Below are 72,089 nucleotides of genomic sequence, written 5' to 3'. Positions count from 1 at the left end.
GGTACAGATCTGAGATTCAACAGTCTTGCACAATTCACAGCGCTTACCAGAGCACATACCCCCCCAGTGTCTATCACCCAGTCACCCCATCCCTCCCACCCCACCCCCCACTCCAGCATCCCTCAGGTTGTTTCCTGAGATTAAGAATTCCTCATATCAGTGAGGTCACATGATACATGTCTTTCTCTGTTTGACTTATTTCGCTCAACATAATACCCTCCAGTTCCATCCACGTCATTGCAAATGGCAAGATCTCATTCCTTTTGATGGCTGCATAATATTCCATTGTATATATATACCACTTCTTCTTTATCCATTCATCTGTCGATGGACATCTTGGCTCTTTCCACAGTTTGGCTATTGTGGACATTGCTGCTATAAACATTGGGGTGCACGTACCCTTTCGGATCCCTACTTCTGTATCTTTGGGGTAAATACCCAGTAGTGCAATTGCTGGATCGTATGGTAGCTGTATTTTCAACTTTTTGAGGAACCTCCATACTGTTTTCCAGAGTGGCTGCACCAGCTTGCATTCCCACCAACAGTGGAGGAGGGTTCCCCTTTCTCTGCATCCCCGCCAACATCTGTCGTTTCCTGACTTGTTAATTTTAGCCATTCTGACTGGTGTGAGGTGGTATCTCATTGAGGTTTTGATTTGGATTTCCCTGATGCCGAGTGATATTGAGCACTTTTTCATGTGTCTGTTGGCCATTTGGATGTCTTCTTTGGAAAAATGTCTGTTCCTGTCTTCTGCCCATTTCTTGATTGGATTCTTTGTTCTTTGGGTGTTGAGTTTGATGAGTTCTTTATAGATTTTGGATACCAGCCCTTTATCTGATATGTCATTTGCAAATATCTTCTCCCATTCTGTTGGTTGTCTTTTGGTTTTGTTAACTGTTTCCTTTGCTGTGCAAAAGCTTTTTATCTTGATGAAGTCCTAATAGTTCATTTTTGCCCTTGCTTCCCTTGCCTTTGGCAATGTTTCTAGGAAGAAGTTGCTTCGGCTGAGGTCAAAGAGGTTGCTGCCTGTGTTCTCCTTTAGGATTTTGATGGACTCCTGTCTCACATTGAGGTCTTTCAACCATTTGGAGTCTATTTTTGTGTGTGGTGTAAGGAAATGGTCCAGTTTCATTCTTCTGCATGTGGCTATCCAATTTTCCCAACACCATTTGTTGAAGAGACTGTCTTTTTTCCATTGGACATTCTTTCCTGCTTTGTCGAAGATTAGTTGACCATAGAGTTGAGGGTCCATTTCTGGGCTCTCTATTCTGTTCCATTGATCTATGTGTCTGTTTTTGTCATGCCTGACATTCTTCGGGGTAAGTGTTTGCACCTGTTACTTGAAATCTCTGTACTGGAATGTGTCTCTTCCTCCATTTATTCATTTATTCAACCATTTCACAATAGGGACTGTGGACAATTATTTTAAATTTTGAGTAAGAAGCTATTACTGTCACATTTATTCAGTTGCTCAAATCTTTCCAGTTTTGCCCAATGGGGGCATTTTAAGTGTCTCACGAGCTCCTGGACACACCCCGTCACTGTGTGTGTGGGCTGGGCCTGCACTGATGTGCTTGTGTTTATTCTGAAGGATTCTACACTTTCTGACACTAGAAGTCGCCCCAAGCTCGTCCCTGGAATTCCTGATCTGGGGACTAAGCCTCTCTACAAAGCAGCCTACATCTCTTTCCCAGAGAACGGTACTAGGAAGCACTATTTGGGGGAATGCACTCAGGGCTGTGGGCATCCCAGCATGTACTTCCACCCCGCTGATAGACCGAGGGCTTCTATATGACAGTCACTCACTCAGGACCCTGCACACAGCGCTGACTGTCTCGACAGGCAATTATCTGCCCCATCAAACTACACACGATTCCAAACCGCCCTCCCCAGCTCGAACCCATGAGCTCACGCTTCACCCAGGCCTCCTCCCTGGGTGCTATCTGCGACTTTCCAGTCCTCCTGGGAGAAATCTGGTTCCCCCAGGGCCCATCCACTGACTTGACTGCTCAATTCCAGGACACAGTGCAGGCCCCTCAAAATAACCCACCTGTTTCCGCGGGACACAGCCCTGTCTACTGGAGCACAGAGCCCACGGGCAGTCGCTTCTGACTTTGCCCTGACGGGCTCCGCTCCTTTGCACGGTCACTGGGCCCAGCGGCTCTGCCCCGAGCCCGGCCCTGAGCTGGGCTCACACGTCTGTCCGGCAGGTGCGGGGGTTTGTCCGCATTCCACCCCGGGCCCCGAATCTCCCTAATGAGTTTTATCTGCAACCGTCGATTCTGTCATGTGGTTGCACGATGTTCAGTGAACTCTGACGGAGTCATCGTGTCATTTCACTGCCGTTACAGCGTCACAGAGAATCCTTCTCTTGCTCAGAAACGTTTTCCTCCGTTCACATGATCAACTCTTTTGTCTCTTTTCTCCTCCCAGAAACTGAAGATGTTTGCGCTCTCTCCAGAGTGTTGCCTCTTCCCAAAAGTGATATAACTTTAACCGTACTATGTATTATTTCCCATTTTAGAAACGTGCTGCCTATTTGGTGGCATCTCAGTTCGGGTCCATGTTTGGTGATTAGATACAAACCTGGACTAACTCTCTATGGACAGACTTCGGGTCACTTTCAGTTTTAGTGATTATGAATGAAACTGGTACATACATTCATGTGCAGGTTTTTCCTATGGAGGAAAGTTTTGGGATTCCTTTATAGTTTTATAATTCTAAGTGAGTGTCTATTTCTCAAAAAAATCAGGAACTAAGACAAAACTAGGCAGCAGCACCATTTATAGCCACGCAGATAATAATTTCTGATGCAACAGGACTGAGTTATTCTTCAAGCACCACATGGGGAGTGCTGAGATCCCACGATCTGTTCAGAGACAAAATAAAATGTTGGATTTGTTTTAAAATCAGAAGGAAAGAGTTAATATGATGTAGCCTAGAAGTTAAATACCCCCAGTTAATGAAAAGAGAACTTTCTGTTTACATGAAGACTCCTTGTCTGCGAATGGGCTGCCCCAAGTGACTCTGAGGACAGAAGGGACAGGACGGACCTCGCCCTTAAACGGTGCCCCTGGATGGACCTGGTCTCAGGGCGTCAGCAAAAGAATAAGCAGAATCACAGGCTACGCTGGTGTGTGTCTTCCTCTTTACAGAGGAGTTAGTGGGTTTTTGTCTCCCTTCCCCTCAGGCCGGGGGCACTGAGTGAGCACTGAGACTATCATCCCACGATGCACAATAATACTCAGCCTCGTCCTCCGCCTGGAGCCCAGTGATGGTCAGGGTGCCAGAGTTGCCAGACGTGGAGCCAGAGAATCGTTCGGGGACCCCCGAGGGTCTAGCAGTACTACCATAGATCATGGTTTTAGGGGACTTTCCTGGGAGCTGTTGGTGCCAGTTAACACCATTACCACCCCCAATGTTGGAGCTGCTTCCAGTGCAAGAGATGGTGACCCTCTGGCCCAGGCTCCCAGACACGGAGGGCTGAGTCAGCACAGACTGGGCCCAGGACCCTGCAAGGGGGAGAGACACAGACAGGGTGATGCTGGGGTCTTGAGACAAGAGGAGACACAGGGCCCCACATGTCCTCCCAGGGCCCCTTCCCCTGTCCCTGCATCCAGTCACCTGTGCAGTGAGCGAGGAGGCTGAGGAGGAGAGGGGACCAGGCCATGGTGGAGGTCATCACCAATCCTGCCTTCTGTGGCCCCACAGCTAAGCAGAGCCTCCCCTAATCTCTCCCTTCCCCACTTCATCCTCTGCGAGAGGGAGGGCCTGTCCATGCAAATGAGACCCCCAGCTCCCTGACCGCTCATTGGCCCTGGGTCAGGTCCCTCTGCCTGAGGATGTGAGAGGGGGTGGGCAGGGGAGGGACTGTGTGTGCCCAGGGGTGGGGAGGTCCCAGCTATGAGCCCTGAGCACAGGGCACAGGCAGGGCCAGGTCACAGGCCCAACTCTGATCACCCCTGACTCAGAGATGGGACCAGAGTGGCCCCTGGTGTCCAGACTCAGACACATCATTACATGTCATGGTGACCAGAGCCCATCAGACCCATCTCCACACCCCCCCAAAACTGTTTTGGCAACTGTTCCCTGCATTAGGGCCTGACCTGTTGTCCATATATGTCACCTCCCATTAAGTCAGGACACATTATATGCTCATCTAAGAGTCTTCACAGTGAGGCTCTCCATGGTTCCCTTCTCTGTTCCTGGGTCAGGACTGAGACTTTAACTCTACACAAACTCTTCTAGAACAAGGTCCAGTCCAGAGCAGCGACAGGTCCGCATGGACAAAGGGTCCCTCTGTGCAGGATGTTGGGACTTTCCTTGTATGTGCTTTCTCCCTGATTTCCAGAGCTCTCCTCCCTCTGAGGTCCTCACAACACTGAGGAGATGGGGAGCTCTTCTCTCCAGATTGTGTGTAGAAACCCTCCCGTGCATTCCTAGAGGGTCACACACTGAACATCTTTGCCACCTGTCACTGATTCCCCCTGCATGAAACAACAGGTTTCCACACAATGGGCAGGGATTTCCTCCTTGGCTCTGTCCTCCCAGCACAGACAGGAGTCTGCAGGAGCCCTGCCACGTGAGTGTGTGCGGCCCTGACCTCAGAGCACAAAGGACAAACGTGCTGGACGTTCTAGGAAGAAAGGAGTGACAGCTGTAGATGCTCTGACAGGGACCTAGTGACAGAGATTATGTGTCAGTCACCACGGAGCCAACATCATATTTAAGAAGAATGTGTGTTATTTTATACATAATTCCATTAAGTAAGATTGAATTAATGGAACAGGAATGCCGTCTTTTCTCAGTAGAATAGGGTTTTATATACTTTTTCTAAAATCACTTATTTGTACCATGTGTCTGGTCTCCCACGTAGGAAAGGTCAACATGGTGCCCAGTGAAACCCCTTGAGGGGCCTGTTCCTATGAACTCAGAGCCATTCTGCTGACGAAATTGCCAAACACAGACAGAGCTTCTAGGACAAAGGATTTGGGGTCAGACCACTCTCTGGGTTGGACACAGCTCTAGTTCCTGCAACTGTGTCCAGCATGTTCAGGATGGAAGCGTTATTCATTCAGTGCCCAATGACTACAGGAATGGATTTTACTACCCAAAGGCTACTGGACACAGAAGTTTCTGTCAAATATCCCAAAGCTGAGGAGGGGAGAAGTGGAGATAAGGGGGAGTGTGTCCCTGAGGTCACATGCCCTGTGGCCCTGGGTTGGGACAGAAGACTTTCCATCAGAGTGCAGCCTGGCTGGAAGGGTCACTGCAGAGTGATTAAAGAGTGACAGCCCAACCCTGAAAACACAGGGAACATGAGTCACTTGTCCTCAAGGGTTTTGTGTTCTGAGGCTGGGGTCCTAGAATCAATCTACTGATCAGCCTCAGCCACTGACTGGATCCCACAGATGGTTGGGGGCTGAGCTGCCCGTGGGGACAGGGACTCCCTCCTGGGATTCCTGAGCGTCAGACTCATCCCAGGACAGCAGGTGTTCAGATTCCATCCTGGCTGCCCTGGGGACAGGACCCCAGTCACACTAGATGTCTCCAGTTCCTATTGAGGAGGATTCTGCCTTCTGGAAATTGTGACCCTGAGGATGGCGGGGTGAGCACATGTTGACCCTGATTTCTGGAAGGGCAGAGAAGCCTGGAATGCGTAGAGTCCCAGACACACTATTCACTCAGAGGGAGGAGAGGTGTGTGTGTGTGTGTGTGTGTCCAAAACTCAGGCAACCTGAGCCCTGTCCCTCTTCTGACTTTGAAATACCCTGAGGGATGTTTTTCCTGGGATTCTCTTTATATACTTCCAGGGTCCTGATCCTCCATTTAGAAGTAAGGATCTCAAAGATTTTTACTGGAAAAGGACTTATTTAGGCCAGGAGGGCCCATGTGAGAGCAAATCTGTTCACCATTCACTGAATCAGGAGTCCAGGTCCTGTTGAGTGACAAGAAGTCTGTCAATTTTTTATCTCTGCAGACACAAGACCTACAACAGTGCGGTTTTCAGGTGTCTGGAAGCACATGGTGGAAGGGAGCATGCAGCCCGCTCTTTCTTGCCCTGACATCCCAGCCAGAGCCACAGTCCCCCGTGTCCCCAGGGCTCTACCAGGGAGTGAGAACAAGAGATTGCTGATGGTTTTGTGCATGTGTGAATAAACACTACAGCCCTGGGCTTTCAGTAGCATAGAAAAATGGTTCTATGGTGAATCCTCTGTCCAAGGAATTGGACCAAAAGAAAAATAATGACATATCTTAAAATATGCAGGCCATCCTTTGTCTGTGCATTCCTCTAAGACTCCCCATGACATCAGTTAATTCTGAAGGGTATAAAAATCAAAAGACCCATGTGCAAATACCTCAAGGTAGATAAATACATGCTTTTCAGGAAATGTAACAACTTTATTTTCATATTAAAGAGAATGACTGGGGGGTGCCCGGGGGCTCAGTTCATTGAGTGGCTAACTCTGGAGCCCTGGTGCTTCTCGGAGTCTGAGGAGTAGGAAAGCAGACCCCGGGGAGGGCTCCCTGGCTGCTGCTGATTCAGTAGATGTTCAAGCCACCAACACTGATGTCCCTGCTCAGGGTGCAGATGAGTCTGGCCGTTGTTCCCGGAGATGCAGAGAGGGAGGGCGGCCGGGTCAGCTTGGGCTGGGACAGGGAGCCTGCAAACCCACACACTCATAGGATATTGGATAGGTTCAATGCAAATTTTCTCTAGACTCTGAAGCAGAGGGGTGATGCAGGCTGTTCCCTGAGGCCTGTCCCGTGAAAGAGCGTCCCCAGGAAGACAGGAGTCCAGGCCATGGTGACACAGACCCAGGTTCCCCAGTGGGCTGGGCTGCCCTACGCCTCCTTTTCTCCTACAGCCTCTGCCACATGAGGGGCTCTATATGCAAATACGGTCCATCCACTGAGTCCCTGCCCCTCACTTTCCCTGATCCCTGGTGCTGAACTCAGTTCACATCACACACTGAGGAGGATGGAGGTTGGCTTCAGCCCTGCGGCCAGCCCTGGGAGGGAGCACCTGCTGAGACCACACACAGGTCCCCTCGGGACACTCTGCCAGACCAGAGGGGACACAGCTGCTGAGTCCCATCAGGGAGCACAGGACCCAGCCCTCCAGCCCCAACTTTTTGAATGCTTCTCACTAAAGAGCTGCTTTTTTGGTACAAGGCAGTCCCACAGCGCCGCCTGCTGGACCTGGGCACACATGTCACCACTGTCCACAGCCCTGAGAGTCCAACTGGGGTCTGCATCTCACTTGGTCTGATTTCTAGATACGATGGTCCTTCAGGCCTGCTGATGATATTGTTGAGTCTCACTCTCAGAAAGAGTCCTAGTCTATGGGAATGTAAACACATACATATATTATGTGATATTTAATTAAAGGAACATCTCTTTTGCATGGAAGTCAGAGACCACTAGGGGGAGCGCTCGAGCCCCCCACTCCTCAATTGCAGACCAGGCGGGAGGACAGACTTTGCAAGTCCACAGGCCTATAGCTAGCTAGTCCCTTCCTACCTCAGGAAGAGGAAGACTTCTTCCTGCCCTGGCACCAGCCCAGCCAATGAGAAATTGTCACAACGGAACCATTGACAAGCCCTGTAATTAGAATTCGCTTTTACTCCCATGGACTTTTTGTCCCTCCCACACTCACGCTTTGCTCCATAAAAGAGCTTCCTTATCCTTTGTTCCCTGCACTTGCCTGTGATTTCGCCATACCTTACCCGTCCTGGATTTCAAGTTTTTTCTTTTCTTCAATAAACCCATTATCACTGGGGAAAATAAATGGCACATTTTTATTTAACGTACAGAAAACAACTGAAGTGGCCAGTGACCCCCGCAGGAGATTCTAGAAAAAGCTGAAGGACCCGTATGTGCAACACCTGATGTCCCACACCAGGGAACAGTGGATCTGGTTTTGTTTGTTTGCCTGTTTGAATGTCCTGCAAGGGTTCTTCAGGGCATCAGTACAAAATGGACATATTCTAGGATATAAAAATGCTCAGTGATATGTTCAAAAGATTACAGTTTGCTAAAATTCACTAGATATGTAATTGTCATAACATCTGTAGATTCAGTTGATTTCGTAACATAGGAAAATTAATAAATTTTACAGACTTAACACTAGTGAATAACATGAGATTTTTCTCTAAAATTTAGGTTTATCAAAGTAAAGTGGGTATTTTGTGCATATCTGTGTCATGTATTTCTCCTTGGGATTTTCGCACAGGCTTTAGCAATTGCAATTAAGCAAATAATATAATAACATCATCAATATGACCAACTTAAATATGATAAAATAATAAAATAAAATAAGATCATTTCCCCACCATAAATTCTTGTTCATTATGTCCTGCTTCCTAGCAAAATCGGTATTTTAAAGTCCTACTGCAGATATTTTGACTGCCTCTTTAGACCAGAGTAGAAACTCACATTTGCTCAAACTCCCCTTCATATCCACTTGTATCAACTCAGCAAATGTCCCCAGACTTGTTGCTGGACCTTTTGGAAATGATCCAGGATCTTCAGCAAAGAATGCAAGGTCTTTAGTAAAGAATACAGTAAATAAACCCCTGTTGCCCTCAGGTCCTCTCTCCTCATAGCATTCACACAGAACTTTCACACAGTCAACCAATGGCTTAAATCCTTCAGTTGTTCCTAACTTCTTTTGCAGAAACTATATCACATTAGCCCCACTGAGATGCCCTTTCGTGTGCTGGTCACGCCTAGCTGCACACCCACCTGCGGCCCCTGTCCTGGTCCTCAGTGCCCTGGCCTCATCACTCTTCTGTCCTTGGACCCCCCTGAGCTCCTGTCCCTCCCATGGCCCCCACACCAGCTTCTCTGTCTGTTGGCAGTAGCTGGGCTTCATCCCCTGGTCCGAGTGAGGACACACATGTTGGTAGATTGGACTATCACGTAATAGCAGGACTCACATACATCATGCCTGGTAGGAACAGACACATATGTACCGTGGACGTATCTGATGTTGCACAAAATCATACAGAATGGACACTGCACCCATCCCCCACCCCAGCCATCATCAATACAAGTGAGATATTTGATGAGAACAATCCCTAAGCAGCACATAAGTAATCAGTCGTATATTGCCTTCCTTCATCTACTTCTCCCTGGCAGAACCATCTCTCCTGTGAACACGGAGCCCACACACCCGTCATTCCTGCATGATGAGATTTTCTGCCAGGACCTCTGTGGGATTTGGGGCTGAGGAGTTGATACTGGACTTCCACGGACCACAGAGTTGATTTTGAGCTCTGTATTTAACACAGAAGGAGGAAGTCAAATCTAGAGAACATTATGCGAAGTTGGATAAGCCAGGCCCTAAGGGCAAATCCTACCTGATTACCCTCACACTACTCAGAGGAGCAGAGAAGAGAAGGGTGGTTGCCAGGACTAGGGTAGGGGAAATGGCAAATATCTGTTCAGTGAGTATAAAATTTTAGTTTTGCAGGATAAATAAGCCTCAGAGAATTGTGAGACAACATAGCCTCTCTAGCTTATAATACAATATTGTGTGCTTTAAAATATGTTAAGGAAATAGATCCCATGTCATGTGGTGAGGGAGAGAGGAGCCCTACTCCTAATGCAGGGAGTCTATTTTGGGTGCTGAGGTGAATACAATCGTTGCTTTCATAACAAATTAGATAATTGATTTGACTCTTTTCAAAAAGTGTCAAGCATATACAGAATTGTTTGGAGATAGAAAAGTTCGGGTCACTACTTGGCAAAAGAAGGTGATGGCCATCCATGAGTCCTTGTTGTCAATCAACTAAAGGGGTGGTTGGGGCATCAAGAGGGAAGCAGAGTCACTGGGGGAGAACATGTGGAGTGAGAAGACTGGGGAAGCCACATCACTGAGGGGCACGTGGAAGAGACTCAAACCTAGCTGAGAGGGTAAGAGAGCCCCACTGTTATTGTCGCTTTAATTGTTAACCTATTTTATCACAAGTGATTTCTTTCTACTTTTGCTTTGGTGTCAAAGTGACAAGGCAGGAGGCTGGGTGGGAGGAATAGCACCTCCACTATTCAAGTGAGGACGGGCAGGAGAATATTGGTGAACATGAAAGAAAGTACATGTTTCTCTCTCCCTTTCCCTGCTGATTTCTTCATTTCTTTAAATCCCTGTTCCTCCTCACTTATTACAATCATGGATCCCGTTATCATCATTGTAATCCATCCTTTATAACTGCACCATGGTTAGTCCCACTCACCTCACTAACCCACCCACCCATCCAATCCGCCATGATGCTCTCTCTCCACTTGAACCTCCAGCTGAGTGTGGCTATAGGTGCACGTGGCCATGCTGACTGCTCCCCTGTGAATGTGTGAGACCCCCTCTAGGGTGTCCTAGTTCAGACACTGTGTGAGCCTTCATTTCTCACATCCTTCTCTGTAAAGCATGGTTATGTCCTTTCTTTTCTGCAATATGTGGCCAAGCTTCCCTCATTTCCTTGAAGTTCCAGAGTATCTTCCATCCAGACTCCAAACAGGAAAATAGAAGCTAGAAGATGAGCTGCATGACATCACGTACTACCTGTTGACATATTTGTAGTTTGTTTCCTTATTCAAGACAAAAATCAGATGTTCACCATCTTTTCAAATGTGCTTTCATGGGGCACCTGGGTGGCTCAGATGCTTAAGCATCTGCCTTTGGCTCAGATCATGATCCCGGGGTCCTGGGATGGAGCCCCAAGTCAGGGTCCCAGCTTGGCAGAGAGGCTGCTTCTCCTTCTCCTTCTGCCTCTCCACCAGCTGTGCTCTCTGTCTTTCTCAATCAAGTGAATAAATGAAATCCTTAACAAAATCAAAACAAAAAAATAAACCAAATGTGCTTTCATATTCTTCAGGGAATATTATGATTTCCTATAACATACAGATTGCTCACATCTCAGGGTGCTTCCTCTCAGGGTAACAGCACTCCCATTGGACTTTAGGGTGAGCTTGTTTCAAGCTTATGCACTCCGTGTTTGCTGACCTAAGTCCCTTGCTCCATAGCAGATCTACCTGATTTCCTTGACATTTGTAGACTGCTGGCTTGAAGGGGTTAACGCCTGACCACATTGGAAGCCGCTGTCAAGAGTGCAAGCAAGTCTGTTCGGGGTCGTGTCCACATAGGACTGACAAGACTGACAGCCTGAGCACCTGGTTCTCCTGCACAGAGCCCCCAGCCTCGCCTGCACCTCCCCCTGTAACACCCTCGGGCGGCACCTGGTTGGGGAAGGTGGTCTTTGAGGTGTTGGTCCACCATCTTCGCAGGGTGCTGGCTTCCTGAATAAAGCACCTTCTTTTGCCACCATGGCCTCTTGAATATTGATTTCCAGTGGTGAAGAGTCCAAAGTGAGCTCAGAACCGGTCGTTTGTCCAGTAACATGAGCATTTTTATTGGTTGGTAATATTACTAGTATCATTTTCATTAATTTTACCTTAAGAAAATAATTATTATTGTAATTATTACTGAAATAATGGAAACTTTATTTTAGCTATTTCTAAAGATTTTACTATTTATCTTATCATGCAATGTTTTTACCCAATACCCTGACCTTTCTATAAGCAGAAAAATTAGGAATCCCTGTAAAAAAAAAAAAAAAAAAGGGAGAGGCAACTTTCCTGACCCAAAAGCTGTCATCTTAGGCCCCCAGGTTTTTTCCATTATCTGTGCCCTGCAGGATCTACTTGCCCAACATACATGTTCCCAAACCACCTAGGAAGTGTTTGAACAAAGAAATGCAACAACCACAGTAGGTAAGGATTTTAAGGGAACAAAGGGAATGCAAAATCCAGCCGTCTCTACCAGACCAGGACTTAGTGTAACCACATCAGAGACAATAACTCGGTGGTAAACTCCCAGGACTGTGTCAAAAGTGAAGACGAACCGGACGAACATTCTTGAGTTCTTTTTGCAGGATGAAACCATTCCCCACAGGGTTAGTGAGGTTAAAACTGTCACTAGCAAGACCCCCAGGGAAACCCCTTCTTCTTCCCAGGAATGTTAACCTTGCTTTTCAGAGGCAAACAGCACGAATGATCCCGCAGCAGAGATCGGTTTGAGCTCCTGCACCAACTCGTCCTGCGCAGAAGGACCATGGCGTGTCCTCCGGTGACTCTGCCTCTTATAATGTTAACTCTCGGCCCTGGGAGGAGCACAAGCTTCAGGAACCCACCACAGGACACAGCACAGCTGGTGTTCTCAGTCCCCCTGCACGACCCTGTGCCCACCTTTACCTGGGATGACAGGACTCCCCTTTGTGACCGGTCAGCCTAACCCTGAATAACAGCACCCGCTCACCCCCCTCAGGGAGCCACAGCTTGGGAAATTCCTCCCCTGATCCCCTTGTTTGCTGCAGAGCACGTTTCCTCTGTGTGATGTCACCTGGGGTAGCCTCTCCCTGAACCTCACCAAGCACACACCTTAGGGTAGTTCCGGGACCCCTGCACCTAATGTATTTCATGCCGTCACCGGAAAACCTGGCTCCTTCTCCCTACTGTCTTCCTGTGATTTTAGCCACAGTTATCGAAAGTATTTGTAAGAAATTGCAGAGAAATATTAGTTCATAATTGTCATAGCAATTATCTATGTCCAATCATTTTCCCATTTATATCTGTGTTAGATGCAAGTAAAAAAGGAAATAAGGTACTTAATTTTAAAAGTATCTGTATTTAAAAGTGATCTTTATTATGATTTTTTTTTTACCTTAAACAAATTTTTCATGAAAAATTCTGGGTAGCTGAGGTGATGCTCACCGACAAAATTTTAAAAACCCATTATGTCTCTTAAAAACACCTGCACAATTAAGAAGACAGAGGAAACTATGCAAGACTCACACCCTATTAACACATAAGACAGATTATGTACCAACTTCACACAACCTGTATGAAAGTAAATTAACAAATAAATAGAACACTAATGATTGAATCCAGATACCGTGGCTCCCAGGCTCAGACCACAAGCCATGAGCTTCAGTGCAAAGAAAAGTCGGTTCCAGAGAAGTCTGTGGGAGACAGTAGGGGAAGCTGGCAGCGGCCTGAACCACCATCCGAGGAGAGAGTCCCTGAGTGTGATGCCACAGGACAGCCAGGGGGACACCCGAGCCCTGCCCACAGGACGGGCATCCAGGGCGAGCAGGAGGGAGTCAGGAGGACTCAGAGGCTGTGCTGTGGGCAGATGGGGTGAGACCGTGAGGAGGGGAGCCCTGGGAACACCTCAGCGATGGGGAAAGAGGGGGAAGGAGACATTTAGCGTCTCAACTAGGCACAGGGGAATAGGGAAAAGGGAAAGGAAGCACAGCCGACCTCCCACCACAAGTAAAGCAAAAATGCATGAGACAAAAACTTGAAAAATGGTCTAATTAACACATAATTTTCATAAAACAATAAACAACCACTGGCTAATGCATTGAACAAAATGGGAGCACGCACAAATGTACAGATTAAAAGGTGACAAGAAGACCAATATGGCAAAATAAATTAGGCTCATTTCAACGTCCTATGCATTAAAATTGGAAGATTAGCAAGGCCTCCGCACAAGAGTGACGTGTACATACCTGAAACGATCCGCATATTTCCCGATGGTGGAGCTGACGTCCCCACAGCAATGCACACGCTCCTCAGGCCGGTGAATGGAGCGCTGACAAGGACAAATGTTCTGGGGTTCAGTCCCTGTGAAATGGGCACAGTAGGGAACTCATTGCAGACCGGAGGGAATTGGGGACCACAGAGGGTTGAGTGCAGGGGGACACTGGCCTGACTGCTGGAGGGAAGGGGTTTTCTCTGCGGGTGATGGAAATGTTGTCATTTCGATCATGGGGGTGGTAGCCAAACCCCCTACGCATATTAAAAGTTACTGTGTATTTTTTTTTTTAATTTACCCCAGACCCTGGGGCATGTGCAGGTGGGCTCTATCTGTCACCAAGGGGTTCTCCTGGACACCTGTGCTGGCTCAGGCCACAACATAGTCTGTGTGTCTGTCCTTCCTACTCAAGAACAGGTCTCCCCACAGAGGACTCCATGACTGAGCCACCCAGGCACCCCAGATAAGTGATTTATTTCTGGACTCTCAAATATGTTTAATATATCCTTATGTCTATTTTAGGCCAGTACCACATTCTTGATTATTGTAGCTTTGTAAGTCAGTTTTAGAGAGTTTTGAAATCTGGACTTGTGAGTTCTTACAAATTGGTTCATCTTCAGGATTTTTCGGATGTTCTGAGTCCCTGTAATTGCACAGAAAATTTGAGATCCTCTTTTCGGAGTGTGCAAACAGGCATTCAGGGGTTCGATAGGGATTGCATTGAATCTGTCCATTGCTAGGGAAAGTATTGCCTTTTTTTTTTTTTCAGGTAGGCTCCACGCCCAACATGGAGCACAAACTCACAACCCTGAAATCCAGAGTTGTGTGCTTCACCTACTGAGCCATCAAGGTGCTCCACGTATTGGCTTCTTAACAATTTACTTAGTTCTTCATTTTTTGCCAAACTAAATACAATAATATAATAAAACATTAAGTACTCACCATAGGTTTATCTTCTTTTGTCTTATTACAGGAAAACTATAAAGATAACCATGGGTCCATTAGTAAACCTGGTGTGTACATTAGTGAACTATGGTACTATGTTTCTAGAAATTGTGAAATGTATTCCTAAATTTGCTAATCTAAAGACTACTGGCATAACAAATAGTTCACAATCATTTACTATATAGCTTTCCCTAGAAACTAAGGTTTCTAAGAGTTAAGAACTCTAATATATATAACAGACTACTAGAAATGATAAAGAAAAAAGCTATGTGTGCCAGGAAAGTAAGGTATGTGTTTTTGGTGAAAAAAAGGTATTTGGAATGGGAACACATTTTTTGTTCAGGGAAAAGAAAAATGATTTTTGTCCTAAGATAAAGCTGGTTATTTGAAGAAAGAAAACTTAAGTCTAAATTTCAATGTATCAAAGAAAGTTGTAGTTGGATTTTGGAAAGGAACCTGGAAAGGAATTTTACATGTTGTCAATACTGGTTAAAATTAAGATATATTTGGTGTTGAGTTTAATGCAGATGGAAAATTAAAATTCTGTTTTAACTTGGTTAAAAAGTAAACATTTTTTTTGAATTATTGGTCCGCTCTTACAAAAAAAATGGAAAAAAGTTTGTATTCATTTTTAAAATTATGTGCGTAGAAAACATGCATTCTGTATTTTGCCAAAATATTTCTTATGTTTATCTGGACTTTGATGCATTAAAAAGATATTTTTAATATTTTAAAAAATCCTACATGTGCTTACAACTATGTCACTTTCCGTATATTTGTTTGATAGATGTTTGTGTTCCGTGTCATGGGAATAACACATTTCCTTGTCAATTGCATCGTAATGACCTCTAACCCATCCGGAGCCATGGCCCCTGTCATGTCTTGTCACGTACAGTTCCCATCTTACTCTGATGCTACTGCAAATGTGTTACATCCTCAAGGATATTCATGGACAGGACTTCAAAAAATGTAGGTATCTGATACCTTTGAGATAGCAAAACTAAAGTAAAAATTACCAGAACTAATAGAAAAACTGGATTCAAACAGATCAAAAATTAATAACCTGAAACTGAATGGACAGAGGAAGATAATTGTAGTTTTTTAGAACTCTTGTTTGAAACATGGTTGACTTTTTTTATTTTATATTTTTTAATTATTATGTTATGTTAATCACCATACATTACATCATTAGTTTTTGATGTAGTGTTCCATGATTCATTGTTTGCGTATAACACCCAGTGTTCCAAGCAGAACGTGCCCTCTTTAATACCCATCACCAGGCCAACACATCTTCCCACCCCCCTCCCCTCTAGAACCTTCAGTTTGTTTCTCAGAGTCCATCGTCTTTCATGGTTCATCTCCCCCTCCGATTTACCCCCCTTCCTTCTTCTCCTCCTACTATCTTCTTTTTTTTAAACATACAAGGTATTATTTGTTTCAGAGGTAGAGGTCTGTGATTCAACAGTCTTGCACAATTCACAGTGCTCACCATAGCACTACCCTCCCCAATGTCTATCACCGAGCCACCCCATCTCTCCCAAACCCCCTGACTACAGCAACCCTCAGTTGGTTTCCTGAGAGTAAGAATTCCTCATATCAGTGAGGTAATATGATACATGTCTTTCTCTGATTGACTTATTTCGCTCAGCATAACACTCTCTAGTCCCATCCATGTCGTTGCAAATGGCAAGATTTCATTCCTTTTGATGGCTGCATAATATTCCATTGTATATATATACACCACCTCTTCTTTTGTTTTTTTTTAAGATTTTATTTATTATTTTAGAGAGAGAGAGAGAGAGTGAGAGAGCACGAGAGGGGGGAGGGTCAGAGGGAGAAGCAGACTCCCTGCTGAGCAGGGAGCCCAATGTGGGACTCGATCCCTGGAGTCCAGGATCATGACCTGAGCCGAAGGCAATCGCTTAACCAACTGAGCCACCCAGGCACCCATACCACATCTTCTTTATCCATCCATCCATTCATCTGTCGATGGACGTCTTGGCTCTTTCCACACTTTGGCTATTGTGGATATTGCTGCCATAAAGATCAGGGTACATGTACCCCTTCGGATCCCTACATTTGTATCTTTGGGGTAAATACCCAGTAGTGCAATTGCTGGATCATATGGTAGCTCTATTTTCTTTTTTATTTATTTATTTATTTATTTATTTATTTATTTATTTATTTATTTATTTATTTATTTTTAAAGATTTTATTTATTTATTTGAGAGAGAGAGCACATGAGAGGGGGGAGGGTCAGAGGGAGAAGCAGACTCCCTGCCGAGCAGGGAGCCCGATGCGGGACTCGATCCAGGGACTCCAGGATCATGACCTGAGCCGAAGGCAGTCGCTTAACCAACTGAGCCACCCAGGTGCCCCGGTAGCTCTATTTTCAACTTTTTGAGGAACCTCCATACTGTTTTCCAGAGTGGCTGCACCAGGTTGCATTCCCACCAACAGTATAGGAGGGTTCCCCTTTCTCCGCATCCCGGCCAACATCTGTCATTTCCTGACTTGTTAATTTTAGCCATTCTGAGTGGTGTGAGGTGATATCTCATTGAGGTTTTGATTTGGATTTCCCTGATGCCAAGCGATGTTGAGCACTTTTTCATGTGTCTTCAGCCATTTGGATGTCTTCTTTGGAAAAATGTCTGTTCATGTCTTCTGCCCATTTCTTGATTGAATCATTTGTTTTTTGGTGTTGAGTTTAAGAACTTCTTTATACATTTTGGATACTAGCCCTTTATCTGATATGTCATTTGCAAATATCTTCTCCCATTCTGTGTTTTGGTTTTGTTGACTGTTTCTTTTGCTGTGCAAAAGCTTTTTATCTTGATGAGGTCCCAATAGTTCATTTTTGCCCTTGCTTCCCTTGCCTTTGGCGATGTTTCTAGGAAGAAGTTGCTGCAGCTGAGGTCGAAGAGGTTCCTGCCTGAAACAATGTTGACTTTTAAAATTGTTTTCTTCCTTCAGATTTAAGGAAGCTTCTCTTAAGCGAACTGATCTATAATGAATTGATATACCACATACCTTTGTGAACAAATGAAACGATATCTTTTCTCCATACCCAAGTAAAGCAGGGATTCTACTTCTCCCTCTCCCTATGCCCCTTCTCCCGCATGTGAACTCTCCCTGTCTCAAAAAAAGAAAAAAAAAAAAAAGGTCGTGTCCTGGCAGGTGCAGGAACCTCAGCATATTTTCGGTTTCTCAAGAACAGAGAATTTATCCAAGTCTATAGGTGTTGCAGGTTAAGTCTGATGGCAAGTATTTGGCACAAATTTTGGCTTGCTTCCTGGCCTAGAGGGGCTATTAAATGTTCAGTCTAGAGGTTTCTTACAAAAGCTCCAGTGAAACAGTTTTTTTCTTTTCTAAGATTTTATGTATTCATTTGACAGAGTGATAGAGAGAGAACACAAGTAGGCAGAGTGGCAGGCAGAGGGAGAGGGAGAAGCAGGCTCTCTGCTGAGCAGGCACCCGGCCATGGGGCTCGATCCCAGGACCCTGGGACCATGACCCAAGTGAAAGGCAGCTGCTCAACTCACTGAGCCATGCAGATGCCCCTCAGTGAAACAGGTTTTAAAGACCTTTTATGGTCAACTGCTAGTCTTGCTGCGCTTATGTAAATAATCACACCAAGTTCTTTTTGAAACTATAGTTACTGGTGAGCAAATTAATGTTAATTTGGCTATAATTAGTAGAAATGAGGGTGATTGTAGTGAAAAAACATCTTTCAATAACACATCTGAGTGATTACTTGATTCCAATCCTGTTCACTATAACCTGGACTAGATAGATCCTGATGTTCTCTAGCTTCCTACAATGTCTGGCTACAAGTCTCAAAATTAACATTACGATTTTTCTCCCACCTTTCCCAGTTGGACTCAAACTGCCTTTTCCCCTGAAGTCCTGAAAGGTAAATACAGTTGTACAACATGATGCAAACTTCAGAAAAACCGCCAGCACAGCTCACATACAGATGGTCTTCATGCCTGTTGCTCTGTGGGCCACTCAGTGATCAGCAGACACGTTTGAACTACAAACCAGAAAAGTCCATCAGATTGTCACAGCCTGCTGTCACTCTATCTGAAGATATTTCAGCTTGACATCGAGAAATCTTCTCCCCTGGCTACCGTCAGAACTCAGGAACTGCTTTCTAATTTGATTCAATAATTCACCATCATTTTGTTTGTTTCCACAGAAATGCTTCTTGTTTAATACCTGATTTCTAGAACCCCACGCCTTACTTTGAGAACACACCTGCATCACCCCCTCCTGAAATAAGTTTGACTAAACTAACCTGTTGTCTTGAGAGAGTCAAAAAAGCTGAACAATCTACCAGCCCAATATTTAACATGTGTAAATTTGGAAAGTTTCAGAGGAGGGAGGGAACTGGCCAAAGATAGGCTGCCCCAAGATGTGTCACTTTGGCGTGACCATTATTTGAAAGTAAAAGCAAATAAACTGAGCAGATTTAGGAAAAGCTCTACACCTCCCCCAAAACTGCCTGCTTGTACCAGGAAGAGACCTATCAGCAGGGTGTCCTCTTTACCTAATACATGTATCTACATAGCAGGACAACCTTTGTTTCCAAACATCTCTCACCTTCTTTTTTTTAAAAATGGTTTTGTTATGTTAATCACCATACATTACACCATTATTTTTTGATGTAGTGTTCCATGATTCATTGTTTGCATATAACACCCAGTGCTCCATGCAGAACGTGCCCTCTTTAATACCAATCACAGGGCTAACCCATGCTCCCACTCCCCTCCTCTCTAGAACCCTCAGTTTGTTTTTCAGAGTCCATTGTCTCTCATGGTATGTCTCCCCCTCCGATTTCCCCCCCTACATTCTTCCCCTCCTGCTATCCTCTTCCTCTTCTTCTTTTTAACATATATTGTATTTTATTTTCAGAGTTACAGTTCCGTGATTCAACAGTCTTGCACAATTCACAGCGCTCACCATAGCACCTAACCTCCCCAATGTCTATCACCCAGCCACCCCATCCCTCCCAACCCCTACCACTCCAGCAACCCTCAGGTTGTTTCCTGAGATTAAGAATTCCTCATATCAGTGAGGTCATATGATACATGTCTTTCTCTGATTGACTTATTTCACTCAGCATAACACCCTCCAGTTCCATCCACGTCGTTGCAAATGGCAAGATCTCATTCCTTTTAATGGCTGCATAATAATCCATTGTATATATATACCACATCTTCTTTATCCATTCATCTGTCGATGGACATCTTGGCTCTTTCCACACTTTGGCTATTGTGGACATTGCTGCCATAAACATCAGGGTGCACGTACCCCTTCAGATCCCTACATTTGTATCTTTGGGGTAAATACCCAGTAGTGCAATTGCTGGATCGTATGGTAGCTGTATTTTCAACTTTTTGAGGAACCTCCATACTGTTTTCCAGAGTGGCTATATCAGCTTGCATTCCCACCAACAGTGTAGGAGGGTTCCCCTTTCTCCGCATCCCCGCCAACATCTGTCGTTTCCTGACTTGTTAATTTTAGCTATTCTCAGTGGTGTGAGGTGATATCTCATTGACGTTTTGATTTGGATTTCCCTGATGCCAAGCGATGTTGAGCACTTTTTCAAATGTCTGTTAGCCATTTGGATGTCTTCTTTGGAAAAATGTCTGTTCATGTCTTCTGCCCATTTCTTGATTGGATCATTTGTTTTTTTGGTGTTGAGTTTAAGAAGTTCTTTATAAATTTTGGATACTAGCCCTTTATCTGATATGTCATTTGCAAATATCTTCTCCCAATCTGTAGGCTGTCTTTTGGTTTTGTTGACTGTTTCTTTTGCTGTGCAAAAGCTTTTTTCTTGATGAGGTCCCAATAGTTCATTTTTGCCCTTGCTTCCCTTGCCTTTGGTGATGTTTCTAGGAAGAAGTTGCTGCAGCTGAGGTCGAAGAGGTTGCTGCCTGTGTTCTCCTTGAGGATTTTGATGGACCCTTGTCTCACATTGAGGTCTTTCAACCATTTGGAGTCTATTTTTGTGTGTGGTGTAAGGAAATGGTCCGGTTTCATTCTTCTGCATGTGGCTATCCAATTTTCCCTACACCATTTGTTGAAGAGACTGTCTTTTTGCCATTGGACATTCTTTCCTGCTTTGTCAAAGATGAGTCTCAAAGATGAGTTGAGGGTCCATTTCTGGGCTCTCTCTTCTGTTCCATTGGTCTATGTGTCTGTTTTTGTGCCAGTACCATGCTGTCTTGATGATGACAGCTTTGTAATAGATCTGGAAGTCCGGAATTGTGATGCCGCCAGCTTTGCTTTTCTTTTTCAACATTCCTCTGGCTATTTGGGGTCTTTTTTCTGGTTCCATAAAAATTTTAGGATTATTTGTTCCATTTCTTTGAAAGAAGTGGATGGTATTTTGATGGGGATTGCATTGAATGTGTAGATTGTTGTAGGTAGCATTGACGTCGTCACAATATTTGTTCTTGCAATCCATGAGCATGGAACGTTTTTCCATTTCTTTGTGTCTTCTTCAATTTCTTTCATGAGTATTTTATAGATTTCTGGGAGTATAGATCCCTTGCCTCTTTGGATAGATTTATTCCTAGGTATCTTATGGTTTTGGGTGCAATTGTAAATGGGATTGACTCCTTCATTTCTCTTTCTTCTGTCTTGTTGTTGGTGTATAGGAATGCCACTGATTTGTGTTCATTGATTTTATATGCTGCCACTTGACTAAATTCCTGTATGAGTTTTAGCAGTTTTGGGGTGCAGTCTTTGGGTTTTCCACATAAAGTATCATATCATCTGCAAAGAGTGAGAATTTAACTTCTTAGCTGATTTGGATGCCTTTGATTTCTTTTTGTTGTCTGATTCCTGTGGCTAGGACTTCTAGTACTATGTTGAATAGCCATGGTGATAGTGGACATCCCTGCCGCGTTCCTGACCTTAGGGGGAAAGCTCTCAGTTTTTCCCCATTGAGAATGATATTTGCTGTAGGTTTTTCATAGATGGCTTTTATGATATTGAGGTATGTACCCTCTATCCCTATACTCTGAAGAGGTTTGATCAAGAAAGGATGCTGTACTTTGTCAATGCTTTTTCTACATCTATTGAGAGGATCATATGATTCTTGTTCTTTCTTTTATTAATGAATTGTATCACATTGACTGATTTGCGGATGTTGAACCAACCTTGCAGCCCAGGGATAAATCCCACTTGGTTGCGATGAATAATCCTTTTAATGTACTGTTGGATCCTATTGGTTAGTATTTTGGTGAGCATCTCTCACCTTCTTGCTAACGCTCTTTCTCCTCTTTGATCCTCAGACCCCTACCCCTCTCTTTCACTCATATTAGTGTCATGTTGCCTGACTGTCTTTGGAATTCTCCATGTCTGTGTGGATTCACATTATGTAGGCTATTAAATTTGATTTTCTCCTGTTAATCTGCCAAATGTCAATTTGATTCCGATTCAGCCAGAGGGACCTTGAAGAGCAGAGGAAATACTTCCTCCCCAACAATAGGCACTGATGAAGTTTCCTCAATGGTCAGACAAAAGTAAGCAGAGATGTGCATCTGTAGAACTCCTGATGAACTGTCCCCTGGTTCCGCGGTAGATTCTATCTCCCGGAAACATGAGGTGTAAGTCATCCTGCACGAGAGATAGGTCCTCACACTGTCCCAGCTGGTGGAACCCACTCTACACACTGAGCCCAAGCCTACGCCTCCTTCTTCTCCTTCCCACTCCCGTCCTCAATCCCTGCCTCCTCCACATCCTGGGGACTCTTACTTTCTTCCCCTATCAACCCCTTGCCCAGAAATCCTAGTCTGTCTGGACAGAGTCCACGGCCCCTGCCATGTCCCTCCTACGTGCTCCTCTCTGGCTCCATCATTGTCTGTGCAGAACGGGGATGTCATGATGATACAACAGATTCCAGGGTTCCCTGTGCACCCCTCTAATGCTCCCACTCCAACTCACCAACCTCACCGTCCTCATGCTCCTGGGACACAGCTTCTCTATACAACGTGTTTAGCTTCTGTGTCCTCTCTCTTCGCCCAGGCACTATCAGCCCCCTGAGCATGGGGAACCTTCCTGTCATGTCCACATGTGTCCCACATCCCTAGACTTACATGTGGCACATGCTAGGTGTTCAGGAGGTGGTGTGAATGCACACTCACTGGACAGTGCTCTATCCTCAGTCAGACACAGCTGGACTCCCTGTCTCTGGTTCTGTCCTGACTTGTCACAGTGATATGGGATTGTGGAAACCAAAGGTCAAGAGAGAATGCTTGAGACATTGAATGTTGCAAAAAAAAAAAAAAAAGTGATTTTACTATAGGCCGGGGACAGGACACATGGGTAGAAATCTCACTGGGATTGTGAGGAGTGACTGATTATATACTTTTTAATTAGTGGAGGTGAGGGATAGTCTAAGTCTCTAAGGAATTTGGAAGCACGGGTTTCAGGAATCGAGGGGCTAGCTGCTCTGAAGACAAGGTTACTTCAGTCTTTAATCAAACACACACATGAAGGCGCTAAGGCAGCCATGAGGTCCTTGAGGGAGGTCACACTCCGCATGGGTCTAGTATCTACCAGGGTCTTCAACTGTAGGAGATTTACATTAAGCGACATTTCTCCTGCCTTTGTTTCCCTCATCAGCAGACTCTGTTACCAGGGGAGTCTGTCCTTGGCACTCAGGAATTTCACTCAATATGGGAAAACCGTACAGTGTGTTCCTGCCAAGGAGAGGCTTGAAGGGCTGAATTTAACAGAACTTCGATGGTTTTGTAGGCAGAGCTCCTTGATATTGGTCTCAGACTACAGTTTAGACCAAACAAAGGGAGGAGCTGACTTGGCCAAGGAGGGGGAGCTGCACAGGGAGACCTGTTGCTGAGAGACAGCAGGTTTTTGTCTCACTTCCCCACAGGCCAGGAGCACTGTGTGAGCACTGAGACTGCTGTCATAGGACTGGCAGTAATACTCAGCCTCGTCCTCAGCCTTGAGCCCAGTGATGGTCAGGGTGCCTGAGCTGCCAGACTTGGAGCCAGAGAATCGATCCGGGACCCCTGAGGGTCGATTGCTATTACCATAGATGACGGTTCTGGGGGCTTTTCCTGGGAGTTGTTGGAACCAGTTCACATAATTACCACCACCAATGTTGGAGCTGCTTCCAGTGCAGGAGATGGTGACCCTCTGGCCCAGAGCCCCAGACACGGAGGACGGCTGAGTCAGCACAGACTGGGCCCAGGACCCTGCAAGGGGGAGAGACACAGACAGGGTGATGCTGGGTTCTTCAGACAAGAGGAGGAAGCAGGGCCCCACATGTCCCCCCAGGGCCCCTTCCCCTGTCCCTGTATCCAATCACCTGTGCAGTGAGCAAGGAGGCTGAGGAGGAGAGGGGACCAGGCCATGGTGGAGGTCATCACCGATCCTGCCTTCTGTGGCCCCACAGCTGAGCAGAGCCTCCCTTAATCTCTCCCTTAGCCTCTTCATCCTTTGAGAGAGGGAGGGCCCGAGCATGCAAATGAGACCCCAGTTCTCTGACCCCTCCCTGGTCCTGGGTCATGTCCCTCTGCCTGTGGATGTCAAGGACATGGGCAGGGGAGGGGCTGTGTGGGGCCAGGGGGTGGGGAGTTCCCAGCTGAGAGCGCTGAGCAGAGGGCACAGGCAGGGCCAGGTGTCAGGTCCCAGCTCTGATCACCAATGATTCCTCAGAAATGGGACTAGAGTGCCCCCTGGTGTCCAGACCCAGACACACCATTTTGTGACATGGTGACCAGGGCCCATCAGACCCATCTCTGCAACCCCCGCCCCCCACAACTGCTTTGTCCACTGCTCCTTGCATTAGGACCTGAACGGGTGTTCCTATATACACTTCCCTTAAGTCAGGACTCACTATATGCCCTCTTAAGAGTCTTCAGAATGAATCTGTTCATGGCTCCCTTCTCTGTTCCTGGGTCAGGACTGGGGTGGTGTCTCTACACAAACTCCTCTTAGAGATGAGGGTCCAGTCCAGAGTAGTAACAGGTCCCCATGGACACAGGGTCGCTTCTGTGCAGGATGCCGGGACTTTCCTTGTATGTGCTTTCTCCCTGATTTCCAGAGCTCTCCTTCCTCTGAGGTCCCCACAGCACTGAGGAGACAGGGAATGATTCTGTCCAGATTGTGTCTAGAAGCCGTCCCGTGCATTCCTAGAGGGTCACACACTGATCATCTTTGTCACCTGTCACTGTTTCCCCTGCTTCAAACAACAGTTGACCACACACTGGGCAGGGATTCCCTCCCCAGCTCCGTCCTGCCAGCACAGACACGAGTCTGCAGGAGCCCTGCCACGTGAGTGTGTGTGGCCCTGACCTCAGAGCACAAAGGACAAATGTGCTGGAAGTTCTAAGAAGAAAAGGGTGACAGCTGTAGATGCTCTGACAGGGACATAGTGACAGAGTTTATGTGTCAGTCACCACGGAGCCAATGTCATATTTCAGAAGAATGTGTGTTATTTTATACATAATTCCATTCAGTAAGATGCAATTAATGGAACAGGAATGCCTTCTTTTCTCAGGAGAATAGGGTTTTATATACTTTTTCCTAAATCACTTATTTGTTGGGGCGCCTGGGTGGCTCAGATGGTTAAGCGTCTGCCTTCGGCTCAGGTCATGTTCCCAGGGTCCTGGGATTGAGCCCCACATTGGGTTCCCTACTCAGTGGGAAACCTGCTTTTCCCGCTCCCACTCCCCCTGCTTGTGTTCCCTCTCTCGCTGTGTCTTTCTCTGTCAAAAAATAAAAAAAATAAAAATAAACATAGAAAAAAATTAATAAAATCACTTATTTGTACCATATGTCTGCTCTCCCATGTAGAAAAGGTCCACGTGGTGCCCAGTGGAACCCCTTGAGGTGACTGTACCTATGAACTCAGAACCATCCTGCTGACAAAATTGCCAAACACAGACAGAACTAATAGATTTTACTACCCAAAGCCTACTGGACACAGAAGTTGCTGTCAAATATCCAGAAGCTGAGGGGGAGAAGTGGAGATAAGGGGGGGGGTGTCCCTGAGGTCACATGCCCTGTGGCCCCGGTTGGGACAGAAGACTTTCCATCAGAGTGCAGCCTGGCTGGAAGTGTCACTGGGGAATGACTAAAGAGTGACAGCCCAGTCCTGAGAACACAGGGAACATGTGTCACTTGTCCACAAGGGTTTTGAGTTCTGAGGCTGGGGTCCCAGAATCAACATACTGAGCAGCCTCAGCCACTGACTGGATCCCACAGATGGTCTGGGGCTGAGCTGCCCACGGGGACAGGGACTCCCCCCTGGGATTCCTGCGCTTCAGCCTCATCCCAGGACAGCGGGTGTTCAGAGCCCATCCTGGCTGCCCTGGTGACAGGATCCCAGTCACACTAGATGTCTCCAGTTTTCCTATGGAGGACGATTCTGCCTTCTGGAAATTGTGACCCTGAGGATGGCTGGGTGAGCACAGGTTGACTTGAACTTCTGGAAGGACCGAAAAGTCTGTAATATGCAGAATCCCAGACACACTATTCACTCAGAGGGAGGAGAGGGGTGTGTGTGTGCGTGTGTGTGTGTGTGTGTGTCCAAAACTGAGGCTACCTGACCCCTGTCGCTCTTCTGACTTTGAAACCCCAGAGGGATGTTTCTCCATGGGGATTCTCTTTATATACTTTCAGGGTCCTGACCCTGCATTTAGAGTTAAGGATCTCAAAGATTTTTACTGGAAAAGGACTTATTTAGGGCAGAAGGGCTCATGTGAGAGTAAACCTATTCCCAATTCACTGAATCGTGTCCAAGTCTTCTTGAGTGACAAGAAGTATGTCAATTTTTTATCTCTGCAGACACAAGACCTACAACTGTGTGGTTTTCAGGTGTCTGGAAGCACGGGGTGGGGCGGGAGCATGCAGCCCCCTCCTTCTTGCCCTGACATCCCAGCCAGAACCACAGTCCCCCGTGTCCCCAGGGGTCTACCAGGGAGTGAGAACAAGATATTGCTGATGGTTTTGTGCATGTGTGAATAAACACTATAGCCCTGGGCTTTCAGTAGCATAGAAAAATGGTTCTATGGTGAGTCCTCTGTCCAGCAAATTGGAGCATGAGAAAAATAATAACATATCTTAAAATATGCAGGCCATCCTTTGTCTCTGGATTCCTCTAAGACTCCCCATGGCATCAGTTAATTCTCAAGGGGGTAAAAGTCAATAGACCCATGTGCAATTACCTAAAGTTAGATAAATACATCCTTTTCAGGAAAGGTAATAACTTTATTTTCATATTAAAGAGAATGACTGGGGGACGCGTGGGGGGCAATGTGGATTGACTGTCTGACTATTGGTTTGGCTCTGCTCCTAATCTCAGGGTCCTGAGGGGCACCCGGGTGTCTCAGGCACTTAAACCTCTGCCTTCGGCTCAGGTCATGATCTCTGGGTCCTGAACTCTAGCTCCGCATAGAGTTCCACACTGAGCGCAGAGTCTGCTTAAGACTCTCTCTCTCCCTCTGCTTCTCCCTTCTGTGCCCTTTCTCTCTCCCTCTCAAATAAATAAAGAAACCTCTAAAATAAACAAAGAGACTGACTGGGAGTGTTGAGAACAGAAAAATGGGGCCTGGGTCTGAGAGCAGGAAGGAGAATGTGGGGGGTTGCATGCTCCTATATTTTCTGGTCATTCTCCTGCCTAGACATGGGCCCTGGAGACTGGAAACTACAGCAAGGTCATTTCCGGTTTTCTCTGAAATCCTGATGTGGAGACAGAGCTCAGACTGAAGAGCCAGAGGGAGAGACTGAAGCCTGAGGGACGCGAGAGCCAAGAGGAGAAGAGGAGCAGGGTGTGGGGGCTGTCGTCAGGGAGAGTCTGTAGGATCTGGTCCAAGTTCTCGTGTAGCTGGTTCAGAGAGAGGAGACTGTGTCTCTGACCAGGGCCAGAGGTATCTATCAGCTGTGGATACATCAGTCATGACACAAGGTCACACTTTATGTAATAAAATGATAGAACGGATTGTGGAGGAATGTTCGCTGGGCAGTATGTTCAGCCGTAGACACAGAATTCATTCCTGTCCATCTTCTCCAGATTGAGTGGGGCTGTGCAGTTGGGCTCGGATACCTCATGTGTCTGTGTCTTCCTCGGATGCCCCCATTTTATGTCACTTTCCGTGCATTACATGACTCTTCCTCTTTCCCTGTTGAAGGATAGATCATCGTCCAGAAGAGACCACCTTGCTATGTCTCTCCAGGTAACTTTCTTACTGAAAAGTGGCTCAGAAACAAGATCCGTGGGTCCAGAGGTTTTAGACCCACTTCCTTCATATCTGACACGCTGTGAGGAGCGATACCTGCTCCCAGCGCCCTGAGCTGCAGCCCAGTGATAGTCCGCCTCGGTCTCAGCCTGCAGCCCCGAGATGCGCAGAAGCCCCGCATTGGCCGAGGCGTCTTTGGAGCCCGAGGAGGGGCTGGGGACCCCAGAGCCATGGTGCTTATCGGAATCTGAGGAGTAGTACAGCCGATCCCGGGGAGGGCTCCCTGGCTGCTGCTGGATCCAGTAGATGTTCTAGCCGCCAACACTGATATCCCTGCTCAGGTGCAGGTGAGTCTGTCTGTCGTTCCCAGAGATGCAGAGAGGGAGGGCGGCTGGGTCAGCTCGGGCTGGGACAGGGAACCTGCAAACACACACATCCATAGGATATTGGATAGGTTCAAAGTAAATTTTCTCTAAACTCTGAAGCAGAGGGGTGATGCAGGCTGTTCCCTGAGGCCTATCTCTACCTTTGCAGTAAAAGAGCATCCCCAGGAACACAGGAGTCCAGGCCATGGTGACACAGACCCAGGTTCCCCAGTGGGCTGGGCTGCCCTACGCCTCCTTTTCTCCTCCTGCCTTTGCCACATGAGGGGCTCTATATGCAAATACAGTCCAGCCAGTGAGTCCCTGCCCCTCTCTTTCCCTGAGCCCTGGTGCTGAGCTCAGTTCACATCACACACTGAGGAAGATGGAGGTTGGCTTCAGACCTGGGGCCAGCCCTGGGAGGAAGCATCTGCTGAGGCCAAACACAGGTCCCCTCGGGACACTCTGCCAGACCAGAGAGGACACAGCTGCTGAAACCCATCGGGGAGCACAGGACCCAGCCCTCAGGCCCAGACTTCTTTGAATGGTTCTCACTAATGAGCTGCTTTTTTGGTACAAGGCAGTCCCACAGCGCCACCTTCTGGTCCAGGTCACACATGTCACCACGGTCCAAAGCCCTGAGAGTCCAGCTGGGGTCTGCATCCCACTGGGTCTGATTTCTAGATACCCTGGTCCTTCAGGTCTGCTGATGATATTGTTGAGTCTCACTGTCAGAAAGAGTCCTGGTCTATGGGAATGTAAGCACATGCATATATTATGTGATATTTAATTAAAGGAACATCTCTTTTGCATGGAGGTCAGAGACCAGTAGGGGGAGCTCTCGTGCCCACCACTCCTCAATTGCAGACCAGGCAGGAGGACAGACTTGGCAAGTCTGCAGGCCTGTAACTAGTCCCTTCCTACCTCAGGAAGAGGAAGATTTCTTCCCGCCCTGGCAACAACCCAGCGAATGAGAAATTGTCACAACGCAACCAATGACAAGGCATGTAATTAGAATTCCCTTTTACTCCCTTGGACCTTTTGTCCCTCCCACACTAACCCTTTGCTCCATAAAAGAGCTTCCTTATCCTTTTTTGCCTGCCTTTGCCTGTGGTTTCGCCATACCTTTCCTGTCCTAGATTTCAAGTTTTTGCTTTTCTTCAATAAACCCATTATCACTGGGGAAAATAAATGGCACATTTGTACTTAACGTACAGGAAACAACTGAAGTGGCCAGTGACCCCCGCAGGAGATTCTAGAAAAAGCTGAAGGACCCGTATGTGCAACACCTGATGTCCCACACCAGGGAACAGTGGATCTGGTTTTGTTTGTTTGCTTGTTTGAATGTCCTGCAAGGGTTCTTCAGGGCATCAGTATAGAATGGACATATTCTAGGATATAAAAATGCTCAGTGATATGTGCAAAAGATTACAGTTTGGTAAAATTCACTAGATATGTAATTGTCATAACATCTGTAGATGAGATGTTTGATGAGAACAATTCCTAACAGCACATAAGTAATCAGTCGTATATTGCCTCCCTTCATCTACTTCTCCCTGGCAGAACCATCTCTCCTGTGAACACGGAGCCCACACACCCGTCATTCCAGCATCATGAGGTTTTCTGCCAGGACCTTTGTGCGACTTGGGACTGAGGAGTTGATACTGGACTTCCACGGACCACAGAGTTGATTTTGAGCTCTGTATTTAGCACATTTGGACAACTGATCATCTCACAGTCCCTTAGTCAAGTGAGCTATTAGCAGGAATTCATCCAACTAAATCATATTCTTCAGTTTCTTTGAAATTTCATGTTGTCTCCTCTCCTTAGCATTTACTCCACCATCTACCTGCTCCCGGTGATTTCTTTACCCAAGACTAGAGGCCACCATGTCCTTCTCTGTATATACATACAATTATTCACCCTTATAAGAGGAGGAAGTTAAATCTAGAGGACTTTATGGGAAGTAGGATAAGCCAGTCCCTGAGGGTAAATCCTACCGATTACCCTCACAGTGAAACTCCCAGAAGCAGAGAAGAGAAGGGCGGTTGCCAGGACTAGGGTAGGGGAAATGGCAAATATCTGTTCAGTGAGTATAAAATTTTAGTTTTGCAGGGTAAATAAGCCTCAGAGAATTGTGATACAACATAGCCTCTCTAGCTTATAATACAATATTGTATGCCTTAAAATATGTTAAGGAATTAGATCCTATGTCATGTGGTGAGGGAGAGAGGAGCCCTAGTCTTGATGCAGGGAGTCTATTTTGGGTGCTGAGAGGAATACAATCGTTGCTTTCATAACAAATTAGATAATTGATTTGACTCTTTTCAAAAAGTGTCAAGCATATTCAGAATTGTTTGGAGATAGAAAACCTGGGGTTACTACTTGGCAAAAGAAGGTGATGGCCATCCATGAGTCCTTCTTGTCAATCAACAAATGGGGCGGATGGGTTGTCAAGAGGGAAGCAGAGTCACCGGGGGAGAACGTGTGGAGTGAGAAGACTGGGGAAGCCACATCACTGAGGGGCACGTGGAAGAGACTCAAACCTAGCTGAGAGGGTAAGAGAGCCCCACTGTTATTTGTCGCTTTAATTGTTCACCTATTATCACAAGTGATTTCTTTCTACATCTGCTTTGGTGTCAAAGTGACAAAGCAGGAGGCTGGGTGGGAGGAATAGCACCTCCACTATTCAAGTGAGGACGGGCAGGAGAATATTGGTGAACACGAAAGAATGTACATTATTCTCTCTCCCTTTCCCTGCTGATTTCTTCATTTCTTTAAATCCCTGTTCCTCCTCACTTATTACAATCATGGATCCCATTATCATCATTGTAATCCATCCTTTATAACTGCACCATGGTTAGTCCCACTCACCTCACTAACCCACCCACCCATCCAATCCGCCATGTTGCTTTCTCTCCACTTGAATCTCCAGCTGAGTGTGGCTATAGGTGCACGTGGCCACACTGACTGCTCCCCTGTGAATGCGTGAGACCCCCTCTAGGGTGTCCCTAGTTCAGACACTGTGTGAGCTTTCATTTCTCACATCCTTCTCTGTAAAGCACGGTTATGTCCTTTCTTTTCTGCAATATGTGGCCAAGCTTCCCTCATTTCCTTGAAGTTACAGAGTATCTTCCATCCAGACTCCAAACAGGAAATTAGAAGCTAGAAGATGAGCTGCATGAAATCACCTACTACCTACTGACATATTTGTAGTTTGTTTCCTTATTCAAGACAAAAATCAGATGTTCACCATGTTTTCAAATGTGCTTTCATGGGGCATCCGGGTGGCTCAGATGCTTAAGCATCTGCCTTTGGCTCAGGTCATGATCTCCGGGTCCTGGGATGGAGCCCCACGTCAGGGTCCCAGCTTGGCGGAGAGTCTGCTTCTCCTTCTCCTTCTGCCTCTCCACCAGCTGTGCTCTCTGCCTTTCTCACTCAAGTGAATAAATGAAATCTTTAAAAAAACCAAAACAAAAAAAATAAAACAAATGTGCTTTCATATTCTTCAGGGAATAGTATGATTTCCTATAACATACAGATTGCACACATCTCAGGATGCTTCCTCTCAGTGTAACACGACTCACATTCGTCTTAAGGTTGAGCTTGTTTCAAGCTTATGCACGCCATGTTTGCTGACCTAAGTCCCTTGGTCCAGAGCAGAATTACCCTACTTTCCTTGACATTTGTAGACTGCTGGCTTGAAGGGGTTAACGCCTGACCACATTGAAAGCCGCTGTCAAGGGTGCAAGCAAGTCTGTTCGGGGTCATGTCCACACAGGACTGACAGCCTGAGCACCTGGTTCTCCTGCAGAGTCCCCAGCCTCACCTGTACCTCCCCCTGTAACACCCTCGGGTGGCACCTGGTCAGGGAAGGTGGTCTTTGAGGTGTTGGTCCACCATCTTCGCAGGGTGCTGGCTTCCTGAATAAAGCACCTTCTTTTGGGGGCACCTGGGTGGCTCCGTCGGTTAAGCGGCTGCCTTCGGCTCAGGTCATGATCCCAGGGTCCTGGGATCGAGCCCCATGTCGGGCTCCCTGCTCGATGGAGAGTCTGCTTCTCCCTCTCCCTCTGCCTGCCTCTCTGCCTACTTGTGCTCTCTCTATTTCTCTGTCAAATAAATAAATAAAATCTTTAAAAAAAAAAAAAAGCACCTTCTTTTGCCACCATTTGCCTCTTGAGTATTGATTTTCCAGTGGTGAACAACCCAGCATGAGTTCAGAACCAGTTCTCTGTCCAGTAACATGAGCATTTTTATTCGTTGGTAATATTACTAGTGTCACTTTCATTAATTTTAACTTACAAAAATAATTATTATTATAATTATTACGGAAATAATGGAAACTTTATTTTAGATATTTCTAAAGATTTTACTATTTATCTTATCATTGCAATATATTTTTTAAAGATTTTATTTATTTATTTGAGAGAGGGAATGAGAGACAGACAGCAGGAGAGGGAGGAGGGTCAGAGGGAGAAGCAGACTCCCTGTCGAGCAGGGAGCCTGATGCGGGACTCGATCCCGGGACTTCAGGATCATGACCTGAGCTGAAGGCAGTCGCTTAACCAACTGAGCCACCCAGGCGCCCTATCTTATCACTGCAATATTTTTAAACTAAATGCCCTGACCTTTCTGTAAGCAGAAAAATTAGGGATCCCGGTAAAAAGAAAAAAAAAGGGAGACACAACTTTCCTGACCCAAAAGCAGTCATCTTAAGCCCCCAGGTTTTTTCCATTATCTGTGCCCTGCAGGATCTACTTGCCCAACACCCATCTTCCCAAATGTCCTAGGAAGTGTTTGAACAAAGAAATGTAACAACCCTGGTCCTTAAGGATTTTAAGGGACCAAAGGGAATGCAAAATCTAGCAGTCTCTACCAGACCAGGACTTAGTGCAACCACATCAGAGACAATAACTCGGTGGTAAACTCCCAGGACTGTGTCAAAACTGAAGACTAACGGACGCACATTCTTGAGTTCTTTTTGCAGGATGAAACCATTCCCCACAGGGTTACTGAGGTTAAAACTGTCACCAGCAAGACCCCCAGGGAAACCCCTTCTTCTTCACAGGAATGTTAACCTTGCATTTCAGAGGCAAACACCACGAATGGTCCCGCAGCCGAGATGGGTTTGAGCTCCTGCACCAACTCGTCCTGCACAGAAGGACCATGGCGTGTCCTCCGGTGACTCTGCCTCTTATAATGTTAACTCTCGGCACTGGGAGGAGCACAAGCTTCAGGAACCCACCACAGGACACAGCACAGCTGGTGTTCTCAGTCCCCCTGCACGACCCTGTGCCCACCTTTACCTGGGATGACAGGACTCCCCTTTGTAACCGGTCAGCCTAACCCTGAATAACAGCACCCGCTCACCCCCCTCAGGGAGCCACAGCTTGGGAAATTCCTCCCCTGATCCCCTTGTTTGCTGCAGAGAACGTTTCCTCTGTGTGATGTCACCTGGGGTAGCCTCTCCCTGAACCTCACCAAGCACACACCTCAGGGTAGTTCTGGGACACCTGCACCTAATGTATTTCATGCCGTCACCGGAAAACCTGGCTCCTTCTCCCTACTGTCTTTTTGTGATTTTAGCCCCATTTATCGAATGTATTTGTAAGAAATTGCAGAGAAATATTAGTTGATAACTGTCATAGCAATTATCTATGTCCAATCATATTCCCATTTATATTTGTGTTAGATGCTAGTAAAAAAGGAAATAAGGTACTTAATTTTAAAAGTATCTATATTTAACAGTGGTCTTTATTATTATTTTTTTTTCATAAACAAATTTTTCATGAAAAATTCTGGGTAGCTGAGGTGATATTCACCGACAAAATTTGAAAAACCCATTATGTCTCTTAAAAACACCTGCACAATTAAGAAGACAGAGGAAACTATGCAAGACTCACACCCTATTAACACGTGAGACAGATTATGTACCAACTTCACACAACCTGTATGAAAGTAAATGAACAAATAAATAGAACACTAATGAGTGAATCCAGACACCCTGGCTCCCAGGCTCAGACCACAAGCCATGAGCTTCAGTGGAAAGAAAAGTCGGTTCCAGAGAAGTCTGTGGGGGACAGTAGGGGAAGCTAGCAGCGGCCTGAACCACCATCCGAGGAGAGAGTCCCTGAGTGTGATGCCACAGGACAGCCAGGGGGACACCCGAGCCCTGCCCACAGGACGGGCATCCAGGGCGAGCAGGAGGGAGTCAGGAGGACTCAGAGGCTGTGCTGTGGGCAGATGGGGTGAGACCGTGAGGAGGGGAGCCCTGGGAACACCTCAGCGATAGGGAAAGAGGGGGAAGGAGACATTTAGCGTCTCCTAGGCACAGGGGAATAGGGAAAAGGGAAAGGAAGCACAGCCGACCTCCCACCACAAGTAAAGCAAAAATGCATGAGACAAAAACTTGAAAAATGGTCTAATTAACACATAATATAATTTTCATAACACAGTAAACAACCACTGGCTAATGTATTGAAAAAAATGGGAGCACGCACAAATGTATAGATTAAAAGGTGACAAGAAGGCCAATATGGAAAAATAAATTAGGCTCATTTCAACATCTTATGCATTAAAATTAGAACCTTACAGACAGATTAGCAAGGCCTCCGCACAAGAGTGCCGTGTACATACCTGAAGCGATCCGCATATTTCCCGATGGCGGAGGTGACGTCCCCACAGCAATGCACACGCTCCTCAGGCCGGTGAATGGAGCGCTGACAAGGACAAATGTTCTGGGGTTCAGTCCCTGTGAAATGGGCACAGTCGGGAACTCACTGCAGACCGGAGGGAATTGGGGGCCACAGAGGGCTGAGTGCAGGGGGACCCTGGCCTGACTGCTGCTGGGAAGGGGGATTTCTCTGCAAGCCTCTCCTTCACCTGCTTCCCTAATGCCTGTTTTCCATGGGACAGTGACCCTCCAGGGAAGGACAGAGGTCCTGGTATGCTGTCCCTGATCAGGCTTCCTCCGTGCAGTGGGGTCTAGCAGGAGGTACCTGTGCAGTCCTGACCCAGGGGAGCCTGTGACCCTCTGTGCAGCTGAGGACAAGACACGGGGAGCAGAGAGCAGAGGGAATCTCTCCCCACGGGGGGGGCAGTGCTCAGAGGAGGCAGGCTGGCTCTGGGGGCTGAGTGTGAACAGGAACTTGCAGTGTAGACACACCTTCACAGAGAAAAACAGTGAGTGTGAGAACGTGGGGCCCTTCCTGAGCAGGGCTGACATTACCCCCAGCGACTGTGGGGACAGAGCAGGTCTGGGTAAGTCTCTGCACTAGGAGGCGCACTGGCCTCATTAACAGAGCAAAGGATGCCCCTATAGGCCTGTGCTCTCAGGACTCCTGACCGACCTTCCCCCACCTTGACAGGAGCTGACAAAGCTCCCCTCTGAATATTCATCCCAAATAGGAAATGAAAAGAACCCACTCACTCCTGCTCTGGGAGTCAAGGCTTTGCAAGTTATTCCCTGTGATCTCCTTATTTGCTGCAAATACGGATTCCTTTGTGTGACTCCACACCCGGCTCGGTCTCTAAATGTAACTCAGGATGGAGCAAACTCACAGTAGTTCCCAGACACAGTATCTTCATTTTCCTCTCCCTCTCTCTCTATATAACTTACAGTACTTAAATGTATAACTTATAATATATGATATGTATATGCAGCATGCAACTTGTAACATACACATGATAAAATATTCATATATAATCTACAGTATTTAAATGATACATGATATTTATATTTACTAGAGTATGTATAAAGTAATGATATAAGTAATTCAATATCATATATTGTACAGATATATTGTTTTTATAATGGTTATATAGTAAATACAATTTTATAATATGTAATATTTATCATAATTTGTTATATATGTCACTATTTTGTTCCTTTTCCCCCTAACAAGGACCCGGATGACCTGGACGGCAGAGTACCACAGTCTGACAGGCCCTGGAAGGAAAGCTGGAGGCTCTAAGGTGACAAAAAGAATGGGGCTTGTCTGAGAACAAAGCGGTGCAAATGCCTCCCCACCCCAGCAGCTTTTCTCTTCAGCCCTAAAGGCAACTCCTTGTCTATGGGGGAGGAGGCCATAGAGGATTCAGGGCAGGACAGAGAAGCCCCAGAGTCAGCTGCATGAGGCCACATTGGTGGCTTTCCCCTCCTCCCCGCCACAGGGGTCTCTCTCTTGCCCTGGGCCCCGGTAGCACGGCAGGTGATTATTTTTCATGAGGAGAACAGCTCCAGGTGTGGGCAGGTCTGTCCCTGTCTGAACACCAGCCTGGGCAAGGCCTCCATGGGGTGGCGGATGGAGCAGGAAGGAGGGAGGGTGTCAGAGCTGAGCCCCCACGCAGCTGCAGGGACACAGGTTCTGCAGTCACACTTCAGTGAAGACACCACCTGCCAAGTGTGCAAGAATGAGTAGAGTACTTCCCTGCTTGGTCTGGACCAGAAGCCTGTCCACACACGCCCAGTCCCACAGCGCCACCTGCTGGGCCGAGACACCAAGTCGTCCAGCCCATCTGACACATCCCAGCGCTCCTGCAATGATGTCCCGACGTTAGCAACTGGATCATTCCAATATCATTGCCCAGAGCAGTAGAAAGAAGAGGTGTCCACTGTGGTGTTCGAGCTGACAGGTTATTTCCAGATCAAGAATGACCTCCAGATGGTTAAATACATGGTGTATTGCACACCGCTTACGTTACCAGGTATTTCAGGATTACCTGACATTGGAGTTTGCCTCTTCCAGGAGCTTGGGCTCATAACCAGTCTACCATCATCTTGAACCAAATAAAAGGCCTAAAGTTGTCCGAGTACCAAGGGGGTTCACACCTCACAGTAATTCTACATGGACCCGTCTTCCAGTTTGACAGTTGTTGTTGCTGTGGGTTTCGATTCTCCTGTGAGGTCCACTCAGCCTGCACTGCAAGGACGTTTGATGCCTGTCTCTGCCATGGGAACAGGACACTGTCAGGGACATGCGTCTTCTGCTCCTGCTCACTTTTCCAAGTTCAAAGTGTCCTTGAAATTTAGCCTGACAAATGGTTACATATTTGACTCTCTTATATACTTAATATATTTTATTTTATTTTTTATTTCTTTGAAGATTTTATTTATTTATTTTTAATTTTTTTAATTTTTAAAAATTTTTAAAAGATTTTATTTATTTGAGAGAGAGACCGCACATGAGAGGGGGGAGGGTCAGAGGGAGAAGCAGACTCCCCGCTGAGTATGGATCCCCATGCAGGACTCGATCCTGGGACTCCAGGATCATGACCTGAGCCGAAGGACGTCACTTAGCCAACTGAGCCACCAGGCACCCGCACCAACTGTTTTGTGATTGGTGCAGGTAAGGAAGGGTCAGGAAGGAACCCCCTCTGTGCTCCTGACGCAGTGCTTCTGTCAGCACTGAGAGGAGAGCCCTGCTTCCAGCTCTCGGCTTCCTCAGGGTGTGGTCCCTGGGAGAGGACACTGCCCTCCCCGCACCCAGCCCCTCTCTGCTGGTTGACCAGCTCCCACCCTGTCCTCCAGCCTCCAGCATCTCCCACCACCTTCCCCCTGGAGCCAGATTCCTCTATCTCTGAGGTCAGTGTCATCAAAAGATAACCTCTCAAGCTTTGAAACCCTTCTTGGACTGTTGGATTATTTGAAGATGGAGAAAAAAAAAAAAGTGTTCCACACCACTAATTGCACTTTATATTTACACTGCAACTGTGCAGTTAGAAACCTGTAAGATTCTCATGGCACCTGGGTGGCTCAGTTGGTTAAGCGTCTGCCTTCGACTCAGGTCATGATCTCAGAGTCCTGGGATTGAGCGCCGCTGAGCAGGGAGCCTGCTTCTACCTCTCCCTCTGCCTACCGCTCTGTCGACTTGTGCTCTCTCTCTGTCAAATAAATAAATAAAATCTTTAAAAAAAAAAAAAGAAACATAAGATTCTAAGTATAAAATATAAGTCTGATAACAAGTATCTGGCACAAGTTTTGGCTTGGCTTCTAGCCTGGACGGGCTGTTAAATGGTCAATCTAGAGGTTTCTTATACAAGTTCCAGCAAAGCAGGTTTTAAAGAGCCTCTATGGTTGATTGCCTTTCTTGCTGCACTTATGTAAATAATCAGACCAAGTTCTTTTTGAAAACACAATTACTTGGTGAGCAAATTACTGTTAATTTGGCTATACTTAGTAGAAATCAGGGTGATTGTAGAAAAAAATGTTTCAGTAACACACCAGAGTGATTACTTGATTCCAATCCTGTTCATTAAAACCTGGACTAGTTCCTGATATTCTCTAGCTTCCTACAATGTCTGGCTACAAGTCTCAAAACTAACATTAGGATTTTTCTCCCACCTTTCTGAGTTGGGCCCAAACTGCCTTTTCCCCTGAAGTCCTGAAAAGTAAATACAAACAATACGATGCAAACTTCAGAAAAACCTCCAGAGCAGCTCACATAGAGACGGTCTTCATACCTGTTGCTCTGTGGGCCACTCAGGGATCAGCAGACACATTTGAACTACAAACCAGGAAAATCTGTCAGAGTGTCACAACTTTCTGTCACTCTCTCTGAAGATATTTGAGCTTGACATCTAGAAGTCTTCTCCCCTGGGTACCCTCAGAACTTGGGAACTGCTTTATACTTTGATACAATCGTTAACCATCATTTTCTTTGTTTCCATAGAAATGCCTCTTGTTTAATACCTAATTTCTAGAACCCAGGGCTTATTTTGAGAATACACCTGCATCCCCCCTCCTGAAATAAGTTTAACTAAACTGGCTTGTTGTCAGGAGAGTGTCAACCAAACTGAACGATCGTCTAGCCCAACTTTGGACATGTGTCACTTTGGGAAGTTTCAGAGGAGGGAGGGAACTGGCCAAGACTAGGCTGCCCCAAGTTGAGACACTTTGGTGTGACCATTATTTTCTTAAAAGGAAAGGAAACTCACCAGATTTAGGAAAAACTCTATACCTCCCCCAAAACTGCCTGCTTGTACCAGGAAGAGAACTATTAGTAGCGTGTCCTCTTTACCTAAGACATGTATCTACATAGCAGGACAACCTTTGTTTTGCAAACATCTCTCACCTTCCTGCTAATGCTCTTTCTCCTCTTTGATCCTCAGATCCCTATTCCTCTACTTCACCCATATAAGTGTCATGTTGCCTGATTGTCTTTGGAATTCTGCATGTCTGTGTGGATTCACGTTATTCAGGCTATTAAGTTTGATTTTGACCTGCATATCCACCAAATATCAATTTGAATCTGATCCAGCCAAATGGACCTTGAAGAGCACAGGAAATACTTCCTCCCCAACACCAGACACAGGTGACGTTTCATCAAGGGTCCGACAAGAGTAAGTAGATACGTGCATCCCTAGGACTCCTGACGAACAGTCCCTTGGTTCAGGGGCTGATCCTATCTCTTGGAAACATGAGATATAAGTCATCCTGCATCAGAGATGGGCACTCATACTGTCCCAGTTTGTGGAACCCCCTCCACCCACTGTTCCCAAGCCCCACCCCCCCACCTCTAACCTCTCCTTCCCACTCACATTCTCAGTCCGTGCTTCCCCCAGGTCATGAGGACTCTTACATTCCTCCCTATAAACTCCTTGTCCAGAACTCTTCGTCTGACTGGGACAGAGTCCACAGCCCCTGCCGAGTGCCACCTGCATGGTCCCTCGTGTTCCTTCATTGTCTCTGCAGAACGGGGATGCCATTATGACACATGAGATTCTGGAGTTCCCTGTGAACCCCTCCAATGCTCCCACTCCACCCCACCAACCTCACCCCTCCCCATAATCCTGACACACAGCTTTCCATGACGACATGTTTAGCTTCTGTGTCCTCTCTCTTCTCCCACACACTCTCATCTCCCTGAGCCTGCAGACCCTTCCTGTCAAGTCCACATATGTCCCACATCCCTAGACTAACATGGTAGGTGCTCAGTAAGTGGTGTGAATGCACACTCACTGGACAGTGCTCTATCCTCCGTCAGACACAGGTGGACTCCCTGTCTCTGGTTCTATCCTGACCTGTCACAGTGATATGGGATTGTGAAGCCTAATGGTCAAGAAAGAATTCTTGAGACATTTAATGTTGAAAAAAGATGAATTTGCTATAGCCCGGAGACAGGACCCATGGGCAGAAAACTCACTGGCATTGTGAGGAGTGACTGATTATATACTTTTTAATTAGTGGAGGTGAGGGATAGTGTAAATATCTAAGGAATTTGGAAGCCAGGCTTTCAGGAATCAAGGGGCTAGCTGCCGTGAAGATGAGGTTACTTCAGTCTTTAATCAAACACACACATGAAGGCGCTAGGGCAGCCATGAGGTCCTTGAGGGAGGTCACACTCCGCATGGGTCAGATATCTATCAGGGGCTGCAGCTGTAGGAGATTTACATTAAGCGACATTTCTCCTGCCTTTTTTCCCCTCATCAGCTGACTCTGTTACCCAGGCAGCCTGCCCCTGGCACCCAGGAGTTTCTCCTCAATAGGAGAAAACCAAACAATGTCTTCCTGCTGAAGAGAGGCTGGAGGGGCTGAATTTAAGAGAATTTGGAATATTTTGTAGCCAATGTTCCTTGAGATTAGTTCAGACTACAGTGTAGACCAAAAAAGGAAGGAGCTGACTTGGCCAAGGAGGGGGAGCTGCACGGGACCCGTTGCTGAGGGACAGCAGGTTTTTGTCTCACTTCGCCACAGGCCGGGAGCACTGTGTGAGCACTGAGACTGCTGTCCCGCGCTGAGCAGTAATACTCAGCCTCGTCCTCAGCCTGGAGCCCAGTGATGGTCAAGGTGCCTGAGCTGCCAGACCTGGAGCCAGAGAATCGATTTGGGACCCCTGAGGGTCGATTGCTATCATAATAGATGACGGTTCTGGGGGCTTTTCCTGGGAGCTGTTGGTACCACTTAACACCATAACCACCCCCGATGTTGGAGCTGCTTCCAGTGCAGGAGATGGTGAACGTCTGGCCCAGAGCCCCAGACATGGAGGGCGGCTGAGTCAGCACAGACTGGGCCCAGGACCCTGCAAGGGGGAGAGACACAGACAGGGTGATGCTGCGGTCTAGAGACAAAAAGAGGAAGGAGGGCCCTTCATGTCCTCCCAGGGCCCCTTCCCCTGTCCCTGCATCCACTCACCTGTGCAGTGAGTGAGGAGGCTGAGGACGAGAGGGGACCAGGCCATGGTGGAGGTCATCACCGATCCTACCTTCTGTGGCCCCACAACTGAGCAGAGCCTCCTCTCATCTCTCCCTTCCCCTCTTCATCCTCTGAGAGAGGGAGGGCCCATCCATGCAAATGAGGCCCCAGCCCTCTGAACCCTCCCTGGCCCAGTTTCAGTTCCCTGTGCCTGAGGATGTCAGGGGGAGTGGACAGGGTAGGGGTTGTGGGGGCAGGGGTGGAGAGGTCAGAGCTGTGAGCCCTGAGCAGAGGGCACAGGCAGGGCCATGTGGCAGGGCCCAGCTCTGATCACCCCTGACTCCTCAGAAAAGGAACCAGAGCGCCCCCTGGTGTCCAGACCCAGACACATCATTGTGTGACATGCTGGCCAGAGCCCATCAGACACATGTCCACACCACCGCCTTACAAACTGTTTTGACCACTGTTCCCTGCATTTGGGCCTGACCAGATGTCCCTATATGTCACCTCCCCCTAAGTCAAGTCTCACTATATGCCCTGCTAAGAGTCTTCAGAATGAGTCTGTCCATGGTTCCCTTCTCTGCTCCTGCGTCAGGACTGAGGTGATGTCTCTACACAAACTCTTCTAGATCAGGATCCAGTCCAGAGTAGTGACAGGTCGCCAGGGACAAAGTGTCGATTCTGTGCAGGATGCTGGGACTTTCCTCTTATGTGCTTTTTCCCTGATTTCCAGAGCTCTCCTTCCTCTGAGGTCCCCAAAGCACTGAGGAGACAGGGAATGATTCTCTCCAGACTCTGGGTAGAAGCCGTCCCGTGCATTCCTACAGGGTCACACACTGAACATCTTGTCACCTTTCACTGTTTCAAACTGCGTGAAACAACAGGTTTCCACACATTGGGCAGGGATTCCCTCCCCGGCTCTGTCCTCCCAGCACAGACACGAGTCTGCAGGAGCCCTGCCACGTGAGTGTGTGTGGCCCTGACCTCAGAGCACAAAGGACAAACATGCTGGAAGTTCTAAGAAGAAAAAGGTGACAGCTGTAGATGCTCTGAGAGGGACCTGTTTATGTGTCAGTCACCACACAGCCAACCTCGTACTTCAGATGAACGTGTTTTATTTTATACGTAATTCTATTCAGTGAGATTGATTTAAACTCAACGACCATGTCAGTGTGAAGATGCAGGTACAATCAGGAATGTACTTTCCCCAGACCTGTGCTTAGTGCAGAGAGAATCTGGGTGGAAAACACTGGTACAGAAATGCCTTCTGTTCTCAGAAGAATAGGAGTTTTTAGTCTTTGTCTAAAATCACTTATTTGTACCATGTGTCTGGTCTCCCAGGTAGGAAAGCTCAACGTGGTGCCCATTGGAACCCCTTGAGGGGCCTGTTCCTATGAACTCAGAACCATCCTGCTGACAAAATTAGCAAACACATCCAGAGCTTCCAGGACAGAGGGATTTGGGGTCAGACCACTCTCTGGGGTGAGCACAGCTCTAGTCCCTGCAACTGTGTCCAGCATGTTCAGGATGGAACCTTTATTCATTCAGCCACCCATGACTACGGGAATGGATATCTACCACCCAAGGGCAAGTGGACCCAGAAGCTTCTGTCAAAGGTCCCAGATGTGAGTGTTGGCAAGGTGGAGATAAGGGGGAAGGTGTGTCTGAGGTCACAGGCCCTGTGGCCCTGGGTTGGGACAGAAGACTTTCCATCGGAGTGCAGCCTGGCTGGAGGTGTCACTGGGGTGACTGAGGGAGTGACAGCGCAGGGCGGAGAGCACAGGGAGGGTGTGTCTCATGTCCCCCATAGACCTTGAGCTCTAAGGGAGCAGCACTGAGGCTGGGGTCCCAGAATCAAGGTATCGATCAGCCTCAGGCCCTGACTGGAACCCAGAGGTGATGGGGGGGGGGAGCTGCCCATGGGGACAGAGACTCCCCCTGGGATTCCTAAGCATCAGCCTCAACCCAGGACAAAAATAAAGCTATGTGACCCCTGTCCCTCACCCCTGAGGGATGTTTCGCCATGGTGATTCTCTTTATAAACCCCAGGGTCCTGATCCTGCATTTAGAGGTAAGGATCTCAAAGATTTTTACTGGAAAAGGATTTATTTTCGCCAGGAAGACTCATGTGAGAGCAAAACTATTAACAATTTACTGAATCAGAAGTCCAGGTCCTGATGAGTAACAAGAAATCTGTCGTGGTACCTGGGTGGCTCAGTCATTAAGCATCTGCCTTCAGCTCTCGTCATGGTCCCAGGGTCCTGGGATTGAGCCCCACATGGGGCTCCCTGCTCCTCGGAAAGACTGCTTCTCCCTCTCCCACACCCCCTGCTTGTGTCCCCTCTCTCGCTGTGTCTTTCTCTGCCAAATAAATAAAATCTAAGCAAAAAAATCTCTCAATTTTTTTTTTAATATCTGCAGACACAAGACCTACATCTGTGGGGTTTTCAGGTTTCTGGAAGCACAGGGTGGGGCGGAGCACGCAGCCCCCTTCTTCCTGTCCCGCATCCCAGCCAGACCTAAAAGACCCCATGTCCCCAGGGGTCTACCAGGGAGTGAGAAAAAGATATTCCTGATGGTTTTGTGTGCGTGAGAAAACACTACAGCCTGGTACTTTAGGAATTATAGAAAAATATTTCTGTGGTGGAATTCCTGTCGACAGAATTCTTAAGAATGAGAATCTGGAGCATAAGAAAAATAACGACATATCTTAAGATATGCAGGTGATCCTTTCTCTGTGGATTCCTCCAAGACTCCCCATGGGTGGGGGCATCAGTTAATTCTGAAGTGGGTCAAAATCAGCAGATCCCATGTGCAAATATATAAAGGTAGATGAATACATCCTTTTCACGACATGTAATAACTTTACTTTCATATTAACGAGACTGATTGGGGGTGCCTGAGGGGCACAGTAGGTTTAGCTTCCGACTCTAGGTTTGTCTCAGTTCATGATGCCAGTGTCCTGAGCTCCAGCCCCGCAAAGGGCTCCGCACTCAGAGCAGAGCCTGCTTAAGACGATCTCTTCCTCTCCGTCTGCCTCTCCCAATTGTTCTCTCTCTAAAATAAATAAATAAATCTCTAAAAAAATAGAGACTCACTGGGAGTGTTGGGCACACAAAATGGAGCCTGGGGTGAGAGCAGGAAGGAAAAGTGGGGGGTTGCATGCAGCTGTATTTTCTGGTCTCTCTCCAGCCTGAAGATGGACACTGGAGACTGGAAACTACAGGAAGGTCATTTCCAGTTTTCTCTGACTCCTGATGTGGAGGCAGAGCTCAGACTGAAGAGCCAGAGGGAGAGACTGAAGCCTGAGGGATGCAGGAGCAAAGAGAAGAGAAGGAGGGTGTGGGGGGTGTTGTCAGGGAGAGTCTGTAGGATCTGGGTTTTAGACCCACTTCCTCGTTGTCTGAGACTCTGTGAGGAGTGGTCGCTGCTCCCACCGCCGTGAGCTGCAGCCCAGTGATAGTCCGCCTCGGCCTCAGCCTGCAGCCCCGAGATGCGCAGAAGCCCTGCATTGGCCGAGGCGTCTTTGGAGCCTGAGAAGCGGCTGGGGACCCCAGAGCCCTGGTGCTTATCAGAGTCTGAGGAGTAGGAAAGCAGACCCCGGGGATGGCTCCCTGGCTGTTGCTGGATCCAGTAGATGTTCAAGCTGCCAACATGATGTCCCTGCTTAGGTGCAGGTCAGTCTGGCCGTTGTTCCCGGAGATGCAGAGAGGGAGGGCGGCCGGGTCAACACGGGCTGGGACAGGGAACCTGCCAACACACACACTCATAGGATATTGGATAGGTTCAAAGTAAATTTTCTCTAGACTCGGAAGCAGAGAGGTGATGCTGGCTGTTCCCTGAGACTTGTCCCTACCTGTGCAGTAAAAGAGCATCCCCAAGAAGACAGGAGTGCAGGCCATGATGACACAGACCCAGGTTCCCCAGTGGGCTGGGCTGCCCTACGCCTCCTCTTCTCCTCCAGCCTCTGCCACATGAGGGGCTCTATATGCAAATACAGTCCATCCATTTAGTCGGTGCCCCTCCCTTTCCCTGATCCCTGGTGCTGGAACTCAGTTCACATCACACACTGAGGAGGATGGAAGTTGGCTTCAGCCCTGGGGCCAACCCTGGGAGGAAGCACCTGCTGAGACCACATACAGGTCCCCTCGGGACACTCTGCCAGACCCGAGGGGACACAGCTGCTGAGTCCCATCAGTGAGCACAAGACGCAGCCCTCAGGACCAGACATCTTTGTTTTTTGTTTTTTGGGCTTTTTTATTATGTTATGTTAGTCACCATACACTTCTTAGAATGGTTCTCACTAATGAGCTGCTTTTTTAGCGGAAGGTAGTTCCACAGGCCACCTTTTGGTCCTGGGCACACATGTCACCCCGGTCCAAAGCCCTGAGAGTCCAGCTGGGGTCTGCATCTCACTGGGTCTGATTTCTAGATACGATGGTCCTTCAGGCCTGCTGATGATATTGTTGAGTCTCACTCTCAGAAAGAGTCCTGGTCTATGGGAATGTAAACACATACATATATTATGTGATATTTAATTAAAGAAACATTTCTTTTGAATGGAGGTCAGAGACCAGTAGGGGGAGCTCTCGTGCCCCCCACTCCTCAATTGCAGACCAGGCAGGAGGACAGACTTTGCAAGTCTGCAAGCCTGAAGCTAGTTCCTTACTCCCTCAGGAAGAGGAAGACTTCTTCCTGCCCTGGCACCAGCCCACCCAATGAGAAATTGTCACAACGTAACCAATGACAAGCCCTGTAATTAGAATTCCCTTTTACTCCCATGGACTTTTTGTCCCTCCCATACTTAGCCTTTGCTCCATAAAAGAGCTTCCTGATCCTTTGTTCCCTGCACTTGCCTGTGGTTTTGCCATACCTTACCTGTCCTGGCTTTCAAGTTTTTGCTTTTCTTCTATAAACCCATTATCACTGGGGAAAATGAATGCCACATTTGTATTAAGTGTTCAGAAAAACAACTGAAGTGCTCAGTGACGCCCACAGGAGGTTCTAGAAAAAACTGAAGGACCCCTATGTGCAACACCTGATGTCACACACCAGGGGACAGTGGATTTGGTTTGTTTGTTTCCTCGTTTGAATGTCCTGCAAGGGTTCCTCACTTACTTACAATCACGGATCATCATTATCATCATCATCATCATCCATTCTTTATAACTGCATGGTTAGTCCCATTCACCTCACTAACCCACCCACCCACCATTTCCCCATGTTGCTTCCTCTCCACTTGAACCCCTGGCTGCCTGTGGCTGCGGCTGCACGTGGCCATGCTGACTGCTCCCCTGTGTGTGAGACCCCCTCTGGGGTGTCCCTAGTTCAGACACTCTGTGATCCTTCACTTCTCACATCCCTCTCTGTAATGCATGGGTATGTCTTTCTGTTCCTGCAATATATGGTCAAGCTTCCCTCAATTTCCTTGAAGTTAGGAAATATCTTCCAGCCAGAACCCAAACAGGAAAATAGAAGCTAAAACATGAGCTACATGAAATCACCTACGATCTGTTGACATGTTTATACTGTGTTTTCTTATTCAAGACAAAACTCAGATGTTCATCATGTTTCAGATGTGCTTTCATATTCTTCAGGGAACTTTATGATTTCCTTTAACATACAGATTGCACACATCTCAGGATGTTTCCTCTCAGGGTAACAGCAGTCGACTGGTCTTTAGGGTGAGCCTGTTTCAAGCTTATGCACTCCGTGTTTGCTGACCTAAGTCCCTTGGTCCATAGCAGATCTACCTGAATTTCCTTGATATTTGTAGACTGCTGGCTTGAAGGAGTTAACACCTGACCACATTGCCCGATGTCAAGGATGCCAGCAAGTCTGTTCGGGGTCATGTCCACACAGGACTGACAGCCTGAGCACCTGGTTCTCCTGCACAGAGCCCGCACCCTCACCTGCACCTCCCCCTGTAACATCCTCGGGAGGCACCTGGATGGGGAAGGTGGTCTTTGAGGTGTTTGTCCACCATCGTCGTGGGTCCTAGGCGAGAGGTGTCTTTGGGCTGTGCTTTTCATCTCTGAAGGACCCTGCTGATGCACACTGTCCACCAGGGGTTACAATACCAAGGAGTCCCATCAGTGGGTCCGTGTGAGCAGAAAAAGCTAGGGGTCCCCAGGAGAAAAAAACAAAAACAAAAACAGATGGGCTACAGCTTTCCTGACACAAGAGAAGTCATTTTGGGCCCCCAGCTAGTTCCTGTGATCTCTGCCCTTGTGTCTCTACTTTCCCAGCACACATCTTGCAGATCTTCCTAAGAGGTGTCAGAATTAAGAAGAAATGAAAACTAACAAACAAAACAGAACAGAAAAACTCCAGTAGTTAAAGATTTAAGGGAACAAAGGGAATGCAATATGGGCAGGCTCTACCAGGCCAGGAACAGTTTATCTAACCACATCAGAGATAATGAATCAATCAGTGGTGAACCCCCCAGTGCTATTTTCAAGGAAACCAGGCCCTGCATACCTTGCCCCATATAAGGAGCTCAAACCCTTTCCAATTTATCCTGGCTCTGGGAGCAGGTCCCTAGCCCTGTCCCCTTGTGGGGCAGCCACCTCGGCTTCACTATACTGTTCAAGTCTCTGCACTAGGAGGAGCAGGGAGAAAGTGAAACAAGGAAGAGTAGGAGAAGTGAAGAGCATCTAAAGCAGACAGAAAGGACCCCCTCTGTCGAATTCATTGCCGGTTCCCAGCACAGAGCCCCTGCCCCTCCAGAGGGGAGCTGTCTGAGGAAACTGCAAGATGTGCCGGAATGACTGACTGAGGGCATGAGGAAGCTGGACAGGCACAGAGAACCTGCAAGATTGATCCAGTCACTGGGACACCTGGGTGGCTCAGTCGGTTCAGCGTCTGTTTTCTCTTCAGGTCCTGATCCCAGAGTCCTGGGATCGAGCCCCTCTGCCCCTGCCACCGCTCATGCTTGCTCTCTCTCTCTCACTCTTTCTCTCTCTCTTTCAAATAAATAAATAAAATCTCTTTTAGAAAAAGAAAAAATAGAGAATATTATTAGGAACTATTCCACAAGAAGGCATGAGATGAGATTAGCTTCACAAGAAAAAATAACACACTTTCAGAGAGCAGAAAATTTTATTTGTTTGCTTCATATATATGTTATTGAAAAGCACTGAAAAACAATAGAAAATTTAAATTCATTTTTTTTTTACACATTTAAGTAGGATCCATGCCCAATGTGGGGCTTGAACTCACGACTCTGAGATCTAGAGTTGCGAGCTCAACAGACTAAGCCAGCCAGGTGCCCCCAGAAAAGTTAAATTCTTATAGAAAGAAAATGTAATACTGATACATCTGAAAAATATTATACAAGAAAAGGGAATTTGCAGGTCAGTATTAAGACATATTTTATGAATGATCTAAATACAACATCTTCAGTGTGACTCCAATCTCACATCCATATGTTCATACGCCATGACCATTTGTGATTTACTGCAGGCATACAAGATGAATTCCACAGTAAAAAATTATTTTATATAAGATATCCTATTAATAAAGCAATAAATGAAAATCACATTATCTCGCTAGATCTTGACACTCTCTTTGAGCAAATGGAAAGCAAAGTCCTAACAAAAACTACATAAAGTAGAAACAGACAGACACATTTGACCCATGGTAACACACTCTCTCCCACACACCTAGAACTCAGTCCCCCAGACAGGAAGTTAGCTACTGTGGTGAGGGGGAGGACTTTTCTACAAGAACAGGAACAGGCATAAGTGGCCTTAACTCCATGATTATTCAACATCTTTCTGCAAGTAATAGACAATGAAAGTGACCAAGAAAAGTCACTGGTTCCCTCTCAGCATTGATGGGAATAAAAAGGGAGTCATCCTAAAAGACCCAAATATATGATTCCTCAATATTCCCCTATTGGTGAAGCAGGGACAGAAGAAATCAGCCCACAGAGCACAAAGAACAGACATTCCTATGGAAGACTAATAGGATTACATGGGTCTGGAAACTTGTAGAAATAGGTAAATGATCAAGAATGGAGACCCCAGATTCCTCACAGTTCAGGGGGGAGATGAGCATCATGGACCAGCCACCCCCAGTCCATGAACCTCAGTGTAGAGACCCTGTGTGTCAACCTAATGGGGGAGATGACCTTTCTGTGTCCTTGGGAGACCCTTTGTCTAGGGAGAGGCCGCTGTGAGTGAAGGTGGGGACAGGAGGAAAGGAGGAGCCCTCACCCCCAGGAGATGCCCTTGCATGGACTTGGACCCATGATGGTGGCAGCAGGAGAACCAGAAGCAGAAGCCACAGGAAGAGCCTGGGCAGCCGCCGGGCCTCCCCCTCCTGGCCGATGAGAAAGGGGCTCTGGTCGCAATTTCCACAGGCCTGGAGTCTGTGTGATCCCTGAGATGCTGTCCCAGGAGGGGCAGTGAGGAGCAGACTGTCCTCAGACCTCAGCCCAGTGATGGTCAGGGAGCCAGAGCTGTAAGACATGGAAGCAAAAAAAGGATCAGAGTCCCCAGAGGGACTCACATCATAATAGTTGTGGATTTGGGACCCCATATATGGGAGCTGTTGGTACTGGACACATATAGGACACTCCCGACGTGTCGGGACTCTCACTTAGCTAGACTGTGTTTTGCAGGCTTTTTCCCAACTCATGATGGACTCTGTCCACTGGCCATCCTGCCATGGTACCCAGAAATTTTTGCTCAATTTGAGAAAACGACAAAATCTGTGGATGCCAAGGACAGGGTTCAGGGACAAATGTAAAAGAATGTGAAATGAATTCGCGGACACATTCCCTCAGATGGATCTCAGGGCCTAGGTTGTACCAAAGCAAGCAAGCAAGCAAACAAGCAAGCAAGCAGTTGGCTTGGCCAGGAAATAGGGCTGAATGGGGAACCCCGTTGCTGTGGGGACAGCACGTCTCTGTTGCTTCCACACAGCCCGGGAGCACGGTGTGAGCATGGAGTCCACTGTCATAGGGCGGGCAGGAGTAATCAGCCTCGTCCTCAGCCTCAAGCCCAGCGATGGTCAGGGAGCCTCAGTTGCCAGACCTGGAGCCAGAGAATTGAACGGGGATCCCCAAAGATTGATTACTGTGAGCATAAAAGAGGAGATTGAGGGGCTGCTCCTCAGAGCTGTTGGCACTAAAGTGGTACTAAAGAGCATAACCCCTGGGGTTGGAGCTGCTTCCAGTGCAGGAGATGGTCACCCTCTGGCCCAGGGCCCCAGACACGGAGGGCGGCTGAGTCAGCACAGACTGGGCCCAGGACCCTGCAAGGGGGAGAGACACAGACAGGGTGATGCTGGGGTCTGGGGACAATAGGAGAAAGTTGTAGTAGGTGTTTGGAAAAGGAACCTAGAAAGGAATTGTATGTGTGGTCAATACGCGTTAAAATTAAGATAAATTTAAATAAATAAGTGAGCTTTAAAATCAACCTATGTGGATGCAAAATTAGAATTCTGTTTTAACTTGGTTAAAAAGTCAAGTTTTTCTTGAATTATTAGTCCGCTTTTACAAATTATTAGTCTGCTTTTACCCAGGCAGCCTGGCCCTGGCACCCAGGAGTTTCTCCTCAGTATGAGAGAACCAAACAATATCTTCCTGCTTAGGAGAGGCTGAAGAGGGTGAATTTAAGAGAAGTTGGAATATTTTGTAGCCAATGTTCCTTGAGATTAGTTCAGACTACAGTGTAGACCAAAAAAGGAAGGAGCTGACTTGGCCAAGGAGGGGGAGCTGCACGGGACCCGTTGCTGAGGGAGAGCAGGTTTTTGTCTCACTTCCCCACAGGCCGGGAGCACTGTGTGAGCACTGAGACTATCATCCCACGATGCACAATAATACTCAGCCTCGTCCTCAACCTGGAGCCCAGTGATGGTCAAGGTGCCTGAGCTGCCAGACTTGGAGCCAGAGAATCGTTCAGGGACCCCTGAGGGTCACTTGCTATTATCATAGATGACGGTTCTGGGGGCTTTTCCTGGGAGCTGTTGGATCCAACTCACATAATTACCACCCCCGATGTTGGAGCTGCTTCCAGTGCAGGAGATGGTGACCGTCTGGCGCAGGGCCCGAGAAACGGAGGACGGCTGAGTCAGCACAGACTGGGCCCAGGACCCTGCAAGGGGGAAAAGCACAGAGAGGGTGATGCTGGGGTTTTGAGACAAGAGGAGGAAGCCAGGCCCATGTGTCCTCCCAGGGCCCCTTCCCCTGTCCCTGCATCCACTCACCTGTGCAGTGAGCGAGGAGGCTGAGAAGGAGAGGAGACCAGGCCATGGTGGAGGTCATCACCGATCCTGCCTTCTGTGGTCCCACAGCTGTGCAGAGCCTCCCCTCATCTCTCCCTCCCCCTCTTCATCCTCTGAGAGCAGGAGGGCCCGGCCATGCAAATGAGACACCAGTTCTCTGACCCCTCCCTGCCCCAGGGTCATGTCCCTCTGCCTGTGGCTGTCAAGGACCTGGCAGGGGAGGGGCTGTGAGGGGCCAGGGGATGGGGAGGTCCCAGCTGCAAGCGCTGAGCAGAGGGCACAGGCAGGGCCAGGTGTCAGATCCCAGCTATGATCACCGCTGACTCCTCAGAAATGGGACTAGAGTGCCCCCTGGTGTCCAGACCCAGACACATCATTGTGTGACAAGGTGGCCAGGACCCATCAGACCCATCTCTGCACATCCCCTTCAACTGCTTTGTCCACTGCTCCTTGCATTAGGGCCTGACCAGGTGTTCCTATATATCACTTCCCCTTAAGTCAGGACTCTTAGATGCCCTGCTAAGAGTCTTCAGAATGAGTCTGTTCATGGCTCCCTTCTCTGTTCCTGGGTCAGGACTGGGGTGGTGTCTCTAACAAACTCTTAGAGATCAGGGTCCAGAGTAGTGATGGGTCCCCATGGATACAGGGTCGCTTCTGTGCAGGATGCTGGGACTTTCCTCGTATGTGCTTTCTCCCTGATTTCCAGAGCTCTCCTTCCTCTGAGGTCCCCACAGCACTGAGGAGACAGGGAATGATTCTCTCCAGACTGTGGGTAGAAGCTGTCCTGTGCATTCCTAGAGGGTTGCATACTGAACATCTTTGTCTCCTGCCACTGTGTCAAACAGCTTGAAACAACAGTTGTCCACACACTGGGCAGGGATTCCCTCCCCGGTTCCGTCCTCCCAGCACAGACACAAGTCTGCAGGCGCCCTGCCACGTGAGTGTGTGCCGCCCTGACCTCAGAGCACAAAGGACAAACGTGCTGGAAGTTCTAGCAGGGAAGGAGTGACAGCTTAGATGCTCTCACAGGAACCTAGTGACAGAGTTTATGTGTCAGTTACCACGGACCCAACGTCATATTTAAGAAGAATGTGTGTTATTTTAAGCATAATTCCATTCAGTAAGATTGAATTAATGGAACAGGAATGCTTCTTTTCTCAGGAGAATAGGGTTTTATATACTTTTTCTAAAATCACTTATTTGTACCATGTGTCTGGTCTCCCAGGTAGGAAAGGTCAACGTGGTTCCCAGTAAAACCCCTTGAGGGGCCTGTTCCTATGAACTCAGAACCATCCTGCTGACAAAATTGCCAAACACAGACAGAACTTCTAGGACAAAGGATTTGGGGTCAGACCACGCCCTGGGTTGGACACAGCTCTAGTCCCTGCAACTGTGTCCAGCACGTTCAGGATGGAAGCGTTATTCATTCAGTGAACAATGACTACAGGAATGGATTTTACTACCCAAAGCCTACTGGACACAGAAGTTTCTGTCAAATATCCCAAAGCTGAGCGGGGGAGAAGTGGAGATAAGGGGGAGTGTGTCCCTAGGGTCACATGCCCTGTGGCCCTGATTTGGGACAGAAGACTTTCCGTCAGAGTGCAGCCTGGCTGGAAGTGTCACTGGGGAGTGACTGAAGGACTGACAGCCCAGCCCTGAGAACACAGGGAACGTGTGTCACTTGTCCACAAGGATTTTGAGTTCTGAGGCTGGGATCCGAGAATCAACATACTGAGTAGCCTCAGCCACTGACTGCATCCCACAGATGGTCAGGGGCTGAGCTGCCCATGGGGACAGGGACACCCCTCTGGGATTCCTGAGCTTCAGTCTCATCCCAGGAGGGCAGATGTTCAGAGCCCATCCTGGCTGCCCTGGGGACAGGACCCCAGTCACACTAGATGTCTCCAGTTTTCCTATGGAGGAGGATTCTGCCTTCTGGAAATTGTGACCCTGAGGATGGCTGGGTGAGCACAGGATGACTCGAACTTCTGGGAAGGACAGAGAAGCCTGGAATCCACAGAGGCCCAGGCACACTATTCACTCAGAGGGAGGAGAGGGGGGTGTGTGTGTATGTGTGTGTGTATGTGTGTGTGTGTGTGTCCAAAACTGAGGCTACCTGAGCCCTGTCCCTCTTATGACTTTGAAATACCCTGAGGGATGTTTTTCCTGGGATTCTGTTTATATATTTCCTGCATCCTGACCCTGCATTTAGAGGTAAGGATCTCAAAGATTTTTACTGGAAAAGGACTTATTTAGGCCAGGAGGGCTCATGTGAGAGCACATCTGTTCACCATTCACTGAATCAAGAGTCCAGGTCCTGTTGAGTGATAAGAAGTCTGTCAATTTTTTATCTCTGCAGACACAAGACCTACAACTGTGGGGTTTTCAGGTGTCTGGAAGCACAGGGTGGGGGGGGAGCATGCAGCCCCCTCCTTCTTGCCCTGACATCCCAGCCAGAACCACAGTCCCCCGTGTCCCCAGGGGTCTACCAGGGAGTGAGAACAAGATATTGCTGATGGTTTTGTGCGTGTGTGAATAAACACTACAGCCCTGGGCTTTAAATATCATAGAAAACTGGTTCTTGGTGAATCCTCTCCAGGGCATTGGAGCATAAAAAAAAATAATGACATATCTTAAAATATGCAGGCCATCCTTTGTCTCTGGAGTCCTCTAAGAATCCCCATGGCATCAGTTTATTCTGAAGGGGAGAAAAATCAATAGACTCATGTGCAAATACCTAAAGGTAGATAAATACATTCTTTTCAGGAAATGTAATAACTTTATTTTCATATTAAAGAGAATGACTGGGGGATGCGTGGGGGGCAATGTGGATTGAGTGTCTGACTATTGGTTTGGCTCTGCTCCTAATCTCAGGGTCCTGAGGGGCACCCGGGTGTCTCAGGCACTTAAACCTCTGCCTTCAGCTCAGGTCATGATCTCAGGGTCCTGAGCTCTAGCCCCGCATAGAGTTCCACACTGAGCACAGAGTCTGCTTAAGACTCTCTCTCTCCCTCTGCTTCTCCCTGCTGTGCCCTCTCATCCAAATAATTGAAGAAACCTCTAAAATAAATAAAGAGACTGACTGGGATTGTTGAGAACAGAAAAATGGAGCCTGGGTCTGAGAGCAGGAAGGAGAATATGAAGGGTTGCATGCACCTATATTTTCTGGTCATTCTCCTGCCCAGAAATGGGTCCTGGAGACTGGAAACTACAGCAAGGTCATTTCCAGTTTTCTCTGAAATCCTGATGTGGAGACAGAGCTCAGACGGAATAGCCAGAGGGAGAGACTGAAGCCTGAGGGACACGAGAGCCAAGAGAAGAAGAGGAGGAGGGTGTGGGGGCTGTCGTCAGGATCTGGTCCAAGTTCTCGTGTAGCTCGTTCAGAGAGAGGAGACTGTGTCTGTGGCCAGGGTCATTGTCAATGTATCAGCTGTGGATACATCAGTCGTGACACAAGGTCACACTTTATGGAATAAGATGATAGAACGGATTATGGAGGAATGTTCGCTGGGCAGTATGTTCAGCTGTAGACTCAGAATTCATTGCTGTACATCTTCTCCAGATTGAGTGGGGGTGTGCGGATGGGCTCAGATATCTCATGTGTCTGTGCTTCCTCGGATGCCCCCATTTTCTGTCACTTTCCGTGCATTACATGACTCTTCCTCGTTCCCTCTTGAAGGATAGATCGTCATCCAGAAGAGACCACCTTGCTATGTCTCTCCAGGTAAGTTTCTTACTGAAAAGAGGCTCAGAAACAAGATCCGTGGGTCCAGAGGTTTTAGACCCACTTCCTCCATATCTGAGACGCTGTGAGGAGCGATACCTGCTCCCAGCGCCCTGAGCTGCAGCCCAGTGATAGTCCGCCTCGGTCTCAGCCTGCAGCCCCGAGATGCGCAGAAGCCCCGCATTGGCCGAGGCGTCTTTGGAGCCCGAGAAGCGGCTGGGGACCCCGGAGCCCTGGTGCTTATCGGAGTCTGAGGAGTAGTACAGCTGATCCCGGGGAGGGCTCCATGGCTGCTGCTGGATCCAGTATATATTAGAGCCGCCAACACTGATGTCCCTGCTCAGGGTGCAGATGAGTCTGTCTGTCGTTCCCGGAGATGCCAAGAGGGAGGGCGGCTGGGTCAGCACGGCCTGGGACAGGGAGCCTGCAAACACAGACGTTAATGAGGCAAGAAACGGAGAAATTTATCAAGATGCCCACTTCAGGAAGAGTGACTTTGAGGGCTGCAGCTTTGAGCTTCCCTGAGACCTGCACATACCTGTACAATAGGAGAGGAACATAAGGAAGATAGGCGTCCAGGCCATGGTGACACAGACACTGGACCCCACAGTGGGCCAGGCTGCCCCAGGCCTCCTTTTCTCCTCCACCCTCTGCCACAGGAGGGGCTCTCCATGCAAACGGGGTCCACCCAGTGACTGCCCAGACCCTCCCTGAGCCCTTGTGCTGGGACTCGGCTCACAGGCACACTGAGGAGGATGGGAGTGGCTTCAGCCCTGGGGAGAGCCCTGGGAGGATGCACCTGCTGAGACCACACACGGGTCCCTACTCAGGGGACTCTGCCAGGCAAGAGGGGACCCAGCTGCTGAGTCCCCAACAGAGAGCACAGGGCCAGTGCCCAGTTCATTTCTCTTGAGTGAATGCTCCTCACTGAGCTGACATGTAGAGACCACAGGTCAGTCCCACCGCACCCCCTGCTGGTCACGGGCGCAGCCGTCACTGTGTCCCAAAGCCCTGAGAGCCCCACTGATTTCTGCAGCTCCCAACATCCCTGTGGATCCACACTTCCGTGGACCAAGTGTCAGTACAGGTTTCCCCTGCTGTCTGAAACTCCATCATCCCTAAGAAACTTAGTAAGCCACGATGGCATAAGGCGAGAAGCAATTAATATTAATTTATATGCACAATTTTTTTTTTGCATGTTTCCAGGCTTAAAAAGAAATCAGTCCTAGGCTCCTTGGATACCCAAGGACACATTTGGCCGTCAGATGTAGAATACGAATGGCGATAAAGCGCATGTGATAACACACCGTTCACAGCCGCGGTGGCCTGTGGCTGAGCTGCTGGGTGTGACTCCCGGGGAAGCCGCTGGAAGGCGCCCGTCATGCTGGTTGGGTTGTGCACCGTCTCTGGAGAGGCTCCTGCAAAACTTATGCTGGATGCTAACTAAGTTGGCGCTTATTTTTTTGTGAAACTGAAAATCCTCTTCAGATGGCTTTGAGCAGTAAAAGCAGCTACTAATGTAAATATTTCATAAAAGCAAAGAGGTGTAAAGAGAACTTTCAAAAGTTCGGGATACCTATACTATGTTTCTGATCTTTGTCCCAATTTACTGTAATTTCTCACTCCAGAGGGAGCCGTGGTCCATGCGAGGTGAAAATATGTGTATATACAATTACAGGACTTTCTAGACAAAGCTTTATGTCCCAGATGCGCAGGGGGGCACGTGTGTCGCCGAGGAGGGGACAGTGGAGCTGCTTAGCAGAAGTTGTAGAGGCTGCTTCTGGGAAAGGCATAGAAACAGAATTTTGGGGACACCTGGGTGGCTCAGTCAGTTGAGCGTCTGCCTTCGGCTCAGGTCATGAGCCCAGAGTCCTGGGATCGAGTCCCACGTCAGTCTCCCTGCTCAGCGAGGAGCCTGCTTCTCCCTCTGCCTGCCACTGCCCCTGCTTGTGCTTTCTCTCTCTCTCCCTAAGAAATAAATAAAATCTAAAAAAAAGAAAGAATTTTGTAAGGATACACTCACTCAGTGGCCTAATGTTTCCCAGCGTTCACTGTTGGTTCACACCTGGTACATCCTTACAGTGAGCCTGACATCGGTGTTGCCACATTAGTAGAGTCTCCGGGAACATCCCATAACCCCCAGTGCACAGGCCCTGGCATTGGACGTCTGCATTTGTCACGAGACTAATATAATTTCAACAAAAATGGGTCCACTGTTCATGCCTCCCACTCTAGGTTTTCGTTTTCCCTTTTTGGTTAACCTCGGAATTCATTATTTCCTGTGTCTCTCTGACATACTTACGATTAATTTTCCTTTACATTAGCCCAGGTTTGTAACTGTTCTCAGTATGAGCATTAATATAAACCCTTACACTGTACAACCGACCTCCCTCTTCTTGGAATTTCTTTCTCCACTCCTGCATCAAGGGGCCCCCAGGACAAGGTATCCCACCCACATTTAGGCTTCATCCTGTTTACCTGGTAAGTGTCCCATGGACTGGCGGTAACCAAAAAACAGAATTTTCTCGATTTTTGTCTATAATATGAGGGCTTTCTATGACAATGAAGGTTGAATTCCTAGGCTCTGTTCTCCTAAATACTGCGATGCATCTCAGCATCACTCCAACTGAAAAGGCAGAGGAAAACCAAAGAGAGAAAAAGACTGTGAAACATGAGATTAAACATACTGGTCTCACCACAGCTGATTACGTCTGCAACAACAGCATTTCCCAATACAGTCAGCTCCTGAAATACAAGATTTTTTTAGAACTTTTATCACATGGATTGATAAAGATACAGTTCAACCCATAATGATTAACAACCATGGTTTATTCAGATTTTCTCAATTTTTACCTAATATCCCTTTGCTGTTCTAAGATCCAGTTCAGGATCATTATGGCATTTAGTTGTGATGGCTCCTTAAGCTTCTCTCACTGTGATACTTTCTCAGATTCCCCTTGTTTTAGTGACTTCATCCACACTTACTGAGCGGGAATCATGCCTGACATTCTTCGGGCTAAGTGTTTGCACCTGTTACTTGAAATCTCTGTACTGGAATGTGTCTCTTCCTCCATTTATTCATTTATTCAACCATTTCACAATAGGGACTGTGGACAATTATTTTAAATTTTGAGTAAGAAGCTAATACTGTCACATTTATTCGGTTGCTCAAATCTTTCCAGTTTTGCCCAATGGGGGCATTTTAAGTGTCTCACGAGCTCCTGGACACACCCCGTCACTGTGTGTGTGGGCTGGGCCTGCACTGATGTGCTTGTGTTTATTCTGAAGGATTCTACACTTTCTGACACTAGAAGTCGCCCCAAGCTCATCCATGTAATTCCTGGTCTGGGGACTAAGCCTCTCTGCAAAGCAGCCTGCATCCTTTCCCAGAGAACGGTACTAGGAAGCACTATTTGGGGGAATGCACTCAGGGCTCTGGGCATCCCAGCGTGTACTTCCGCCCCGCTGACAGACCGAGGGCTTCTATATGACAGTCACTCACTCAGGACCCTGCACACAGCGCTGACTGTCTCGACAGGCAATTAACTGTCCCTATCAAACTACACACGATTCCAAACCGCCCTCCCCAGCTCGAACCCATGAGCTCACGCTTCACCCTGGGTTCTATCTGCGACTTTCCACTCCTACCGGGAGAAATCGGGCTCCCCAGGGCCCATCCACTGACTTGACTGCTCAATTCCAGGACACAGTGCAGGCCCCTCAAAATAACCCACCTGTTTCCGCGGGACACAGCCCTGTCTACTGGAGCACAGAGCCCACGGGCAGTCGCTTCTGACTTTGCCCTGACGGGCTCCGCTCCTTTGCACGGTCACTCGGCCCAGCGGCTCTGCCCCGAGCCCAGCCCTGAGCTGGGCTCACACGTCTGTCCGGCAGGTGCGGGGGTTTGTCCGCATTCCACCCCGGGCCCCGAACCTCCCTAATGAGTTTTATCTGCAACCGTCGGTTCTGTCATGTGGCTGCACGGGGTTCAGTGAACTCTGACGGAGTCATCGTGTCATTTCACTGCCGTTACAGCGTCACAGAGAATCCTTCTCTTGCTCAGAAACGTTTTCCTCCGTTCACATGATCAACTCTTTTGTCTCTTTTCTCCTTCCAGAAACTGCAGGTGTTTGCGCTCTCTCCAGAGTGTTGCCTCTTCCCAAAAGTGATATAACTTTAACCGTACTATGTATTATTTCCCATTTTAGAAACGAGCTGCCTGTTTGGTGGCATCTCAGTTCGGGTCCATGTTTGGTGATTAGATACAAACCTGGACTAAATCTCTATGGACAGACTTCCGGTCACTTTCAGTTTTAGTGATTATGAATGAAACTGGTACAAACATTCATGTGCAGATTATTCCTATGGAGGAAAGTTTTGGATTCCTTTATAGTTTTATCATTCTAAGTGAGTGTCTATTTCTCAAAAAAATCAGGAAATTAGACAAAACTAGGCAGCAGCACCATTTATAGCCACGCAGATAATAATTTCTGATGCAACAGGACTGAGTTATTCTTCAAGCACCACATGGGGAGTGCTGAGATCCCACGATCTGTTCAGAGACAAAATAAAATGTTGGATTTGTTTTAAAATCAGAAGGAAAGAGTTAATATGATGTGGCCTAGAAGTTAAATACCCCCAGTTGATGAAAAGAGAACTTTCTGTTTACATGAAGACTCCTTGTCTGCGAATGGGCTGCCCCAAGTGACTCTGAGGACAGAAGGGACAGGACGGACCTCGCCCTTAAACGGTGCCCCTGGATGGACCTGCTCCCAGGGCGTCAGCAAAGGAATAAGCAGAATCACAGGCTACGCTGGTGTGTCTCCTCCTCTTTACAGAGGAGTTAGTGGGTTTTTGTCTCCCTTCCCCTCAGGCCGGGGGCACTGAGTGAGCACTGAGACTATCATCCCACGATGCACAATAATACTCAGCCTCGTCCTCAGCCTGGAGTCCAGTGATGGTCAGGGTGCCAGAGTTGCCAGACGTGGAGCCAGAGAATCGTTCGGGGACCCCCGAGGGTCTAGCAGTACTACCATAGATCATGGTTTTAGGGGACTTTCCTGGGAGCTGTTGGTGCCAGTTAACAGCATTACCACCCCCAATGTTGGAGCTGCTTCCAGTGCAGGAGATGGTGACCGTCTGGCCCAGGGCCCCAGACACAGAGGGCGGCTGAGTCAGCACAGACTGGGCCCAGGACCATGCAAGGGGGAGAGACACAGACAGGGTGATGCTGGGGTCTTGAGACAAGAGGAGAAACAGGGCCCCACATGTCCTCCCAGGGCCCCTTCCCCTGTCCCTGCATCCAGTCACTTGTGCAGTGAGCAAGGAGGCTGAGGACGAGAGGGGACCAGGCCATGGTGGAGGTCCTCACCGATCCTGCCTTCTGTGGCCCCACAGCTGAGCAGAGCCTCCCCTAATCTCTCCCTCCCCCTCTTCATCCTCTGCGAGAGGGAGGGCCTGTCCATGCAAATGAGACCCCCAGCTCTCTGACCCCTCATTGGCCCTGGGTCAGGTCCCTCTGCCTGAGGATGTGAGGGGGCGTGGGCAGGGGAGGGACTGTGTGCCCAGGGGTGGGGAGGTCCCAGCTATGAGCCCTGAGCACAGGGCACAGGCAGGGCCAGGTCACAGGCCCAACTCTGATCACCCCTGACTCAGAGATGGGACCAGAGTGCCCCCTGGTGTCCAGACTCAGACACATCATTGTGTGCCATGGTGACCAGAGCCCATCAGACCCATCTCCACACCCCCCCAAAACTGTTTTGGCAACTGTTCCCTGCAATAGGGCCTGACCTGTTGTCCATATATGTCACCTCCCATTAAGTCAGGACACATTATATGCTCATCTAAGAGTGTTCAGAGTGAGGCTCTCCATGGTTCCCTTCTCTGTTCTTGGGTCAGGACTGAGACGTTAACTCTACACAAACTCTTCTAGAACAAGGTCCAGTCCAGAGCAGCGACAGGTCCGCATGGACAAAGGGTCCCTCTGTGCAGGATGTTGGGACTTTCCTTGTATGTGCTTTCTCCCTGATTTCCAGAGCTCTCCTCCCTCTGAGGTCCTCACAACACTGAGGAGATGGGGAGCTCTTATCTCCAGATTGTGTGTAAAAACACTCCCGTGCATTCCTAGAGGGTCACACACTGAACATCTTTGCCACCTGTCACTGATTCCCCCTGCATGAAACAACAGGTTGCCACACAATGGGCAGTGATTTCCTCCTTGGCTCTGTCCTCCCAGCACAGACACGAGTCTGCAGGAGCCCTGCCACGTGAGTGTGTGCGGCCCTGATCTCAGAGCACAAAGGACAAACGTGCTGGACGTTCTAGGAAGAAAGGAGTGACAGCTGTAGATGCTCTGACAGGGACCTAGTGACAGAGATTATGTGTCAGTCACCACGGAGCCAACATCATATTTAAGAAGAATGTGTGTTATTTTATACATAATTCCATTAAGTAAGATGGAATAAATGGAACAGGAATGCCGTCTTTTCTCAGTAGAGTAGGGTTTTGTATACTTTTTCTAAAATCACTTATTTGTACCATGTGTCTGGTCTCCCACGTAGGAAAGGTCAACGTGGTGCCCAGTGAAACCCCTTGAGGGGCCTGTTCCTATGAACTCAGACCATTCTGCTGACGAAATTGCCAAACACAGACAGAGCTTCTAGGACAAAGGATTTGGGGTCAGACCACTCTCTGGGTTGGACACAGCTCTAGTCCCTGCAACTGTGTCCAGCACGTTCAGGATGGAAGCGTTATTCATTCAGTGCCCAATGACTACAGGAATGGATTTTACTACCCAAAGCCTACTGGACACAGAAGTTTCTGTCAAATATCCCAAAGCTGAGGAGGGGAGAAGTGGAGATAAGGGGGAATGTGTCCCTGAGGTCACATGCCCTGTGGCCCTGGGTTGGGACAGAAGACTTTCCATCAGAGTGCAGCCTGGCTGGAAGGGTCACTGCAGAGTGATTAAAGAGTGACAGCCCAACCCTGAAAACACAGGGAACATGAGTCACTTGTCCTCAAGGGTTTTGTGTTCTGAGCCTGGGGTCCTAGAATCAATATCCTGATCAGCCTCAGCCACTGACTGGATCCCACAGATGGTTGGGGGCTGAGCTGCACGTGGGGACAGGGACTCCCTCCTGGGATTCCTGAGCGTCAGACTCATCCCAGGACAGCAGGTGTTCAGATTCCATCCTGGCTGCCCTGGGGACAGGACCCCAGTCACACTAGATGTCTCCAGTTCCTATTGAGGAGGATTCTGCCTTCTGGAAATGGTGACCCTGAGATTGGCGGGGTGAGCACAGGTTGACCCTGACTTCTGGAAGGGCAGAGAAGCCTGGAATGCGTAGAGTCCCAAACACACTATTCACTCAGAGGGAGGAGAGATGTGTGTGTGTGTGTCTGTGTGTGTCCAAAATTGAGGCTACCTGAGCCCTGTCCCTCTTCTGACTTTGAAATACCCTGAGGGATGTTTTTCCTGGGATTCTCTTTATATACTTCCAGGGTCCTGATCCTCCATTTAGAAGTAAGGATCTCAAAGATTTTTACTGGAAAAGGACTTATTTAGGCCAGGAGGGCCCATGTGAGATCAAATCTGTTCACCATTCACTGAATCAGGAGTCCAGGTCCTGTTGAGTGACAAGAAGTCTGTCAATTTTTTATCTCTGCAGACACAAGACCTACAACAGTGCGGTTTTCAGGTGTCTGGAAGCACATGGTGGAAGGGAGCATGCAGCCCGCTCTTTCTTGCCCTGACATCCCAGCCAGAGCCACAGTCCCCCGTGTCCCAAGGGGTCTACCAGGGAGTGAGAACAAGAGATTGCTGATGGTTTTGTGCATGTGTGAATAAACACTACAGCCCTGGGCTTTCAGTAGCATAGAAAAATGGTTCTATGGTGAATCCTCTGTCCAAGGAAATGGACCAAAAGAAAAATAATGACATATCTTAAAATATGCAGGCCATCCTTTGTCTCTGGAGTCCTCTAAGACTCCCCATGGCATCAGTTAATTCTGAAGGGTATAAAAATCAAAAGACCCATGTGCAAATACCTCAAGGTAGATAAATACATCCTTTTCAGGAAATGTAACAACTTTATTTTCATATTGAAGAGAATGACTAAGGGTGCCCGGGGGGCTCAGTTCATTGAGTGGCTAACTCTGGAGCCCTGGTGCTTCTCGGAGTCTGAGGAGTAGGAAAGCAGACCCCGGGGAGGGCTCCCTGGCTGCTGCTGATTCAGTAGATGTTCAAGCCGCCAACACTGAGGTCCCTGCTCAGGGTGCAGGTGAGTCTGGCCATTGTTCCCGGAGATGCAGAGAGGGAGGGCGGCTGGGTCAGGACAGGCTGGACAGGGAGCCTGCAAACACACACACTCATAGCATATTGGATAGGTTCAATGCAAATTTTCTCTAGACTCTGAAGCAGAGGGGTGATGAAGGCTGTTCCCTGAGGCCTGTCCCTACCTGTGCAGTGAAAGAGCATCCCCAGGAAGACAGGAGTCCAGGCCATGATGACACAGACCCAGGTTCCCCACTGGGCTGGGCTGCCCTACGCCTCCTCTTCTCCTCCAGCCTCTGCCACATGAGGGGCTCTATATGCAAATACGGTCCATCCACTGAGTCCCTGCCCCTCACTTTCCCTGATCCCTGGTGCTGAACTCAGTTCACATCACACACTGAAGAGGATGGAGGTTGGCTTCAGCCCTGCGGCCAGCCCTGGGAGGGAGCACCTGCTGAGACCACACACAGGTCCCCTCGGGACACTCTGCCAGACCACAGGGGACACAGCTGCTGAGTCCCATCAGGGAGCACAGGACCCAGCCCTCCAGCCCCAACTTTTTGAATGCTTCTCACTAAAGAGCTGCTTTTTTGGTACAAGGCAGTCCCACAGCGCCGCCTGCTGGTCCTGGGCACACATGTCACCACGGTCCAAAGCCCTGAGAGTCCAACGGGGGTCTGCATCTCACCAGGTCTGATTTCTAGATACGATGGTCCTTCAGGCCTGCTGATGATATTGTTGAGTCTCACTCTCAGAAAGAGTCCTGGTCTAAGGGAATGTAAACACATACATATATTATGTGATATTTAATTAAAGGAACATCTCTTTTGCATGGAAGTCAGAGACCACTAGGGGGAGCGCTCGAGCCCCCCACTCTTCAATTGCAGACCAGGCAGGAGGACAGACTTCACAAGTCTACAGGCCTATAGCTAGTCCCTTCCTACCTCAGGAAGAGGAAGACTTCTTCCTGCCCTGCCAACAACCCAGCGAATGAGAAATTGTCACAACGGAACCATTGACAAGCCCTGTAATTAGAATTCCCTTTTACTCCCATGGACTTTGTGTCCCTCCCACACCACCCTTTGCTCCATAAAAGAGCTTCCTTATCCTTTGTTCCCTGCATTTGCCTGTGGTTTCGCCATACCTTACCCATCCTGGATTCCAAGTTTTTGCTTTTCTTCAATAAACCCATTATCACTGGGGAAAATAAATGGCACATTTTTATTTAACATACAGAAAACAACTGAAGTGGCCAGTGACCCCCGCAGGAGATTCTAGAAAAAGCTGAAGGACCCGTATGTGCAACACCTGATGTCCCACACCAGGGAACAGTGGATCTGGTTTTGTTTGTTTGCCTGTTTGAATGTCCTGCAAGGGTGCTTCAGGGCATCAGTATAAAATGGACATATTCTAGGATATAAAAATGCTCAGTGATATGTTCAAAAGAGTACAGTTTCCTAAAATTCACTAGATATGTAATTGTCATAACATCTGTAGATTCAGTTGATTTGGTAACATAGGAAAATTAACAAATTTTACAGACTTAACACTAGTGAATAACATGAGATTTTTCTCTAAAATTTAGGTTTATCAAAGTAAAGTGGGTGTTTTGTGCATATCTGTGTCATGTATTTCTCCTTGGGATTTTCGCACAGGCTTTAGCAATTGCAATTAAGCAAATAATATAATAACATCATCAATATGATCAACTTAAATATGATAAAATAATAAAATAAAATAAGATCATTTCCCCACCATAAATTCTTGTTCATTATGTCCTGCTTCCTAGCAAAATCGGTATTTTAAAGTCCTACTGCAGATATTTTGACTGCCTCTTTAGACCAGAGTAGAAACTCACATTTGCTCAAACTCCCCTTCATATCCACTTGTATCAACTCAGCAAATGTCCCCAGACTTGTTGCTGGATCTTTTGGAAATGATCCAGGATCTTCAGTAAAGAATGCAAGGTCTTTAGTAAAGAATGCAGTAAGTAAACTCCTGTTACCCTCAGGTCCTCTCTCCTCATAGCATTCACACAGAACTTTCACACAGTGAACGAATGGCTTAAATCCTTCAGTTGTTCCTAACTTCTTTTGCAGAAACTATATCACATTAGCCCCACTGACATGCCCTTTCGTGTGCTGGTCACGCCTAGCTGCACACCCACCTGTGGCCCCTGTCCTGGTCCTCAGTGCCCTGGCCTCATCACTCTTCTGTCCTTGGACCCCCCTGAGCTCCTGTCCCTCCCATGGCTCCCACACCAGCTTCTCTGTCTGTTGGCAGTAGCTGGGCTTCATCCCCTGGTCCGAGTGAGGACACACATGTTGGCAGATTGGACTATCACGTAATAGCAGGACTCACATACATCATGCCTGGTAGGAACAGACACATATGTACCGTGGACGTATCTGATGTTGCACAAAATCATACAGAATGGACACTGCACCCATCCCCCACCCCAGCCATCATCAATACAAGTGAGATATTTGATGAGAACAATCCCTAAGCAGCACATAAGTAATCAGTCGTATATTGCCTTCCTTCATCTACTTCTCCCTGGCAGAACCATCTCTCCTGTGAACACGGAGCCCACACAACCGTCATTCCTGCATCATGAGATTTTCTGCCAGGACCTCTGTGGGATTTGGGGCTGAGGAGTTGATAGTGGACTTCCAAGGACCACAGAGTTGATTTTGAGCTCTGTATTTAACACAGAAGGAGGAAGTCAAATCTAGAGAACATTATGCGAAGTTGGATAAGCCAGGCCCTAAGGGCAAATCCTACTGATTACCCTCACAATACTCAGAGGAGAAGAGAAGAGAAGGGTGGTTGCCAGGACTAGGGTAGGGGAAATGGCAAATATCTGTTCAGTGAGTATAAAATTTTAGTTTTGCAGGATAAATATGCCTCAGAGAATTGTGAGACAACATAGCCTGTCTAGCTTATAATACAATATTGTGTGCTTTAAAATATGTTAAGGAAATAGATCCTATGTCATGTGGAGAGGGAGAGAGGAGCCCTACTCCTGATGCAGGGAGTCTATTTTGGGTGCTGAGGTGAATACAATCGTTGCTTTCATAACAAATTAGATAATTGATTTGACTCTTTTCAAAAAGTGTCAAGCATATACAGAATTGTTTGGAGATAGAAAAGTTGGGGTCACTACTTGGCAAAAGAAGGTGATGGCCATCCATGAGTCCTTGTTGTCAATCAACTAAAGGGGTCGTTCGGGCATCAAGAGGGAAGCAGAGTCACTGGGGGAGAACGTGTGGAGTGAGAAGACTGGGGAAGCCACATCCCTGAGGGGCACGTGGAAGACACTCAAACCTAGCTGAGAGGGTAAGAGAGCCCCACTGTTATTGTCGCTTTAATTGTTAACCTATTTTATCACAAGTGATTTCTTTCTACTTTTGCTTTGGTGTCAAAGTGACAAGGCAGGAGGCTGGGTGGGAGGAATAGCACCTCCGCTATTCAAGTGAGGACGGGCAGGAGAATATTGGTGAACATGAAAGAAAGTACATTTTTCTCTCTCCCTTTCCCTGCTGATTTCTTCGTTTCTTTAAATCCCTGTTCCTCCTCACTTACTACAATCATGGATCCCATTATCATCATTGTAATCCATCCTTTATAACTGCACCATGGTTAGTCCCACTCACCTCACTAACCCACCCACCCATCCAATCCGCCATGATGCTCTCTCTCCACTTGAACCTCCAGCTGAGTGTGGCTATAGGTGCACGTGGCCATGCTGACTGCTCCCCTGTGAATGCGTGAGACACCCTCTAGGGTGTCCTAGTTCAGACACTGTGTGAGCCTTCATTTCTCACATCCTTCTCTGTAAAGCATGGTTATGTCCTTTCTTTTCTGCAATATGTGGCCAAGCTTCCCTCATTTCCTTGAAGTTCCAGAGTATCTTCCATCCAGACTCCAAACAGGAAAATAGAAGCTAGAAGATGAGCTGCATGACATCACGTACTACCTGTTGACATATTTGTAGTTTGTTTCCTTATTCAAGACAAAAATCAGATGTTCACCATGTTTTCAAATGTGCTTTCATGGGGCACCTGGGTGGCTCAGATGCTTAAGCATCTGCCTTTGGCTCAGATCATGATCCCGGGGTCCTGGGATGGAGCCCCACGTCAGGGTCCCAGCTTGGCAGAGAGGCTGCTTCTCCTTCTCCTTCTGCCTCTCCACCAGCTGTGCTCTCTCTCTTTCTCACTCAAGTGAATAAATGAAATCCTTAACAAAATCAAAACAAAAAAATAAACCAAATGTGCTTTCATATTCTTCAGGGAATATTATGATTTCCTATAACATACAGATTGCAGACATCTCAGGGTGCTTCCTCTCAGGGTAACAGCACTCCCATTGGACTTTAGGGTGAGCCTGTTTCAAGCTTATGCACTCCGTGTTTGCTGACCTAAGTCCCTTGCTCCATAGCAGATCTACCTGATTTCCTTGACATTTGTAGACTGCTGGCTTGAAGGGGTTAACACCTGACCACATTGGAAGCCGCTGTCAAGAGTGCAAGCAAGTCTGTTCGGGGTCGTGTCCACATAGGACTGACAAGACTGACAGCCTGAGCACCTGGTTCTCCTGCACAGAGCCCCCAGCCTCGCCTGCACATCCCCCTGTAACACCCTCGGGCGGCGGCACCTGGTCGGGGAAGGTGGTCTTTGAGGTGTTTGTCCACCATCTTCGCAGGGTGCTGGCTTCCTGAATAAAGCACCTTCTTTTGCCACCATGGCCTCTTGAATATTGATTTCCAGTGGTGAAGAGCCGAAAGTGAGCTCAGAACCGGTCGTTTGTCCAGTAACATGAGCATTTTTATTGGTTGGTAATATTACTAGTATCATTTTCATTAATTTTACCTTAAGAAAATAATTATTATTGTAATTATTACTGAAATAATGGAAACTTTATTTTAGCTATTTCTAAAGATTTTACTATTTATCTTATCATGCAATGTTTTTACCCAATACCCTGACCTTTCTATAAGCAGAAAAATTAGGAATCCCTGTAAAAAAAAAAAAAAAAAAAAAAAGGGAAAGACAACTTTCCTGACCCAAAACCTGTCATCTTAGGCCCCCAGGTTTTTTCCAATATCTGTGCCCTGCAGGATCTACTTGCCCAACACACATGTTCCCAAACCACCTAGGAAGTGTTTGAACAAAGAAATGCAACAACCCAGTAGGTAAGGATTTTAAGGGAACAAAGGGAATGCAAAATCCAGCCGTCTCTACCAGACCAGGACTTAGTGTAACCACATCAGAGACAATAACTCGGTGGTAAACTCCCAGGACTGTGTCAAAAGTGAAGACTAACCGGACGCACATTCTTGAGTTCTTTTTGCAGGATGAAACCATTCCCCACAGGGTTAGTGAGGTTAAAACTGTCACTAGCAAGACCCCCAGGGAAACCCCTTCTTCTTCCCAGGAATGTTAACCTTGCATTTCAGAGGCAAACAGCACGAATGATCCCGCAGCCTAGATGGGTTTGAGCTCCTGCACCAACTCGTCCTGCGCAGAAGGACCATGGCGTGTCCTCCGGTGACTCTGCCTCTTATAATGTTAACTCTCGGCCCTGGGAGGAGCACAAGCTTCAGGAACCCACCACAGGACACAGCACAGCTGGTGTTCTCAGTCCCCCTGCACGACTCTGTGCCCACCTTTACCTGGGATGACAGGACTCCCCTTTGTGACCGGTCAGCCTAAGCCTGAATAACAGCACCCGCTCACCCCCCTCAGGGAGCCACAGCTTGGGAAATTCTTCTCCTGATCCCCTTGTTTGCTGCAGAGCACGTTTCCTCTGTGTGATGTCACCTGGGGTAGCCTCTCCCTGAACCTCGCCAAGCACACACCTCATGGTAGTTCCGGGACCCCTGCACCTAATGTATTTCATGCCGTCACCGGAATACCTGGCTCCTTCTCCCTACTGTCTTCCTGTGATTTTAGCAACAGTTATCGAATGTATTTGTAAGAAATTGCAGAGAAATATTAGTTCATAATTGTCCTAGCAATTATCTATGTCCAATCATTTTCCCATTTATATCTGTGTTAGATGCAAGTAAAAAAGGAAATAAGGTACTTAATTTTAAAAGTATCTGTATTTAAAAGTGATCTTTATTATGATTTTTTTTTTACCTTAAACAAATTTTTCATGAAAAATTCTAGGTAGCTGAGGTGATGCTCACCGACAAAATTTGAAAAACCCATTATGTCTCTTAAAAACACCTGCACAATTAAGAAGACAGAGAAAACTATGCAAGACTCACACCCTATTAACACATAAGACAGATTATGTACCAACTTCACACAACCTGTATGAAAGTAAATTAACAAATAAATAGAACACTAATGAGTGAATCCAGATACCCTGGCTCCCAGGCTCAGACCACAAGCCATGAGCTTCAGTGGAAAGAAAAGTCGGTTCCAGAGAAGTCTGTGGGGGACAGTAGGGGAAGCTAGCAGCGGCCTGAACCACCATCCGAGGAGAGAGTCCCTGAGTGTGATGCCACAGGACAGCCAGGGGGACACCCGAGCCCTGCCCACAGGACGGGCATCCAGGGCGAGCAGGAGGGAGTCAGGAGGACTCAGAGGCTGTGCTGTGGGCAGATGGGGTGAGACCGTGAGGAGGGGAGCCCTGGGAACACCTCAGCGATGGGGAAAGAGGGGGAAGGAGACATTTAGCGTCTCCTAGGCACAGGGGAATAGGGAAAAGGGAAAGGAAGCACAGCCGACCTCCCACCACAAGTAAAGCAAAAATGCATGAGACAAATACTTGAAAAATGGTCTAATTAACACATAATATAATTTTCATAACACAATAAACAACCACTGGCTAAGGTATTGAACAAAATGGGAGCACGCACAAATGTACAGATTAAAAGGTGACAGGAAGACCAATATGGAAAAATAAGTTAGGCTCATTTCAACATCTTATGGATTAAAATTAGAACCTTACAGATTAACAAGGCCTCCGCACAAGAGTGCCGTGTACCTACCTGAAGCGATCCGCATATTTTCCGATGGCGGAGGTGACGTCCCCACAGCAATGTACACGCTCCTCAGGCCGGTGAATGGAGCAGTGACAAGGACAAATGTTCTGGGGTTCAGTCCCTGTGAAATGGGCACAGTCGGGAACTCACTGCAGACTGGAGGGAATTGGGGGCCACAGAGGGCTGAGTGCAGGGGGACCCTGGCCTGACTGCTGCTGGGAAGGGGGATTTCTCTGCAAGCCTCTCCTTCACCTGCTTCCCTAATGCCTGTTTTCCATGGGAGAGTGACCCTCCAGGGAAGGACAGAGGTCCTGGTATGCTGTCCCTAATCAGGCTTCCTCCATGCAGTGGGGTCTAGCAGGAGGTACCTGTGCAGTCCTGACCCAGGGGAGCCTGTGACCCTCTGTGCAGCTGAAGACAAGACACGGGGAGCAGAGAACAGATGGAATCTGTCCCCACAGGGGGTCGGTGCTCAGAGGAGGCAGGCTGGCTCTGGGGGCTGAGTGTGAACAGGAACTTGCAGTGTAGACACACCTTCACAGAGAAAAACAGTGAGTGTGAGAACGTGGGGCCCTTCCTGAGCAGGGCTGACAGGACCCCCAGCGGCTGTGGGGACAGAGCAGGTCTGGGTAAGTCTCTGCACTAGGAGGCGCACTGGCCTCATTAACAGAGCAAAGGATGCCCCTATAGGCCTGTGCTCTCAGGACTCCTGACCGACCTTCCCCCACCTTGACAGGGGCTGACAAAGCTCCCCTCTGAATATTCATCCCAAATAGGAAATGAAAAGAACCCACTCACTCCTGCTCTGGGAGTCAAGGCTTTGCAAGTTATTCCCTGCGATCTGCTTATTTGCTGCAAATACGGATTCCTTTGTGTGACTCCACACCCGGCTTGGTCTCTAAATGTAACTCAGGATGGAGCAAACTCACAGTAGTTCCCAGACACAGTACCTTCATTTTCCTCTCCCTCTCTCTATATATAACTTACAGTACTTAAATGTATAAATTATAATATATGATATGTATATGGAGCATGCAACTTCTAACATACACATGATAAAATATTAATATATAATCTACAGTATTTTAAATGATACATGATATTTATATTTACTAGAGTATGTATAAAGTAATGATATAAGTAATTCAATATCATATATTGTACAGATATGTTATGTTTTTATAATGGTTATATAGTAAATACAATTTTATAATATGTAATATTTATCATAATTTATAATACATGTCACTATTTTTTTCCTTTTCCCCCTAACAAGGACCCCGATGCCCTGGACGGCAGAGTACCACAGTCTGACAGGCCCTGGAAGGAAAGCTGGAGGCTCTAAGTTGACAGAGAGAATGGGGCTTTATTTGGGAACAAAGCTGTGCAAATGCCTCCCCACCCCAGCAGCTTTTCTCTTCAGACCTAAAGGCAACTCCTTGTCTATGGGGGAGGAGGCCATAGAGGATTCAGGGCAGGACAGAGAAGCCCCAGAGTCAGCTGCATGAGGCCACATTGGTGGCTTTCCCCTCCTCCCCACCCCAGGGGTCTCTTGCCCTGGGCCCAGGTAGCACGGCAGGTGATTATTTTTCATGAGGAGAACAGCTCCAGGT

The 72,089-nt window shown here is 47.7% G+C and overlaps 1 long non-coding RNA gene and 2 gene segments (V, D, J or C); 1 reads left to right on the top strand and 2 right to left on the bottom strand.

The window, feature by feature from the left end:
• Positions 1 to 35,994: 35,994 nt before the first annotated feature.
• On the bottom strand, positions 35,995 to 41,296 carry LOC135362585 (immunoglobulin lambda variable 1-40-like). The segment is given in 3 exon segments: positions 35,995 to 36,034; positions 40,852 to 41,137; positions 41,251 to 41,296. Coding segments are annotated over 3 exon segments (372 nt in total).
• LOC135362586 (uncharacterized) lies at positions 36,043 to 43,629 on the top strand. The gene is made up of 3 exons (XR_010407465.1): positions 36,043 to 36,092; positions 39,228 to 39,458; positions 42,592 to 43,629. It is a non-coding gene; the product is annotated as an uncharacterized LOC135362586 (long non-coding RNA).
• A 6,766-nt stretch (positions 43,630 to 50,395) lies between these two features.
• LOC135362467 (probable non-functional immunoglobulin lambda variable 5-48) lies at positions 50,396 to 55,791 on the bottom strand. The segment is given in 5 exon segments: positions 50,396 to 50,511; positions 51,249 to 51,353; positions 51,466 to 51,485; positions 55,307 to 55,631; positions 55,746 to 55,791. Coding segments are annotated over 5 exon segments (612 nt in total).
• Between the last annotated feature and the right edge of the window lie 16,298 nt (positions 55,792 to 72,089).

Source organism: Mirounga angustirostris, unplaced genomic scaffold (assembly GCF_029215605.1).
Source record: "Mirounga angustirostris isolate CCGP_5_RB_7025 unplaced genomic scaffold, mMirAng1.0.hap1 SCAF_14, whole genome shotgun sequence".
NCBI lineage: Eukaryota > Metazoa > Chordata > Mammalia > Carnivora > Phocidae > Mirounga > Mirounga angustirostris.
Note: the sequence above shows the minus strand (reverse complement) of the source record. Positions and strands in the feature narration are given on the sequence as shown.